General features: G+C 37.3%; 2 protein-coding genes and 1 long non-coding RNA gene across 3 annotated transcripts; 1 reads left to right on the top strand and 2 right to left on the bottom strand.

Annotated features, from left to right (window-relative positions):
- Positions 1-11,482: 11,482 nt before the first annotated feature.
- Positions 11,483-12,810, bottom strand: LOC145017569 (small ubiquitin-related modifier 2-like). The gene is made up of 3 exons (XM_078975576.1): positions 12,633-12,810; positions 12,002-12,151; positions 11,483-11,758 (listed from the first exon to the last, which is right to left on the bottom strand). The coding sequence occupies exons 1-3, from the start codon at positions 12,711-12,713 to the stop codon at positions 11,687-11,689; spliced, it is 303 nt and encodes a 100-aa protein (XP_078831702.1). The 5' UTR covers positions 12,714-12,810; the 3' UTR covers positions 11,483-11,686.
- Positions 12,811-31,513: 18,703 nt separating this feature from the next.
- Positions 31,514-41,633, bottom strand: LOC145014064 (uncharacterized). Its single transcript, XR_013665386.1, has 4 exons — positions 41,456-41,633; positions 41,019-41,087; positions 40,174-40,240; positions 31,514-31,669 (listed from the first exon to the last, which is right to left on the bottom strand). It is a non-coding gene; the product is annotated as an uncharacterized LOC145014064 (long non-coding RNA).
- Positions 41,634-55,252: 13,619 nt separating this feature from the next.
- Positions 55,253-57,101, top strand: LOC145018017 (glucan endo-1,3-beta-glucosidase 13-like). Its single transcript, XM_078975955.1, has 2 exons — positions 55,253-56,677; positions 56,835-57,101. The coding sequence occupies exons 1-2, from the start codon at positions 55,279-55,281 to the stop codon at positions 56,867-56,869; spliced, it is 1,434 nt and encodes a 477-aa protein (XP_078832081.1). The 5' UTR covers positions 55,253-55,278; the 3' UTR covers positions 56,870-57,101.
- Positions 57,102-72,089: the final 14,988 nt, after the last annotated feature.

Genomic DNA, 72,089 nt, shown 5'->3' with positions numbered 1-72,089 from the left:
GAGAGAGAGAGAGAGAGAGAGAGAGAGAGAGAGAAGTTGTTATATCATTCTATACAATGGCTACATTCCATCAGAATTCATTTTTGTAGTATTGATGAAGACTTTTTCACATATTGGAGTTTGGGGCCAATCAACCAAACCAAGAGCCAAATAGCATCAACCTTTTGAGAAAAGTTGTAAAAATCGCTTGACGTTAGCTAGTCGGTGGACTAGGGTCAAGGGATTAATCGGCTAGGCGGAGATTAATCGGGTACCATTAATTGCTAATTTGTTAGATTTTAAAAAAAATAAATATGCTAATATCATATAAAAGTTCATAAATACCACTAATATCATAACAAAATAGGTTAATATGATAAATACAACACTAATCATACATCAAATAGTTTCTATTGAGATATAACTTCTTCAAAGTATTAAAATATCATCGGGTTCTATTGCTTCAGTCATTTTGTATGCATGGATTAATCGATAGGCGCTCTTTAATCGGTCGAGTAGCGCCTAGGGATTAATCGGAGATTAGTCGGGACCTAATCGGGATTTTTACAACACTGCTTTTGAGGAATGATTCACCAAATAAAGCAAATTGAAGCAGTAGGACAAAGCTTATTGGCTAGGCGACAATTATTCCATTAATCAACAATATCAATTGAGATTTTTAGAACACTGGTTTGACTTTTGGGTGGTTTCAACTAATCGACTATTAACCCCAAATCCCCAATTACATAATCAAACAATAGGAAAATCAAAACTCAAAAGGGAAAATACAAGCACATTATTGTTTCAAATTCAATGACAGCAAAATAACTGATTTTGATTTTAGAGTTTTGAGTAATGCAGAAACCAAGAGGCGAGAACAGCAGCCAGCAGGTCAACCATCAACAGCTATTCAAATCATTCAATCGACAGTCTGTGGAACAATGGAAGAATTGATTGGAGAAGAAAGCCTAGAATTGAGTCCGAGAATGGAGAAAAGAAAGGAAGTTTAATCGTCGTTGCAACGTGATTGTAGTAGCAAGCGTGATTTTTTTTGGGGGAATGGGGAGTATCGCATGGACCGTGAATAGATGGAGAGAAACAAGACTTGAAATTAAATGGGGCCCTTTACAATTTGGGGCCCTAAGCCCTACCTTTACAAAGTCAAGCTTAAGGCCGTCCCTGGTTGGTTTTATAGCAATATCAAATCTAACATCACATGACACATATAAGATCGTAAGAGCATTTAAAATATAAGCTTTTTACAAACAAACTTTTAATTTTTTTTTAAAAAAAAACTATTGGTTTTCCAGTGAATTTATCAATCCATAAGCTCTAGATAAATTTTTTTAACATATAATATTATATTATTTACTTACCTATTATAATAATATAAAAATTAGATATTGTAGGATCCATAAAAACTATATGACTCTCATATTGTGGATATCTTTTACGATTTTATGATTGGTGATGCAATGATATGAGACCACAAAGTTTGTTAAAAAGAATTATGGTGTTAGATATTTTAGAATCGTATATGGGTCTTTTCTGGTTTTTTAGTTTGGTTTTATATGCGTAAAAATGTAACCTATTGTAACGACCCGTTTTATTTGGATATTTTTCCTAATTATTTTAGTTTTTTCTAGAGTAGTTATTTCTAGAAAGATTCTAGAAGATATCTAGAAACTCCATAGAAGGCTCATGAGGCGACATCTTCTAGAAATATTCTAGAAGATGTCCTTGTTTCATAGTAGTTCTTGCCTCTTGTATATATATAGGGCTCTCCCATTTCATTTCTCCTCACCTTGTAATTGAGTTGAGTTCTCTAGAGCAATAAAGAGCTTCCGTGTGTTGAGTTACTTCCTTCTTTCCTTATTCTTGTGTTGAAGTTTCGAGTTAGGCTCACTTAGTTTGAGAACTAAGTGTCGCACGGTGAGCTTGAAGATTCAAGTCCGTGACAAGTGGTATCAGAGCTAATCAATTGATGGAAGGTATGGCGAGTGAAATGGAGAAGAATGTTGATAAGACCTGTTTGAGAGGGTCAGTCTCCAAGAAGAATAGAGCATGAAGAACAGAGAGAGAGAGAGAGAGAGAGAGAGAGCTAGAGAAATTTTTTATATTAATTCCCTAAAACAAAATTACAACTTAAAGACTAATGGATGTCACATGACTCCTTTATTCTAGGAACTGAAACAATCATGCATGGACTTATTCAAGGAAACACTAGTGGAACTAAAAACATGGAAATTAAGAAAAGATCAACTTCACGTGTGCAGCTAGCTGGTGGTCAACAAACTTGGTCTTCAAGGTTCCTTTAGTCTTCATAACGGTTGGGTCTCCTGATGGTCTTTTTGGGTCAGGTATGGGTTACACCCGTATCAACACCCCCTCCGTTCGCAATAGCCTTGTCCTCAAGGTTAGGTAAGAGCTTGGATAAATCAAAATCATCTTTGTTTTCCTAGGTTGCTTCTAAAATGTCACGCCCTTTCCAATAGAGAAGAACTTGGTCTAGTGGTCCATGGGGGGTTTGGAGAATACGCTGATCCAAAATAAGCTTCCACCTCGGCGGTTTTGAAGATCAAATCAGGAATGTAATCAGGAAAAGGAGAATTAACATCATCGATCAATGAATATCTTATCCCTAAATAACAGAGGTTTTGGGTGCGAAGTGAAAAGAGACTAGATCAAAAACCTTATGATTCAAAACCATAATTTTCTAGTAGGCCTACAGGAAACTAAATCCATGGATGTCAAAGTCGGTCTTGATAAAGCTATTTAGGGCCCAAATCCTTTTTCAATGTGAAGTCAGTAATCCTCAAGGACTTTCTGGGGGAATTGCAACTTTATGGAATCCTGAAAAATTCCTTCTAACACAATCTTCAAGCGACGCAGGGTATCCATTCCGTTTGGCCCATCTCCATTCTGTTTCTTCAACTTGTGGCTGCCAGATGATTCATTAGAGGATATCGTGAGAGCAGGGTGGACGGCAGACTGGTGTAGTGGTTTCTTCTATTCACTTTCTTCATTATCTATGGTTGTTGGGAAATTAAAAAACACAAAAGAAAAAATAAAGCAATGGAGGAAACTAAAAATCGAAGAAAACAGGAAAAAGATTGAGGAAATCTCCAACAAAGTGAATGAGATCGATCTAAAGACAGAGGAAACACAACCATCTGAATCAGACATGGAAATTAGAAAGGAGTTGCTAAAAGAACTAAGAGAGTTCGAATCTAAACATTTGTTGCACCTAAAACAAAAGTCAAGATGTAAATGGGCTTTAGAAGGCGACGAAAACTCCGGATTCTTTCATGCTCTAATTAACAAGAATATTCGTTCGCAGCGACTAACTAGCATAAACGTTAATGGTATTTGGACTTTGGACCCAGAAAAAGTCAAATCAGAGGCTTATAACCACTTTTACAACAAGTTCAAGGAAACTAACAAAAACAGGCCTCCTTTCTTTAGTTCCAGGTTCAACAAATTATCGTTCAATGATCACTCCATTCTTGAAGCAACTATTTACCTCGAAGAAGTAAAGGCAGCAGTGTGGAAATGTGGGGCCAACAAGGCTCCAGGCTCCAATGGATTTACATTTGCATTTATTAAGAAACAATGGGATACAATTGGAGGTGACATCTTTTTAGCTATCAAAGAATTCAAGAAAACCGGAAAGATAGACAAAAGATGCAACTCCTTGTTTATCATTTTAGTGCCGAAGATTACAGACCCAAACACTTTGGATGACTTTAGACCGATCAATTTAATTGGTTTCCTTTATAAGATCATCTCAAAGGTGCTAGCCGAAAGGTTAAAAGCTGTGATAGATAAAGTCATTAGCCAAACCCAAACAACTTTCATAAATAACCACAAACATACTTGACGGCCCGTTGATCGTAAATGAAATCATCTCATGGGTTAAGAAATCCAAAACCAAGGCTTTCCTCTTTAAAGTAAATTTTGAAAAGGATTTTGATTGTGTAAATTGGAAGTACCTGGATTCTATAATGGCACATATGCACTTTGGATTAAAATGGCGCAGTTGGATTTGGAGTTGTCTTGCCTCCGCCAGGGCCTCAATAATAGTAAACGGATCAACAACCAAATAATTCTCTCTAGATAGGGGAATTCAACAGGGGGACCCTCTCTCTCTTTTCTTATTTATCTTGGTTGCCGAGGGACTTAATATCGCACTGGAAGAAGCTACAAATCATTGCATCTTCAAAGGCATTTTCCTTCCAAATAATGGCCCAACCGTGTCTCGTATTCAATATGCGGACGATGCAATTTTCCTAGGAGAGTGGTCAATACAAAATGCCAATAACTTAATTAGAATACTTCGCTACTATGAGCTTGCCTCGGGTCTAAAAGTAAGTAAAACAAAAAGCAAGCTCTTCGATTTGGGCATCAATAATCTTGAAATTGAACTGTTGGCCAGAAGCACATTGGTAACTTACCATTTGTCTACTTGGGTATGTATGTGGGTGCTACAATCTCAAGAATATCCCAATGGAGTGGGTTGATTGCCAAATTCCAAGCTAAAATATCAAAGTGGATAGCCTCTACGCTCTCCTTTGGTGGTAGATTAACTTTATGCAAAGCGGTGTTGGGTAGCCTTGGTACATTCCTCTTTTCATTATATAAGGCACCAATTAAAGTTCTTAATAATCTTGAAAAAATAAGAAGATACTTCTTCTGGGGTGGCTCATCAGAAAAATCAAAATTAACATGGATTGGCTGGGAAAAGGTTCTCTGGAAACAAGAGAATGGAGGATTAAGTATCAGTAGTCTCAAAGCCCATAACCTTGCACTGCTAGTCAAGTGGTTGTGGCGTTTCAAAGAACACAAGCAGAAACTATGAGATATAATTTGGGGTCTCTTGGTGTTGCTTTTAAATTCCTATGTATTTTCTCTTTGTTCTTATGTATTTGTATTTTATTTTTTGTAGCTGTCACAGCTCTTAACTGGTTTTTTTTAATATTTATATTTATTCATCCGTTCAAAAAAAAGCTTACACCTTATTTATAAAACTTTTAAATTAAATAAAAGCTTTTAAGTTTATGGAACCTGGAACCTTATCAAGATTGTTCAATAAGTATGGTACTACCAACCAAACATGTTGACAACTAATTTTTTTTGTTCGGTTGATAACATGTTTGTTGGTTTTCTATGAATACAATTTCTACAGCCTTAATAAATAGTTTTAATTATTAATCAAAAAAATTAAAATCAAAACCATCAATGCTTTTGCAGTTTTGCTTGCCTGCATGCTTGATTTTTTGAAATCAATTACATAAAATCGTTGATGTTCTTGTTCATTCACAACAACATTAGAAACTAATTTAAATGATATAATATTTAGTTATTTTTTAATTATAAATGGATTAATCTAAGTTTAACCAATTTATTAAATAGATTTAATTGACAACTACATAAACAGGTCAACCGGATGACAACCTATTAATCTGAAATGTTGGATTCAGTTGAAAATATCAACTCATTTAAATAAACATGTTAGGTTGGGTTGTATTAACATATATGGTGAACCCAAACTTTACCCATCCAACTTTATTCTTACCTTCTTTAGTCACACGACAACCCTAGTTTTCACATTGGAAATTCCAAAATTTGTTTTGTTTGTAAAATACAGTTTATTATTAAAAAGCTTAGCATCAGGGTTGGCCTACCTGGGCGGCTTGGGCCATGGCCCAAGACATTAAGTTATTGGGGGCAGCGGTGCACAAATCGTTTTTTTTAACTAAGGGGTTCAGAAAATCGGATCGGTTTTGGTCAACAAAGTCAAAACCGGTTCACCACCAAAATAATTCGAACCTATACAAACCGGTTCACCTCACATTGGTTCACCATAAACCGATTCCTAAACTGGTTCAAAACCAGTTCCTCGAACCAGTTAAAAAAACAACGAAATTGGTTCTTACAATGTTTGCTTTGTTTCTTAGGATATTATGGTTAATATATACATGGTTAATTTGTAAGACCGGTTCAATAGTGGTTCTCTAGACCGGTTTAGCATAAACCGGTTCAAAACCGATTCGAATGGCTAGAAATCCGAATTACTACAAAACCTGCAATTCAGTTTGGCGTCGATCATTAGTTCAACATTGGACCGGTTCAAGGATGAACCGGTTTTCGGTTCGGCCACTTGTTCGGATCGTGAACGGGTTTTTTTGTGCACCACTAGTTGGGGACATAAGTATAAGCATGTATGGGTATATCAGTATACGGAAAAAATCTGGCCCATTTTCTTTGATCATATCTGTATCACCCTATTCAGGTGGAGATGAGTTATGGTGGTAAAAAAAAATTAGGCATGTTCAGTAGAACAGAAGATGAAGAGGCAAGTTGCAAATTTCAACACGGGTAATCATTATACCACCTTCTTCACGCCATTAGACTAATGGGAGTGGGGGTCGCTAAGACCCTCGCTATCCTTGCTAGCACAAGGCAAACACCACCCCCAAGCATGTGCTAAGGGAAGTGTCAAGCAAAAGTCGTCAAATGTTTAGCGTGAGGAGAGAGAAGGAGCATCAGAAAAATGAAAATTGGTTCATTCTTTTTTATTTGTTATTTTTTTTCTAAGAACAAATGGTTCTCATTGGTTCTTCTTCATTTGTTTTTTTTTTTTTTCTTTTTTTTATAATCTAAATGTTTGTGTTTTTGAAGAAAAGCTTAGGTGGCAAATAAAATATATGATGTGGCATGCTTTAGCATGGTGCTAGAAGTATCACCACTCCTCTTAACCTTATTTACGTCGTTAGTCGGTCGACGGTTGGAGATTTCAAGATGCAACGAACGTGATATCTGATTTTTCTTTGGCAGTATAAATCGAAATTGACATCTCTTAGGCTTCACAGAGTGGTTCGACAAGAAACTTGGTAAAAGTGGCGTGGATTCAATGCACACCACACCACGACCTCAGTAGAGGTTATTCGGAAACATAACTCGTCATATATATCTACCGATAAGAAAAAAAGAAAAAAGTTTTCAATTGGAATGTCGTCATATATATCTACCGATAAGAAAGAAAAAAGTTTTCAATTGGAATTTTACATGAAAGGTTCCTATCCATTCTCTTTTGCTTCACTTTCTACCCTAAACTCAAATTGGAAATACTATATTTACCCTTTAACTTTATAAAAATTATCATTTTGACTTATTCCCTTTCATATTTAATACTCTTTATTAATTCAATATATAAGTTAATTGTTATTAATATTCTTTTTTGTGTCCTCATTTTAAATTATATGATGTTTTTTCTTGTTGTAGTTTTATTTTTCTAAGTGTTTTTTTTTTTTTTTTTTTTTGTATTTTTTGTTGAATTTTAATGAAATTGTAGTTTTACATTAAGTTGGTTAAATTTATTATTATTAATATAAATTAATTTAAAAAAAAAAGGCAAGTATGGCAACCCACGCGATGTGACGTGATGTTGATGTGGACCATGACGAGTGTGACATTACACCAACCAACCTTATCGCCATTTCCGTAATAATTTATAATTTGTTATGCTGTAATCTTCATTTAAGCTTTAGTCTGTCACTCAGAGAGTTACACTATCAATTCTATTCTCCCTTCTCATGGTTTTTGTCTCCGAGTTGTTATAATGAGATTTTAGAGTTAAGTTAGAGGTTATCTTCCTATCCTGCGTTATTGTGGGATTGAGCAAAACTAAGTTCAAATTTATTTTCCAGCTTTGTCTCTGAGTTATTGTGGGATTGAGCAAAACTAAGTTCAAATTTGTTTTCCAGCTTTTAGAGACAATGATTACTTTTTGTAGCAAAAAAACATTTGAATACATTAGCTTGGCTGTAGCACATAAAGCTAACTTTATATTTGTTTAGTTGCAGTTATAGTTTGAGTTTTCAATTGTTTAACTTTACTATGCTCTTCTTTTGACTTTGTCGTAGAACACTAGTATGTTTAGTTATTTTCAAGGTTTTAACTTTGATTGCTTAACATTAATTTATAATTGTTTAGTGCTTAATCTGTTTTAAAGATTTATATTATAATTGTTTAGTTATTTTGAGAATTGTTCTTCTAGACTTCAAGGAAGTACATAGATGATTTGAAGCTCTATACAAACCAATAATACTTGCTCAGTGTGTGGGATTATACTTAGGGATGAGCATACGATCCGTTGAATCGGACCGGACCGGACTGGAAAAAAACCGGGACCGGACCGGATATTCTTATTAGTGGGCCGGTTTTCGAGTTTTGTTTTTACCACTAACTAGGTTTCGGGTTTGAACCGAACCGTACCTTGAATACAAAATTCAACCCAGATCAGATTGGAAAACATTTTCACCTTAATTTCGTTTATAGATATCAGCATAACTTGAAAATATATAGATAATTATATTGAATTATTAATTAATATTAAGAAACTTTTATTGAATTGTTAATTTATTTTAGGGAAAACCTTATTAAAACCCACCATATTTTCATCAAAGTCATAAAAAAACCACTATATAAATTTTTTGTACGTTAAAACCCTTACATTTTTTAAAATTTATGTTAAAACCCTTATATTTTTTAAAGTATATCATTTAAAGCATTAAGCTTAGTAAATCCTAGATAATTAAAAATATTATGTAATCGTCACAACGTTTTGATTGTTACAACTCATTAAATTAAAAATTTTCAAAAAAATATAAGGGTTTAAATGCACTACAAAAAATTATATAATTGTTTTTTTAACCATTTCATGAAAATAGATTAAGTTTTTCCAAGTGTACAAAACCTTAAATAAGAATTTCAGAAAATATAAGGGTTTTTGTGCACTAAAAAATAATATTGTGGTTTTTTTAAGCATTTGATGAAAATACATTGGGTTAGTCGGGTTAACCCGATCGGGTTTCGGGTTAAACGAGTCGGGTTAGTTGGGTTTTTCTAGAAAAAATATTCACCCGAAACCCGACCCTAATAAGGTACGGGTTAGTCGGGTTCGGGTTAAACGGGTTTCGGGTTTGTAAGGTTGGGTTAACTGGGTTAGTCGGGTTGAAGTTGAAATGTAAGATGAATTTATATTGTGCCATTTTAATACATAATCCACATGTATAGGGACTTAAAATGTAAAGTTGGCATACGATATGAATTTTTGGAGTTTCTTTTACCATATTAGTAATGTAAACAGTGAATAAAATTCGTAAAACTGTTACAACACAACCTTACTGCACTAAGAAGAGAGGAAAGTTATGTCATTTTATACATCTCTATGCATAGTAATTTTACAATCTGGTTTGTTTAAATAAGAAATATGTATTAGTTGTAAATCTCATGGGATCTTGAATTCATATCATTCAAGACAGTAAAAAAAGTTTTGGTAATAAATTCTTAATCGGGTTATTCGGGTTGACCCGAAACCCGAATTGTTTTGAAAATCAACCCTAAACCCGACCCTAATAATAATTCAGGTTAGTCGGATTAACCCGAATAACCTGATTAAGAGTTCTGACCCTATTAAACCCGATCCTAATTACCTTATTCGGGGTCGGGTTAATCGGGTTCGGGTTTTTTGACACCCCTAATGATAGGTCTCACGAAAATGGATCAATAAGATAATAAAGAAAGTCCGCTAAACACTCATAATTTAATTACCGCAACATTGTTTATGAATTACTCCGTAGTTATTTATTTATTTATTTAATTATTTTTGTGGAATTGGATCATTCCTAAAAGGCTAGAACGACAATTAAAAAAACAAACAAAAAAAAAATCATCGTGCGATCAACAGCTTCCCAAGTTCACATCAGTGTCGATTTTTTTTTCGGGTTTCGCCTCTAGTCTCCAAATCTCCATCGTATTCCATTATTACACAAAAAAATCTATTTTGGTACAATGACACTTTGGTTATTATTATTTTTGTATAATAATATTTTGGTAAATTTGGTTTGCTACTTATTACCTTTGCATTAATCTTCTTTTCTGTATTTTTTAATCGAATTGTACAAAAAAAAAAAAATATGAATGATGGATTTTACATACTAAGATTATAAATTTAAATAATATGCTAGATACTAGAGAGTAATGTGACAAACAAAACCCGAAACCATAAACAACAAAGATACGAAACACACTTTGGTACCTGGAACAAGACCAGACCGAAATTGTAAACAACACTATCAAAATCAAATTCGGTCCAAAACCCAAAACCTGGCTTAGCACCCGGACCCGATACACCCAAAAATGGTCCGGTTTCGGGTAAGGTAATTCATAATTTTCGGTTTTCGGTTTTTGGGTCGGGCCGGTCCGGGTTTGGCCCGTTGCTCATCCCTAAATTTATATTTATCATGAATTCTCCATATGGGTTTATATATTATATTTGAGGTAGGAATCAAAGTTTAAAAGTTGAAAAGTAAAAACTCAGAAGTTTAATGCTAATGTTAGTCACAGTTACAAAGTACATTGCTTTTGTGTGCATTGGTGAAGATGTTTCTCTTGTCCATCGATTCAATCTGTTTTAGGGTCTGAATTGAAGGTTGTGTGTTTGAGTGTTTCCATGAGTTCGATGATTTTCTGACACAAATTTATGGTATAATGAATTTCTGTTTTGAACGATAGCTTGTGATGTAAACAAGAAAGCTTGAATGTGAAATTGTATTTTGATAAAAAAAAAAAAAAAAAAAAAAAAAAAAAAAGTTGGCACTCACGTTGCAAATAGTAAAAATTAATAACATATATGGTTGTCTTTGTTTAATCTACTTCTTTCCAAGTTTCTTTAAATGATAATTCTTATTGATGAAGGTAATTATTTAAAACTTAATTATTTACAAGGTTGTCAAGATCGACCTAGGATCGTTTTTGGGTTTGCAAGATCGGGATCGAGATCCTAAGATCCCACAAAAGATAATATAATTTTAATTTATAATATTTAATCATGAAAAATATTTCAAACATTTAATTTTTCATTAAAAAATTATAAAAACTTCAAAATATTAGTCATAAATCACAATAAAAAATGAAATGATAAATGATACATTTGTAAAGGATAAAAGACATAAAGTGGTGAAAAAATTTATTTGCAAAAAAAAAAAAAAAAAAAAATTCAAAGGAAGGTAGGATCGGATCTCGATCCTACGATCTTACGATCCTACCTGCGATCATACCCCAAATACGATCCTTTTACGATCCGGATCGTTTTTCATACCTAGGATCGTACGATCCTACGATCAGGATCGCGATTTTGACAACCATGGTTATTTAACTATATAAAAAAAAAAATGCTTCTTCCAATCACACGGTTGAATCTCTCCTGAATTTTATCATAAAAAAAAAATAATAAAATAAAATAAATAAATAAATAAATAAATAATCTTTATCTTTGCTGTCTCATTTTAGTGAAGTGAAGTAACTATTTAATAATAAGCACATCAACACAAAACCACAACATTTAGTACACGATAAAACACCGAAAAAATCATAACAAATCAACATGTAACATAAAATATGTTATAGCTACTTTATGAAGTAGATGAAAAGAAACCGGTGGCAATGAAGCGTGCATAATAGTTACGATAGAATATAGCAATATAGCATATTCTTTCCCTTAAAGGGAAAAATAGTTGTTATTAAATAAGTACACCAACATAACAGTTAAACTTAAAATCCAACCTCCTAAATAACAGAACTACGAAGCTTAAGACAAAAGCTCAACCAGCATTATCATATCATCACTTTATATACTCTTCTTCTAAACCCATAAGAAGCTGCCACCTGTCTGATGCAGCATCGCATCAATCTCATCACCATCTTCCATCTCCAACTGCCATCAAACCCAATTTATTTAACAGTCTTTAAAAGCTTAAATTCACACTATACTTCAATAACATAGCTTTTATGGACATTAAAGCTAGTCTTTCATACTTAAATGATCTTTTTGTTTGTAGAGAAAGGGTGAAAACATGATTGAATTGCCACAAACTACATATGACCATTGTTTCTATGTCTAACTAGTGGTGTGTGTGTGTGTGTGTGTGTGAGAGAGAGAGAGAGAGAGAGAGAGAACCTCATCTGGAGTTTGTTCAGCTCGAAGGCGACGACCATCAAACAAGAAGGCAATAGAGCTGATATCAACAGATTGCCTTTCACAATAAGCGTTCATCAGCTTCTTAAGTTGTGTGCTTCGTTTGATCCTAAAGAACACTTCATTTCCATCCTGTCAAATAATCAAAAGTTGAAAAAACAATCTAAATATGTATCTTTTACAATTAAGGTACAAATATCAAAATATGTATCCATCAAGGCCTAGATCTGAAATAAAGTGTATGACATTGATGATAACTGAAAAAAAATGCTTTAATTGTATATCTGCATAATGTTATGTTCATATTCACACAGTGATTTTCAAAGATATAATATGTACATCTTCGCAAGTAAAAAAAATAGACACTTATGAGAACAGAAAACCGAGTCAAAGGCAAAAAATCCATAAACAAAAACAAAGGGACTGATGCAACGATTATATACAAAACCTAAACAGGAAACGAGACGAATCCCTAAAATACACATTAAGCGAAGAACAATTATCATCTAACACGTGATAGTAACTAAATGATCGATCTTTTTCTGGAATTGAAGAGACAACGAAGGGAGTAAATAATCATATAATGGCACAAAAGTAAAAGATAAACCCTAACCTGTCCTTTGACTTTCAAATTGATATGAGCACCTTGATCTCCAACCGGCTTCTTGTCTTCCTCGTTCGTCACTCCCGACATCTTTTCCGATCGACGAAAGTTCTAACTCGCGAATTCGGCTTCTGACGGTGTTCTGCGGCACTCGTACGCTGATTCTTTGTTCTTGGTTTGGTGATGAAAATGGTATAAAAAAGTTAATGGAAAAGGAATCGACGGTTAGGACGGGTACAGAAAAAACAATGACGATCCGACGATCCAAATTGATGAATGGAAAATTGGGAATCAATAAGTTTTCAAGGGGATGCTAATAACACACCCTTACACATCCTATAATCATTTTTATAAAAAGTCAACCTATAATCAACTTCTTGTAATCATCTTTTTCGGAAAACAATGCAATTTCAACCAATAAAAATATTTCAAACATTAATTATGGTTGTCTAAATGGTAAAATAGGGTGTCTTATTAGTCAACCCCGTTTTCAATCTTACTGACAACTTTTGAGTTATCCAAGGTAAACACCTCTTGATTGAAACAATGACGCAAATACCTTTTTTAAAATCGAAAATGTGAAAACAAAATTTTTTTAAAATAAAAATTATTAAAAGATATTTTTCTGAAAAACATAAAAAAAAAAAAAAAACGTTAAATAAAAAAGGTTTTAAAACATTATAAAACAAAATTTCTTAAATAACTAATTTTAAAAAAAATTACAAAACTACATTACGGATTTAAAAATAAATAAAAAAGAAGTTTGGATGTTAAAAGTTGGCCAAATTTTACAAAATAAAGAAAAGTTGGATAAAAGTTGTTTATGAAAATAGTTTTTATTTATAAAAGAAAGGTATAAAAGGAATTAAAAAAAATAGAAAAAAAGAAACTTTATTAAGCTAAGCTTATAAAAAAAACAAATTTTAAAAAATTAAAAAAACAAAGTTTGTTAACTTTTATAAATAAAGTAAAGTTGGATAAGAAAAAGTTTATGAAAATAGTTATTATTTAAAAAAAAATGTCATTTTTTTCTAAAAGTTCAAAATTAGGCAATTTTTATAAATAAAGAGAAGTGGGATAAAATGGTTTATGAAAATACTTATTATTTAAAAAATAGTAAAAGTTTAATAAGAATTTTTAAAAAATGAAAGGAATATGGGCCATGACGAAATTAGAAGTGCTTAAATGTTTTTGGAAATTAAACCAAGCTAATTATGACTACTCTCTACTACAATCATAACCTACTTTATCTTATCTTTTGGATGTCCCAAATGAGATACGTGAGGTTGGGTGTCACAATTTTTCCATGAGTAGGGTAATTGTTTGAAGTATTGTTCAAACATTATATCTATTGCAATTCTCCTATCTACATACACACAGTTGGTGGTGGCTGTAACATCCCCGAATTCATGTATATCTTTTTGATCCTTTTCTTTCCTCAAGTTGTCAAAATTAATCATTGAAAAGAATGTGTGGCTTTTGAGTACGTTGGGCGTAAAGGAGAGTACGTTGCGTGTACTCATGAGTGTGTTCTTGACGCGGAGGCTACCCAGTACATTGGGCGTACCATAGTGTACGCTGGGCGTATTAGGTTCAGATTGAAACCCTAATTGTGGGGGTGAGCCCTATATAAGGGACATTATGGCCTCACTTTAAGCCACCATTTCGAGAGAGCAAAACTCTAAGTGTGCCCTAACCCTCGTTCTAGAGCTTGTGTGTGTGGTTGAGCTTGAAAGTGTTCTTGTGTGCTTTTAAAGAGAAGAAGGTGCTATTGAAGGAGCTAGAGTTTGAGGGTAAGCCTTGGATATGAGCTTTCTAAGGTTGGAGCATCAGTTGGAGGTAAAAACTCAGAGCTTTCTCAACCCTTTTTGTTTTGTGCATTATGGACCATTTCTAGGATTTTTGTCCCAAAGGTGGAGACTTGATGAGTAAAAAAGCTCCGTAGACCTTGATCTGCCCATTTTCAGTGTATATTGTGATATAGATCCATAAAAATCCAATCTTGGATGTTAGGAGTGAGCCATGCGTGAGATATGAGCTCCTTAGGGAAGGAAGTGGTGTGATTAGGATGATGATGACCTTTACAGCCATGCAAAGGCGTAAAGTCATCGACTTTATGGATTAAGAGGCATTAGAGTGACCAGATCTTGGATATGAGCTTGTGTCTTAATTGATTAAGAACAAAATCATGAATATTGTGAAAATTGGGGCGTACGCCAGACGTAATCCCAATACGCGCGGCGTAGGGGCCGAGTGTCAAGGCAAGAACTGTTATCCACTCCCGAGGATCGACGATCTGTTCGATCAATTGCAGGGTTCATCTTGGTTTTCCAAGATCGATTTGAGGTCTGATTATCATCAGATGAGGTTTCGTGAAGAGGATATTCAGAAGACAGCATTTAGAACTCGTTATGGGCATTACGAGTTTGTGGTGATGCCTTTCGGGCTCACCAATGCATCAGTATCGTTCATGGATCTCATGAACCGGGTATGTAGGCCTATGTTGGATCGTTCGTTGATCATGTTCATCGACGATATTTTGGTATATTCGAGGTCTAGAGAGCAGCATGAGGAGCATTTGAGAGAGGTCCTTGGAGTATTGAGATCGAAGAGGCTTTATGCCAAATTATCCAAGTGTGATTTCTGGTTACTAGAGGTCCAGTTCTTGGGGCACCTCGTTAATCAGAATGGTATTTTGGTCGACCCGGCCAAGATTGAGGCGGTTATGAGTTGGGAGGTGCCGAGATCCCCCACCGAGATCAGGAGTTTTCTGGGGTTGGCCGACAACTATCGGAGATTCATTAGAGATTTCTACAAGATCGTCGTTCCTCTCACCAGGTTGACCCGAAAGGGAGTTGCTTTTACTTGGGGTCCCGAGCAGCAGACCTCGTTTGAGACTCTTTGTCAGAGATTGTGCGAAGCTCCAGTGTTAGCTCCTCCTGAGGGGACGGAGGACTTTGTGGTTCACTGCGAATCTGCGATGCATTTATATCGGGGTTAGGTGCAGTGCTTATGCAGAGATGGCACATGATAGCATACACATCGAGGCAGCTGAAGCCTCATGAGACGAGGTATCCCACCCATGATTTAGAGTTGGAGGCAGTGGTGTTCACCCTTAAGATATGGCTCCATTACTTATACGGGGTTCGGTGTACCATATACACAGACCACAAGAGCTTGAAGTATCTGATGGATCAGCCCAACCTGAATATGCGCCAGAGAAGGTGGTTGGATGTAGTGAAAGATTACGACTGTGAGATTTTGTACCACCCGGGCAAGGCTAACGTGGTAGTCGATGCCCTGAGCCGCAAGGCGGAGAGTGCCCCGATTTGGGATATATGCATGAGGATGACAGTGATGACTCCGGTATTGGATACCATTCGAGAGGCCCAGGCGGAGGCCGTGAGACCGGAGAACCGCAAGAAGGAGCGGGTGATCGGTCGGGTATCCGAGTTTGTGACAGATAGACGGGGACATATGACCTTTCGAGGTCAGATTTAGGTGCCTTATATGTGCAAAACTAGTAGCACTCTGATGGAGGAGGTGCATAGGTCGAGATTTTCAATCCATCCCCAGGCCACTAAGATGTATTCAGACCTGAAGAGAGACTATTGGTGGCCCTGTATGAAGAGGGATGTCATGTGGGTAGTAGAGAGGTACTTGACCAGTCGTCAGGTCAAGGCAGAGCACTAGCGTCCACATGGTCCATTGCATCCTGTGGAGATTCCCCAGTGGAAGTGGGAACAGATCTCGATGGACTTTATCACCGAATTACCGAGAACGGCGCATGGAGTTGACACGATCTGGGTGATTGTGGATCGGTTGATGAAGAGTGCTCACTTCCTTGCTATTAGTGAGGGCTCTTCTGCAGAGAAGCTGGTCGAGAATTATGTGAGAGAGGTGGTATCTCGGTATGGAGTGTCGGTCTCAATTGTGTCAGATCGAGACGAGCGTTTTACTTCCCGGTTTTGGAAGAAATTTCATGAGGATTTGGGCATGCGATTGCATTTCACCACCGTGTATCGTCCACATACAGACGGACATAGTGAGCGGACGATTAAGACGTTTGAGGACATGCTTCGAGCATGCGTTATGGATTTCGGTGGGAGTTGGGACACATACCTACCATTGGCTAAGTTTTCCTATAACAACAGCCATCACTTGAGCATCGGTATGCCTCCCTTTGAGCTCCTTTATGGGATGTGGTGTCATACTCCCGTCTATTGGGGAGAGGTGGGGCAGAGAGTTATGGGCGGCACTAAGATAGTGCTGAAGACGACCGAGCAGATTCAGCAGGTCAGACAGAGGTTGCAAACGGCTCAGAGTTGTTACAAAAGTTACGCGGATAGACGTCGATCCAAGCTTGAGTCCAGGTTGGGGATTTCGTTCTCTTGAAGGTATCCCCGTGGAAGGGGGTGATTCGGTCCAGGAAGAGGGGCAAGCTAGGACCCCGATACATTGGTCCTTTCAGAGTGACCGCTAGAGTGGGTAAGGTAACTTGTCGTTTATAGCTACCTGAGGAGTTGAGTCAGATTCATGACACCTTTCATGTGTCACAGTTGAGGAAGTGTGTGGCCGATGAGACGACGGTGGTTCCACTATAGGACATTCAGGTGGATGCGGGCCTGAATTATATTGAGAGACCGATCACGATTGTGGATCGCAAGGTGAAGACTTTGCGGAACAAGGAAATACCCTTGGTCCATGTGACAACCCGGAATTTCCATTATGTACGAACATTATCAAGTCAATAGAAGTTATAACAGTCACAGTAAATTTTCAGACATTTCCGTATAAGTTTGAGTATTTCAAGGTTTACACTTAAGGAGATATCAGGAGAGTGGATGCACTAGGGTTTTGTGAAACTCTGTTATTCTAAAACTCTATTACATTAGATTTCATTTTTGGCATAAATATTTCATTCCCGTAATGAACTCTAATGTAATAGAGTTTTAGAATAACAGAGTTGCACAAAACCCTAGTGCATCTACTCTCCTGATATCTCCTTAAGTGTAAACCCTGAAATACTCAAACTTATTACAGAAATGTCTAAAAATTTACTGTGACTGTTATAACTTCTATTGACTTGATAATCTTTGTATAGAACAAGTCTAAGATTTACAAAGATAGGAAATTAGACCAAAGTTTTTTTAGATAAACTAGGTTATATTCAAAAGATGAGTCGACGAGATTCTATCGGTGACGAGAACTGCCAGCATGAGTCCTTGATCCTGACAATAGACGTTCCATGTCCCTCATACGCCTGTCAGCTCTTGCTTGTTGAGCTCGAAGTTCCCTAACTTCAGCTTGAGTTTCAGCAAGTTCCCTCTGTAGAGCTACATTGCGGACCAGAGTCCTTTCGTGAGCAGACTCTAGTTGGCGAATGCAGACTGTGTTAATGCCAGAGTTGGCGTCAATATCCAGGACTCGATTGATAGTTGATTGACCCAGTATTGTGTCCCTAGAAATTCTACGAACCATGATGGGTAGGACCCTATCAGCAGAACCTCCCTCAGTGAGATTGTAGAAGCTCCTGTCTCCGTCATAGGGGATGAGTTGACCCTATTCATGACTCCATGTATTCAAGTTTGTGGCCCACAAAGATGTGGGTCCTTGAAATGCGGGACGGGGGTTTAGTTTTGGGTTTTGAGCAACTAGGGGTAGGTTGTTGACTTCAGGCTCCGAGTCAGAACTTTCGGAAAAACCCTCAGCATGGTGATCATCCAAAGGGATTGGGTGATCATCCTCTGATTCTTCCTCTAGCCATCCAGCGTTGCCTTGGTTTGGGAAGTACGAGTAGCCATGGTGAAATCCATCCATTTTAATCTACGCGAGAAAAGGGTTATAAGAAATAGCTAATTAGATGAACTATCTAACCCCTTCCATATGAGTTTACGACAGTAAACTCAAAATGAATTGGCCTTGGGGCCGTAAACTCCTCAAAGGAGTGTATTAGTGCCCTAAACCCTTCCAAGAATTAATCCACCAAGTTGGAATGCTTTTAGGGATCATTTAGAACTTCAAAACACAAAATGACACCAAGCTTAGGAGTTAACGGCCGTAAACTCAAGGGTTTACGACCGTAAACTCCTTGTGTGATGTTTATGGTAGAGTAAACTCATGTATAGGGTCCTTTGGAACCCTAAACCCAATTACCTTGTCCCACAACAACTTAGATGCAATCCTTGGGGCTTATAACACTTATATAAAGTGTTTATCATGTCCTAGGATGTCTTAACATTTTCTATTAGTAATGTAAGACTAATTGGTTGCATATATGTGTGATTATATGTTCATTAGGATCATAGTGTGTGTACAAGTCCTCACTTGACACCTAACAATCCTACACCGTTCAGTTCATCCAAACCACCATCTACCTTAATCAATGTTTTAAATGATTTTAAATGCTTTAATGGGGGGGGGGGGGGGATACAAGTAGAAAACAACATGTTATTAAATCACTCATATGTATTTTATAACTGTGTTTTCATCCAGCAGATTTTACATACTACAAAATGTGATGCATGAAATGGTTTTCTATCTTAAAAATACTTTGTTATCAAATGTATTACTTTTGAAATGTTTATTTAAAATGACATCAAGTCACTCTTTATTATTGTTCAAAACTCTTAGATGTCTTACAAAACCATTTTTACCTTATTGAACAAAACTATACTTATACACATATGTTCTTATATATGTATTGAGTTTATAGTTTTCATCCTTCATTCAGTTTCCCACACTCTTGTGTAGCAAGGGTGTATAAACCTACTTGAACAACCAATTACCTTCCAATTAATTATCATAGGGATAGTTAGAAGATACAAAACATTATTCCTATTACAAGGAATCACACAAGAGTCAGTTCATTCATGAGTCTATACCAGTACATTACATGATACACGAGTACATTTACATATGCTTACATGATACATGACAACGTTTACATATGCTTACATGATACATGAGTACGTTACATATGCTTACATGATACATGAATACCTTACATGAATACTTTACATGAATACTTGTATCTCGATTCACGAGGATGATTTATTAGTACCTTCTGTGTAAATTGTCCTGCCTATCCCAGTTCAACGGGATATCTAGACGGGACTAACCATTCCGAATCCCAGCTGATTAGCACCAGTGGTCGATAAACATCTACGGATGCCTATGGTTATTACTTATATTAGAATACAGTTACGGGACTAACCATTCCTCGGGCCTACTGTTCGCTACAGAGGTTGATGAACATCTACGGATGCCTACGGTTAATACTTATATTAGGAACATCGATTATGGGACTAACCCTTCCTACCCCCTGTTGCTGCTACAGAGGACAATTGGACAATCTTCGGATGTTCATTAGGTTATACATTTCGCTTACTGCGATGTCGTGTTAGTCCTACTACCAAAGGATAACACTTACATTAGTACATTTTCCTATTTACTTTATTTTGCGATACATTCACATAAACGAAGAGTTAGACTAAGTACTTTTAGTACTAGTCAATAGAAAGGAAAAACTATCATTTTACTTACAAAACATTCGGGTCTTGGTAGAAGACTACATTTCATACTAGTAGGAAATAAGGGATTTTCTAGGGTTTTCATACTTATATCAACTGTTTCATTCAAAGACTTACATAGCATACATAACAGATTTCCAAAACAAGACAATGACATTTAAATACTTATGAATTCACCAGCTTTAGGCTGATACTCGCTTTCAAAATAACTTGTATTCTCAGGTCACCAGTAGACTGGTACGATGACCAGGTTTTGAGAAGACGGAGCACAGAAAAGACTCATCTTTTATTTTGATTATATATTTTGGTGTCTTATTACAATGAAAGAACACACATGTATTAAAACTTTACTTATAATGCAATGGATGATGTTGTTGCTTGTTTACTAATTTACACTGTTGTGATACTGTACATTACGTCCTCCACCCGGAACGTTTCCGCCGTTCTTGGTTTTGGGGTGTGACAGTCCAGGTCCAATGGCAACATCGAAGGGGGTCCGAGATGACTTTGGAATCGGAGTCATAGATGCGGGAGCAGCATCCAGAGTTGTTTGCGGAGCATGACTTAGGGGGCGAAGTCTAGTTCAAGTGGGGGAGAATTGTAACATCCCATTATTCAGGTATATCTCTTTGATCCTTTTCTTTCCTCAAGTTGTCAAAATTAGTCCTTGAAAAGAATGTATGGATTTTGAGTACGTTGGGCATAAGGGAGAGTACCTTGCGCGTACTCATGAGCGTGTTCTAGACGCAGAGGCTACCCTCATTCTAGAGCTTATATGTGTGTGGTTGAGCTTGAAAGTGTTCTTGTGTGCTTTTGAAGAGAAGAAGGTGTTGTTGAACAAGCTAGAGTTGGAGAGCAAGCCTTGGACCCGAGATTTCTGAGATTGGAGCATCAGTTCGAGGTGAAAAGCTCAGAGCTTTCTCAACCCTTTTTTATTTGTGCATTATGGACCATTTCTAGGATTTTTGTCCCAAAGGTGGAGACTTTATGAGTAAAGGAGCTCTATAGGCCTTGATCTGCCCATTTTCAGTGTATATTGTGATATAGATCCATAAAAATCCAATCTTGGACGTTAGGAGTGAGCCATGCATGAGATATGAGCTCCTTAGGGAAGGAAGTGGTGTGATTGGGATGATGATGATGACCTTTACAGCCATGCAAAGGCGTAAAGTCATCGACTTTACAGATTAAGAGGCATTAGAGTAACCAGATCTGGGATATTAGCTTGTGTCTTAATCGATTAAGAACAAAATCATGAAGATTGTGAAGACTGGGCGTACGCCGGGCATAATCCCAGTACGCGCAATGTAGGGTTAGAGTGTCCCTGATTCTGTATAACATCCGAGCACGCCCAATGTACAGAGCTGGTACGCACCGCGTACTCCTCAGGGTTGACTTTCGTTGACTTTTAGCGTTTAGTCAACAAGTGGACTTTTGGACCATTGGAGGGGTAGAATGGTCTTTTACCCTTCTGAGAGAACATAGGAAGGGATTAGTCTAGCCTTTGAGAGCCGTTATTAATTAGAGGTAATTTCTGTATGTGATTAGGCTGAGGCTAGACCAGTGTTTCGGGTTCGAGATCATTCGAGTTTACCCGAGGTGAGTCTTCTCACTATACATTACCTAGGGTGGTATCTATGTGTGGACTAGAAGGTCATACGTGTTTGCTTGAGATTATGTGTATTGTGATTATGTATGCTATGTGCTTTTCTGACTGGACCGGAGGGTCAACGATTTACGAGGCCAGAGGGTCCTCAACCAGACCGAACCAGAGGGTCCAACGAGCTACGGGATTGGAGGGTCCCGTTGAGACACATTGACCAGAGGGTCGTACAGAGTATAGCCTCGAGTGACGAATTGTTGTATGTGGTATTTTAGGGAACTCACTAAGCATTCGTGCTTACCGTGTTATGTGTTATATGTTTCAGGTACCCCAGAGGATCGCGGGAGGTACCGACGTGATTGTACACACACTCTTGATATGGAGCTATGTATGTGGATCCTGGATTTGAATAATTGTTTTGAAAACTTGTTGTTGATTTTGAGAATTAATGTTGGGACATGTGTTTTATGAGTATTAAAATAAATTTTTTGGTGTGAAATGTTTGGTTGTTACAGTTGCTCTCCCACATAGTTTGGATGAGGAGAGGTTTGATACCTTGACAGTGCATGGGGATTGGAACCAATTAATGTAAAGAGATGGTTCCAAATGAAAGGTCGATGAATATAAGAGTGTTCTTAGGCTGAACTATTGATTCCAATACTTATCGATCACAAAGAGAAGCTAGGATCGATCGTAATTGTTCCCTCGTTGGTGTGTCCTGACTCCGACATTTGAGTTAGGAATGAATACTCAAGATATAATATGACAACGAAAGAGTTAAGGGCATGTTAGGAGAATATATGGTGAATGAGCATACGAGAGAGCTTATGTAACAACCCAAATTTTCACGCCCAAAAATTTCATTTTAAATAACTGGTTTGTAAAATATTTATAGCAAAACATCATCTGATCATATCATTTCATAAAACATATTACGTGTCTGAAAACCCAAAACAAGAAACTAATAATAATGTAAGAGTACAATCCCAGAACATCTCATGATGCGGAAATCCAAAGTGTGTGTGTGTATGATGTGCCACTACCGCGTCGGCTCCTTCCCCTTCGCTGAAGAGGTACCTGAAACCAAAATTGAAAACTGTAAGCACAAAGCTTAGTGAGTCCCCTATCGTACCACATACCATACAATCATATCACATACAAACTGTCAGGCATTTCTAGGGTGCCCGACCTACCAGGTACGGCCATTCTGGGGTGCCAACCTACCCATGTCAAGCCATTCTGGGGTGCTGACTACCCTTCGGTCCTAACAACCAAACCTCGGGGACTATTTCACCCCCGTATTACTACTATCACATATAAAATAACATAAGCATATTATCAAACATATATGGGGTGCCTGAACTACCCTTTAGTCCTAACAACCGAACTCTACTACTATCACATACAACATATCATAAGCATATTACATATCAGGTAGTAACCAACCTAGATGATATCACAAAGACAATCATCTATCATACATCTCTTACTAGTGGGCGGGCATTGTGGCCTTAGACCCACTGCTACCAGAAGGTAACTCACCTCGAAAGTAGCCACTGAAAGTCTGCTTGCTAAGCGCCTGCCTGCTGAATCGGTAATCCTCCGGCTATAAATCATAAACATAGATTAGCCACTCATTCACACCCTTGGGTCAGATGACTGACCCACCCCTGGTCTAAGGTCAACTCCTTGGTTAAAGTCAACTTCCAGTTGACTGGACTCGCCGAGTCATGGCACCAACTCGCCGAGCCCTTCTCTCACTAACCCAGTCCTACTCTAAAAGCCCCTCTTCCCACTCACTGAGTCACCTTTAACTCACTACTTGGGATGATAGGACCGGCTCACGATCCGACTAGCCGAGTCCAAGAACAACTCGCCGAGTCCATGCGAGCAGACCTCCCACTTGCTCCCAAATCCTCACCAGATCATCCCTTATGAGGATTTGGATTTCTGGGACTATTGTAACATGGTATATTGCTAATTCCGCGTGAAAATACGAAGGGTTGGACCTTTAACATCTAAACCCCTCATACTCGGTAACTGTTCACCCGACTCGCCGAGTTTGAAGAACAACTTGTCGAGTACCAGGCAATCTTCATAGGACTCGCCGAGTTGTTCATCCAACTTGCCGAGTCTAAGGCCATCTTCAAAGAACTCGCCGAGTCCCTTGACCCATTTCCCATATAGACCAAATATGAGACATGCAACACTTCAAAACCATAGATCCATGCTCCTAGGGCACGCTTATCACGTAAAGTTGCAAATTTTACGTGCATGCATGGCCCTACAAGCTTCAAAAGGCAAATCCAAGCTCTTTATGGGGTCATACACTCAATGGGGACCTTAATCACTTCAACCACAAAGATTTTACACTTCTAAGATGTCCTTAAGGTCTAGATCCGAAGTCCTTTCAGAACATAGAGCACAAATAAATGGACTTTGGTGTTTTAGGGCTTGAAACCCAACAATTGGGGACAAAAAGGGAATCTAATGAACTAGTGATCAAGGTAGGGACTTTTCTACCTGAATTGTAACGCCCGTAGATCCGAGCTAGTCAATTTAGAGATGATAAGCATCAAAAAAATGACTTTTTGATGGAATATTATTTATAAGGATTAATCTTAACCAATTTGTAGTATATGTCACAAGGTTTCCGTGCATATAAAGAATGCCAAAATCCGAGTTATAACGAAGAAGTTATGACCTGTCGAAGTTTCGCGACAGAACCGGCGCGACCCAGCGTGACGTAAATAGTGAACTTAAGTTAGATAGATATCTATCCTTAGTGATCTAAACAAGAGTTGAAGATTTATTCGATAGTAATCCAACGATAAAAAGACAGACGAAAACGGAGTTCAGATGAAGGAGTTATGAATTTCGAACGGAGTTTTCCTGTCTCGGCCTACTATAGATAATATATAAGTAATATACTTATAATATATTAAAAATAAAGTCAAAATTAGCCAATGAAGTCTAAACGAGAGTTGTAGAGCATAATCTCACCTTCACGTCGATATAAAGAACGTCGAAAACGGAGTTCGTATGCGAAAGTTATGAATTTCTGAAGTTCGGGGCGCGAAACCCCAAAACTGTCAGAGACCACGATGTGGCAAGTGTCCTGACACCTCCGGGAGCCCCCCAGATGCAACTTGGGATGACGCATGCAGTGAAGACCAAGCCCACGACGTGGAAAAAGGTTGCCACGACGTGGCAAGGGCCAAATTTGCCCTATAAATAGATTTGAAGGGCCAGCCGTTTAGGGTTGCTATTTTCTTTCTTCTCTCTCCAATTTTGCATCGATTTGCGTGCCAGAAGTACCCCGAAGCCCTGGTAATATTCCCGAGTCCCGAAGCAAGTCCCGAGATCCCGAAGATCCCGAGAAGTGCGGTTTCCGAGCCGAAGCTCTGCCCGCGAGAAGTTCGATTTTTGTAAAGATCTTCCGGATCTGCTGAGGATTACTACTTTTGCAAGTCGTAGTGCTGTCCGATCATCTTCTGATCAAGTGAGTGTATAGTCCCTTTCATGAACACGATTTTAATACAAGTATTGTTTGAATGTATTAAGTATATGTTTGGGTGAGTGTGTAGTTACTTTCTTTTAACACATAAATATGAAGTATTTGTTATAAAATACGTGCTATATGTTTATATATTGTTGTTTATTTGAGATGAGTGTGGGATGGATGTTTTATATAGTTTTTAAATGAGTTAAACTGTATATGTATTTTATATCTACGATTATGTTGGGTAGAACATGGGTTGATGAGATAGTTGGTGTGTGATAAAACGATGAGGTATGAAAGATGATTAAGAATGATATTGGCAGATGCACCAATTAGAGAATATCATAATACTAGCAGATACGGTTAAGAATAATATCGGTAGATTCACCAAGTAGTGAATCTCGTAATCCTGGCAGATGCGCTTATAGGATAATCCTGGCAGATGCGCTTATAGGATAATGTCGGCAGATGCGCCTAAAAGAGAATGTAATAAACCTGGCAGTCGCGCCTCATAGTGTATGATGTAATCCTGGCAGAGGCGCTTAAAGGATAATGTTGGCAGATGCGCCTTATGTAGCAATGGAAGTTTGTGCTAATTCCTTAGGTCAATCCTTAGGAATGAATGAATGACGGATAGTTGAATTCCTAGGGTAAAATCCTAAGAAATAAAGAAGATAATAGGGATGGGTAATTGAGTTGATTGTTTGATGGTTGAATATAATAATTATATTATTGTGGGTTGAAAACCCTATATACTCTCCAGGCTCCCAAGCCTGACCCACTCAGTTTAATTGTATTACAGGTATCGATACGAAGCTACTTTGCACTGAGAGATTAAAGGAGATGTAAATCACTAGAGTAAATGAATGTATGTTCTGTTTATGCTTATGTGTCTGTATCGGAACATGGCATCCTGAGGTTTTATTATTTAATGAAAATACATTCTCTTTGAGAAATGTTTTGATAGGTTTTTATCATATCTTGTTTTGGGAACAAATTCCGCAACCGTTTTCTTTAAACGATTACTCTGATTTATAAAACAAAGCATAAACAAATCGGTCTTTTCTGGCCGAGAAATTGGGGATGTCACAGTTGGTATCAGAGCATTAGTTTAAGCGAACTAGGAATTTGTAGGAAATTTCTAGACTTAAACTTAGAATGCTAAGTAATGATTGTGAGCAGTGTGTCTAAAATATGTTAGGTAGTACACCTAAATTGACACAAGCACTAGTTTATTTTAGTAATGATGCCTAAAATGCTTTTATGTGCTAAATGTTTTGTGTGATAGCTATATTGGTGCTATTATTTGTTCGGATCTATGGTCTGTTGCCGACCGGATCTGGAAACCTTATATGTTTAGGATTCTAAGCGTATGTCTACGATATTAGAACTAGCATGTAAACGTTTCGGAGTGATAAGGATGATTTGAATATCTATCGTGAATAAGGATCTAATTTCACCTTATTGGGTGTGTAGAGCAAAAATGGTGAGAACAAGAAGTGGAGTTGGAAATGCTGATGAAAATAGGAATCAACCACCAGTGATTGAGCAAATACCTGTCGTAGCAGCAACACCTAAGCCGATAACAATGGCTGGTGTACAATTGATGATTCAAAAGATGTTGGATCGTCAAATGGAGGAGACTAGACGGTTGCTTCAACAGAATCGTGAAGAACTGTCAATTCAAGTGGAAGAGCCCGAATTAAATGAAGGGCACTCGGAAGGTGAAAACTTCAGTGGATCGGTTGGTCAAGCCAACCCACCGATAGTTAGGCAAAACAACCATGATGGAAGGAATGATGGAATGGGATGCAAGTACAAGGACTTTCTAACTTGCAAACCATCGACCTTCACTAGAAAGGAGGATCCGATCGGAGTGATGGATTGGATCTCCGAAATGAAGTTAGCCTTCCTGACTTGTGGCTACAGAGGCAAGTTGCAGACTACATATGCAGTGCGTCAGTTCCGAGGTGGAGCTGTTCGATGGTGGAACACTCTAGGGAAGATCCTAAGCCCTAACGAGCCACTGCAACTGTCTTGGGCAGAGTTCTTGGTGCAATTCAAGCGCAAGTTCTGCTCGGCCCAAAACCTGCTAGAGTTGGAGAACAAATTTCTGATATTGAAGAAAGGCAACATGTCAGTGGATGAATACATTAATGCCTTCACAGACAAGATGGAGTTTGCTTTGCGCATCGTCCCAGACGAACTGACAAAAGTCGACCGGTACGCAGAGGGACTCCCTTGGGAGTATGCGGTGCCAGTGCGCCAGGCACCTACTCTAGAAGCAGCTATTTGGGCTGCCAAGTCTGTTGAGAATATGATCAAGGGGAGGACTGACAGTAAGGTTGAAGTTGGCGAGAAGAGAAAGTTAGAAGGAACTTCAGGTTCTAATGAGAAAAGAAAATTCTCGAAGTCTGGAGGAGGAGGAAGGGATGAGGCAAGGTGGTGTGATAAGTGCAAAAAGAAGCACTCAGGAAAATGTGGTGCAGAGGTGACATGTTTCAAGTGTGGAAAGCATGGGCACTACGCCGATGAATGTATTTTCAACAAAAAGGTGTGTTACGAAACGAAGAGGGGCACTTCAAGCAAGACTGCCCAAGGAAAAATCAAGCAGCAAGGCTAGAGGCGCCGTCAAAGCTAAAGGCAAGAGCATTTCAAATGATCCTTGATGAAGCAGATGGCAATGCAAGGAATCAGGAATAAGGATCTTATATCTAAAGATCAAGTTATAAAGTAGCGATATGAAAAGTATCATGTATGTAGCCTATTAGAGGCATAGTATAGGGTGAACTTGAACTTTTGTGTAATCGTTTCAAGGAATTAATATAAACCCTAGTTTTGCTAACTGATGTGTTGAATGATTGTCTGATTTTCTTGTATGGTGAATTGGTCGACTGCGGGACAATACTTGGGACGAGTATGAGTAGGTGTGAAAGATAGTAGACGCATATACTACCGAAAGCACAGGACTCGCACTTGGATCAGGGAAAGTCACAAGGTTACCAAGAACCTAGTAATTGATTCCGTTTTGTTCAAGTGTGTCATTACCCTTGTTTCGGTAGTGACTAGTAAGATGGTTGTTATTCCGACCCTAGTGGTCATATCAAATTGAGTCCGACTATGATGAGAGGTCGTTAGAACACGACCCATTGGTCTGTTACAATAGATAAATAAAAGAATTTATCCTGAGAAGAAGAAGGAGTTCACGATGAGGACTTATTTGGTAACTTGAACGTTACGATTGAAAGTACAACATAGTACGATAAGCAGATGCAAGATTGGGCATCGTCTGCGGTCAAGAAAACCATAGAGTTAAATACTCTATCGAGGAAACATAGAAGTTACGGTTATTACCAAGGATGAAGAGATAACGTGTGGAATCAGTATGCAAGTCCTATTTCGTTGATGATTCCGGGTCGTAATCATCCTAAGGGGGAGATAATTGTAACGCCCGTAGATCTGGGCTAGTCAATTTAGAGATGATAAGCATCAAAAAAATGACTTTTTGATGGAAGATTATTTATAAGGATTAATCTTAACCAAGTAGTAGTATATGTCACAAGGTTTCCGTGCATATAAAGAACAACAAAATCCGAGTTATAACGAAGAAGTTATGACCTGTCGAAGTTTCATGACAGAACCGGCACGACCCAGCGCGACGTAAATAGTGAACTTAAGTTAGATAGGTATCTATCCTTAGTGATCTAAACAAGAGTTGAAGATTTATTCGATAGTAGTCCAACGATAAAAAGACAGACGAAAACGGAGTTCAGATGAAGGAGTTATGAATTTCGAACGGAGTTTTCCTGTCCCGGCCTACTATAGATAATATATAAGTAATATACTTATAATATATTAAAAATAAAGTCAAAATTAGCCAATGGAGTCTAAACGAGAGTTGTAGAGCATAATCTCACCTTCACGTCGATATAAAGAACTGTCAGAGACCACGACGTGGCAAGCAGTGCCACGATGTGGCAAGTGTCCTGACACCTCCGGGAGGCCCCCAGATGCAACTTGGGATGACGCATGCAGTGACGACCAAGCCCACAACGTGGAAAAAGGTTGCCATGACGTGGCAAGGGCCAAATTTGCCCTATAAATAGATTTGAAGGGCCAGCCGTTTAGGGTTGCTATTTTCTCTCTTCTCTCTCCTGTTTTGCATCGATTTACGTGCCAGAAGTACCCCGAAGCCCCGGTAATATTCCCGAGTCCCGAAGCAAGTCCCGAGATCCCGAAGATCCCAAGAAGTGCGGTTTCCGAGTCGAAGCTCTGCCCGCGAGAAGTTCGATTTTTGTAGAGATCTTCCGGATCTACTGAGGATTACTACTTTTGCACGTCGTAGTGCTGTCCGATCATCTTATGATCAAGTGAGTGTATAGTCCCTTTCATGAACACGATTTTAATACAAGTATTGTTTGAATGTATTAAGTATATGTTTGGGTGAGTGTGTAGTTACTTTCTTTTAACACATAAATATGAAGTATTTGTTATAAAATACGTGCTATATGTTTATATATTGTTGTTTATTTGAGATGAGTGTGGGATGGATGTTTTATATAGTTTTTAAATGAGTTAAACTGTATATGTATTTTATATCTACGATTATGTTGGGTAGAACATGGGTTGATGAGATAGTTGGTGTGTGATAAAACGATGAGGTATGAAAGATGATTAAGAATGATATTGGCAGATGCACCAATTAGAGAATATCATAATACTAGCAGATACGGTTAAGAATAATATCGGTAGATTCACCAAGTAGTGAATCTCGTAATCCTGGCAGATGCGCTTATAGGATAATCCTGGCAGATGCGCTTATAGGATAATGTCGGCAGATGCGCCTAAAAGAGAATGTAATAAACCTGGCAGTCGCGCCTCATAGTGTATGATGTAATCCTGGCAGAGGCGCTTAAAGGATAATGTTGGCAGATGCGCCTTATGTAGCAATGGAAGTTTGTGCTAATTCCTTAGGTCAATCCTTAGGAATGAATGAATGACGGATAGTTGAATTCCTAGGGTAAAATCCTAAGAAATAAAGAAGATAATAGGGATGGGTAATTGAGTTGATTGTTTGATGGTTGAATATAATAATTATATTATTGTGGGTTGAAAACCCTATATGCTCACCAGGCTCCCAAGCCCGACCCACTCAGTTTAACTGTATTACAGGTATCGATACGAAGCTACTTTGCACTGAGAGATTAAAGGAGATGTAAATTAGTAGAGTAAATGAATGTATGTTCTGTTTATGCTTATGTGTCTGTATCGGAACATGACATCCCGAGGTTTTATTATTTAATGAAAATACATTCTCTTTGAGAAATGTTTTGATAAGTTTTTATCATATCTTGTTTTGGGAACAAATTCTGCAACTGTTTTCTTTAAATGATTACTCTGATTTATAAAACAAAGCATAAACAGATCGGTCTTTTCTGGCCGAGAAATTGGGGATGTCACATGAATGGAAGCCTCTTGCAGGGTAGATGTCGGATCTACAGCTCCTCCTTGCACTCTTCCACCTCCTTCTTCTTCTCTTGAGCTTCAAACTTCCTTCACAAGGCCAAAATCACTCACAAGGACAAAAAGGGGCTAGGGTTTCGCTCTACAGCTCTTCTGGAAGTGTCAGGGACAAGGGAGGCTGAGTTAGTGTGCTTAAATAGGGTGCCAACACTCGGGTTAGGGTTTTTTCCCCAACAGAGCCTACTCACCGAGTCGGGGAATCGACTCGCCGAGTCCAAAGCTCAGACTTCGCGTCCCATCCCGCTCCTACTCGGCGAGTCGGTCCTTCAACTCGCCGAGTCCAAGGATAAATGCACGAATTAAGAATTATTAATTACAAGAAATGCGTACCGGGAACCAAGTGCTACAGCTTATTTCAGCTGAGATTACGCGCAGTATTTGGACCATACTCCTGTGATCTTTGGTACGGTTAAGGAGGGCATCTAGGAGATTTTGGACGAGAATATTCATTCCTACCTTAGATGTCAGAGTCAGGACACACCAATGAGGTATATTTAAAGTCGTTGCTTGCTGTCGAGTTTGGAAGATAATATATGGTGGTGTTGAGAAAATTATCATGGGAAACATATATTAGTTTATTGCAGTTCTTGTGTGATATTAGGAGATATTTTATCTCAGGAGGATTTGACTAAGATATATGGAGATGGGAAAGTTATTACTATAACATCTTAAAAATACATTCCAAAATTTTCTTTTTAAATTACAAATAAACCCATAGTAATCTAAATCATCTCATGGAAACATAAGTGAAAATATTTCAAAACATCATATCGATCACTGCATCAAAATCATATATCAAAAATATCAGAGTAAATCATCCCAGGCTAAAAGTTGTGGTGTGTGTCATGCAATCATCCCGAGCTCTTCCCCTTGATAATGGAAGTACCTGAAACCAAAACTGAAATCTGTAAGCACGAAGCTCAGTGAATCTCCCATAACTACCACATACCATACACATAAACAAATACTACAAACATTGGGACTAGCCCGCTACCTCGGGCCCCGCCCGACATCAGACGAATCAGGCATCAGGCCTTGCCTGGCATCGAGCCCTGCTCGTTATACAAATATGTTTCTACTAGGCCCCGCCCGCTGTGCTCATACAAACAATAACATATAGTCATGCTAGTTCATAACAATCAACACAACATTATAACTGCTAGTCTCAAGGCCCCGCCTATCTTGGGCCCCGCCCCTATTTTGCTAATAATTAGATATGAAACCCCATCCACACTCAGCTAGTGATGAGACACGGGACCCCGCCCACACTCACCTCCCTACCAGGAACATACAAGTATCATAAAGACAACAAGTATAACTAAACAAGCATTATTTCCTCGGGCCCCGCCCGACATCGGACCGAAGTCCAGAACATACAACACATAACATATAAGCTAAACATTCCTTGGGCTTGCCCCAGCATCAGACCGAAGTCTGGAAACATACAATCTACATCGAGCTAACCCCGACATCAGACCTAAGTCCGACATACACTAACATACATAAACGGGCCAACATTGGTGCCTTCGACCCACTCCTACTGGAGAAAACTCACCTCACAAGCTGGCTGCTAAATCCTACGAGTAAACCTCTCGCTGCTAGTTGGCAGATCCCCAAACTGCTAATCTCTCGACTTCCTAAGCTATCATTACCAAGATAATACTTAGCCAAGAACTGATAATCATTCTTAGGGTAAAATGACCATTTTACCTCTGGTCAAAGTCAACATTCTTGTCAAAGTCAAAGTCAACACCCTAAGTTGACTCAACTCGCCGAGTTTCTCCATTAACTCGCCGAGTTATAGAAGTCTGATCCCTGAAATCGCAATCCAACTCGTCGAGTCACCCCATTGACTCGCCGAGTTGCCTAGCTACTTACAGTCGTGATTTGGTGAATCAACTCGTCGAGTCATCCTCAGGCTCGTCGAGTTCTACCATAAACAGAAATGGGACATCATGACTCAACTCGTTGAGTCCTTGGACTTGCTGAGTCCCTCTGTCTGATTGGGTTATCTTAAAGGGTTAAGCCTATACTCTTCAAATCCAAGCTTCATGCTTCAACTACATACTGGAAATGCTCTTTTAAGGGTAAAGTTTCCAACTTTACCCACTAATAGTCCATCTTAATGGGTTTAGCTAAAACCATAGTTCTTTATGACATAGCTCTTTGTCCAAAAACCATAATACTCCACACCAAAGCATGCAAACTAAGATCTAGGCCCTGGTCACCCACTGAATACGTAAAGTCTCAAGATTTCCTTCCATGCATGGCCTTTTGGGGCTTACAAGGCCATAACAATACTTTAAAGCGTGCATGGGGCTTCCATGGCCATAAAGTTTGCACCTTTATGCCATGAAACCCCTTATAGACCTCAGATCTGAAAGGTAAGTCACTTGGGACATCCATTCCCCAAGTACTAAGATTCTTGGACCAAAACCCTCATAAAGTGAACATCAGGAGATCTATGAGACTATTATGCAAGTTAGAGGCTTTATTACCAGAAAATGAAGAGAATGAGATGTTGCTTCTAGATCTACAATTTTCTTCTGAATCTCCAAGCCTCTCCTCTTCTTCACAAGCTCCAAATCACACAAGGTTCACTCAAAAATGGATCACAAGCATTAAGGTTTCGAGATCTAGGGTTTGGACAGTAGAGGCTGGAAATAAGGCCCTAAAGTGAAGATTATGATTTTTAAATAGGATGCAAAACCCCGAATCTAGGGTTTCCCAAACCCGTGTCGAGTTGGTCCTCCCCAACTCGTTGAGTAGGTCTCTCTACCCGCGTCCAAAACAATTTCCTACTCATCGAGTTATTCCCCACGGACTTGACGAGTAGACCTTTAATTTGCTTATTATCTTTCCTTAATTAGCCTTATGGTTTTTGGGTGTTACAATTACCAAGCTTTAGCTATTAGCCTTGTTGGAAATTAGAGTCAAACTTGCTAATTACATGTAAGTTACCGAGTTACTACTTCTTATCTTTTTAAATGGTGTTTTAAGACGTTAAAATGGACTTAAGCCCTTCGAGTAAGGATGAGAGTGGGTCAAAACCCAGACTGGTAGACTCGGACCCGGAAAACCCGAAAACCGATTAACAAGATTTTGTAGGATCGGAAACCGGACCGATATATAGGAACCGGTTCTGGTTTGGTTCCGAGTAAGGTGCCGGGTAAAGTGGGTCTAGAACTGGAAAACCCGGGAAAACCGGAATTTTTTGGTAATTACTAGTAGTTGAACTTTGAAAATTTTCAACTTTGATATCCCAACTTTGAGGGATTGTAAGTCGTTGAATATTAAACCAAAAATGACAAATTTATACTCTAAAATCATGTAAAAACTCTTAACTACACATTGCAAAAAAAAAAAACTCATGATAATTCGACTTCAAACGAATTAGTTGTGCATGTTTTAAAATTTCACATAATACAAAAATAAAGCTGAAAAAAAAGAATTGCAACTTTGATATCCCGACTTTGAGAGACTATAAATCAATGAATATGAAACAAAAAATGACAAAATTATAGTCTAAAATCATGTACAAACTCTATACTACACTTTGGAAAAAACCACGTGTTATTTCAATTTCAAACGAATTAGATATGCACGTTTTAAAACTATCACACAAATACAAAGAAAGCTGAAAAACATAAAATTTTCAACTTTGATTATCTCGACTTTGAGTGATTATAAGTCAATGAATATAAACCCATAAATGACAAAATTATAGTTTAAAATCATATACAAATTATAAACTACACTATGAAAAAAATATCATGCCAATCCGACTTCAAACGAATGAGATATGCATGTTTTAAAACTATCATATAAAACAAAAGTTGAAAAACATAAAATTTTCAGCTTTGATATCTCGACTTTGAGAGACTGTAAGTCAATGAATATAAACTCAAAAATAACAAAATTATAATTTAAAATCATTTACAAACTATAAAATACACTTTGGAAAAACCTCATGTTAATTCGACTTCAAACGAATGAGATATGCATGTTTTAAACTTTTCACAGAAATCGGTTTCGGCTCCTAAAACCGGTTCCAGTACCGGGACCTGAACCGGTTTTACATATTCCGGTTCTAACGGTTATGATTCTGGTTTTGGTTCGGTTTTTCGGTTCTAAATTTCATCACTACCTTTGAATACAAAAAAAAATAAAGACATTTTAGAGTAAACTGAAAAAAGTTTATAGGGTTAGAATGACATTTTTCCTTTAACTAAAACATAACAATTTTTAGCCGTACACAATAACTTATGTTTTAGATGATTGTACTCTAAACTGTATAAAACACATGGTTCTAAAAAGCGCGTCATGGTGTAGCCGTTACGAAAACGTCCAAGGTGAGTTTGTTAAGCTTGACACCCAAATAACGTGTCAAGGCGTGCCTTTTCGCGTTATGGCGCGAGTTTTTTTCAAGGCGTGGATTTTTTCAATTTTTTTTGTTGGACCTAAAATAATTGAGTTTGTGTTAACTTTTTTATATTAAATATTAATATAACACTTCTAAAAAGCTTCATATATTTGATATAATTCAATAATTATATGATTTATCTCTTTTAATGTATATAAAATAGTCACGCCTTGAAAAACGTCATGGCTCGCCAAGGCTTGACATAACTTAACTTTGACCTCGCCGCCAAGTCATGCCTTGCGTTTTTTAGAACCTTGATAAAACATAATTTGTTATGCATGGCTAAAAAATGTTATGTACCGATCATCAACTTTTTTAAGTTTCTTTGTAAAAAAAAATTATAAACTTCTAAGAAATTGCATATCGACATCTTAATCTCATAGTTTATGACCATTATGTACTCTTACAAAGTCAACACAAAAGGTTAGACAAAATCTACTCCCAACAGCTTCCTCTTTTCTCGTCTGCCCTTACCGACTTCTCCTAATCCTTATTGTCAATTTATCTAATTATTTTACTTTATAAAACAACACGTCACTTGCATTCAAACTGGAGAATAAAACTTAGAGAATATTGTTATTTTGTTACTTCATATTATACATTAATAATACCAAAACACAAATCGATTTGGAAAATAATAGTAATTCTCTGACTTGGAAGAAAATCATACGGAGTCACAAAATTATTAGGTAATTATCTACTAATCTCCGATAACATGGATGATTTTTGAAAATAATGCTTCTTTTTATTTAATTCCGTTCAGTTATCTATGCAAACATTTGTGATAAAATATTTCATATCGTTTTGTAAGTTTTGAATCAAACTCGTCTAAGAGGCTTAAAGGTGAGTCAAAACCGAACCGATAAAAGAAAAACCATAAAATGCGCAATAAACCGTAACCGAAAAACCGAAACCGACGCAAAAACCGATGGTGCAGATTTTATTTTTTTCGAAAAAATCGAATTTATTGGTGCGGTGCGGTTTTTATCTAGAAACTGGACCATCAAAACCGAACTGCACCGCAAGTTTATTAACAATAAAATAAATCACTAATTTATATTATAAAATTATATATATTATATAAAAAACCAATAAATTCTAATTTATACATATATTATATATTGAATTTAATGGTAATTAGTAATTAGATATTAGGTTTAATATGTGAGTTTGTCACTTTGTGTTTGTGATTTAATAATTATGTGTAAAATATAAACATTATGTGAGCTACAACTTGCAAGCTTGTAACTTGTAAGCACAATTTGAATAAAAAATGAGCCTGAGAATATAGGTTGCAAATGAAGTGATCAAGTAAATAACATAAAAAACACAAAATTACAGCTTCTAAATGTGAGGAATGAAATGATAACATGTCATACAATCATAAATCTTCACATGAGCACCACGGTTAAAAAAATCGTATCGGTGAACATAAAAAACCGCACCATATGTTTGAATCGGATTAAAGCCGACACGGAACCGTTACAAACCGAAATCACACACAATAACCGCAAAACCGAACCATTGAAAAACCGCACACAACAGTTTCTAGAATTCAAAAACCTCACCTTGCGGTTTGCGGTTCGGTTTGACCCTAAAACCGCACCATGTTCATTGATAATATTTGAATGTGGCAATTAAGATATTTGAATCGGTTTGCATTCTTTTTTGGAAACGACGAATAAAATTTATAAGACCACGAGACTAACAAGTAACTAGCCGGACCAATAAACAAGTTTACAATTACATATTACAACAAAGAAACGGAGAACAACACCAATAAGTCTATTTATAATTTTCAAAATTTTTCATATATTTGCCAAGAATAGACCAATGAAATTACTTCGTCAGCTACCATGGTGGGGTTGTATCATATTGTTGTATATTTTATTGTTTCTCAACTTCCATATTCGTCAGATAAGACAATAAAATATGGTGAGTAGCGTTTTACGTTTCCTTGAACAATTATCCCATCTTGCACCAAAGTCAAGAATCGGCTTGCAGTATATTTGGTTCAATATCTAAACACAGTGGCGGATTTAGGCACCGACAACCCCTAAATTTTCCAGCCGCAGTGGAAAAATTTTCGAAAATTTTAAATTTTTTTATTTTTTCTACTATCGTACAACCCCTAATCTTCCCGTGCAACCCTACTATGAAATCCTACGTCCGCCCCTGTCTAAACAACCTTGGAACAAACCAAAAACAATGGAATTGTCTGCGAATAATTAAGCAACATCAATTTCTTCTGATGTTAGAACTATTCAGTTCAACATCATTTACCAAACAACTTATAAATAAATTATTTTTAAAGTATTATACCATAGAAAGAAAGTGCTAACATATATGATTATACGGGAATGTTTATATGCATAGAAAAATGTCACAAAAGTCAACTTTTTTATACGTATTCTATTGTAAATTATAAAATGGAAACCGAACAACCAAACAAGATGGTTGAATTTGCAACATATGTAATTGAAATTAAATAGAGTTCAACCATATGGTTGGATGGTAACCTATCTTCATCGCTGGTTTGATTATATCAATTTGATTAAAAGAATTATTTGATTGTTTAGTATACAACTAGTATGTGAAACCGTGGTAAACTACAGTGTAACGTCCGAGACGTCATGTATTTTTCTTATGAAAATATATTATGGGTGAGGGCCGTACACTACTACAAAATCAAAAATAAAATGCGGTTGAAAAAGCAATTAAAATACAGACATTGAAGTGTATTATAATAGAACGTGTTTTATTTGAAGAAGTAATAAAATACGGTTGTAGAACCGTATTTTATTTAGAAGATATAATACGGTAAACTATGCATTGAATATTGTTGTAGAACCGTAACTTATAAGAATATATAGTACGGTAATCTAAGTAATAGAATACGATTGTAGAATCGTAATATATAAGAAGATTTAGTACGCTAATCTAGGAACTAGAATACGGTTGTAATGTATATATCTATTAATAAAAAAATCAATTATAAAATAGTTTCGAAACCAATTATATCGATCTTCCGTTTAATACATGGATATGCGTGTTTATAAAGTTCGGAAATTTAGTCATGAGAAATTATAAAATTGACAACTACAATAAAAAATAAACATAAATATATTAGCTTTAACAAACGATAATAATTGGTCATTCAAAATTAAAAAAAGTAACTATAATAAAATAGTAGTTAAAAATAAAGTACTAAGACACAATCATACCAGACGATCGAGATTGAAGATCCAACGTTTGGATGTAGAATACAAACAACATCCAAGAGTCAACATCTATGATCGACAATGGAAGATATTCAATCCAAATTGAGGGAGGGTTTACAGTTGGATTTGAGGGGAAATTGAAACCACACGTGAAGCTTAGTAATTGGGGTGTGGGGAATGGATGGGGGCGAGAATCAATTGGGGGTGATTATGTTTGTATTGCAACTAGCGAAGGCAAGAACAAGGAACAAGGAAGCTAAAATGAAAAAAAAAAAAAAAAAAAAAAGATGATGGAATTGTGATTGGGGTTTGTTTTTTTCAATTTTAATGTCGTTCAAGAAAAAATATATTTTGTTTTGATCAAATAGAATCAATCAAACTATTTAATGCATAAATTGCAAAATCATATGGTTGGAAATTGATTTAATAGGTGTCAGAAAGCAATAAGAAGAAATAAAGTATAGCTGCTAAAAACATACCTACTAAAAACATACCTGATACCAAGGTCGGAAGAAAACTTAACAACTTGTCTTCAGATGAAGATCATCATTATGTATGCTTCAATCAGAATGAATACCACCGTCTCCAAAACACCTCAAAGCAGAGATATTAAAAACAAAGGTCGATTTTTCTTATGTTTTTTTTTTAAGAAAGATAAATATTGGCATTGAGGTGATACGTATTTATGTACAAGGGGTTGTATAGAATATGGACGTGGCACTACTATAACGGTGTCTAATTTTTAGGTATTATATTTTAAATATAAGACTCTTTATCTGGTTATATATAAAATACGACTATAAATGACTAAGCGTATTCTAGCGTATTCCATTTCCCTTTTCATGCACTACACCAAAGAGTACAATTGTTTTTTCATAAAACCGTATACTAAATATTTTCTAAGCCATCTAACATTATATAATACGAATTACTCTATAAACCATATTATATATGCCGTAATGTATTTTCGATTTTGTAGTAGTGGTACGCTGGGCGTACATAGTGTACACACGGCGTACATAAGATGAGGTGCGGATCGGGGAAGTCCCTGCGCACGCTGGGCGTACCCATGTGTATGCTGGGTGTAGTCTGGCCAAAAGTAAACCCTAAATTTTAGGGCTTACACCCTATGTAAAGAGCATAAGTCCCTCATAACCCTCATCCTCTCAGCCTCCATTGCCCTTAGAGTGATAAAACCGAACCCTAAACCTTTTGCATGCATTTTGAGTTTACCTTGTGCATTTTTGGTGTTATTTGTTGGTTTTGAAGAAGAAGGTATTTGGAGAAGAAGCAAGGACGTGAAGAGAGATTGTAGATCGAGAAGTTTGGCATCATTTATGACCTATTTGAGGTATAAAGCTTAAACTTTGGTCATTGCATGCTTAGATCTAGTTTTGGGGTGATTAATGTTATGTTTTGGTCCCATAGTTTAGATTCTTTTAGTTAAAGGAGTTTCAGTCCATATGAGCTGTACTTTTAGACTCTTGGAAGTGTTAAGGGCCATAAAAATTGGACCTTGATGGTTTATGTGACATCCCCATTTTCACGGCCAGAAAAGACCGATTTTGTTTATGCTTTATAAAAATCAGAGTACTTCTTTTAATAAAAATGTTGCGGAATTTGTTCCCAGAAAAACATGATAATCGCGTTGTCAAAGCATTTCTAAAGAAATATATTTTTATTCACTTTTAAAAACATTTGGGATGTCATCGTCAATACAGAAACATAAGAATAAACAGAACTTACATTTATTTACACTAGTGATCTACATCTCTTTTAAATCTCTCAGTGAAATGTGACTTCATATCGACACCTGTGATACAAATAAACTGAGTGAGTCAGGTTGGGAAATCTGGTGAGTACATAGGGTTTTCAACCCACAATAATATAATTATTATTTTCAAATAATCAAACAATCAACCCAATTACCCATCCCTATTATCTGCTTTATTCTTAAGGATCTACCCTAAGAATCAACTATTCCTCGTTCATACATTCCTAAGGATCATCCTAAGGAATCGGCACGAAGTCCATCGTCACCGGGGTTTAGGCACTAAGTCTGCATAGTCGCCAGAATTTATACAATAGGCACTAAGTCTGCATAGTCGCCAAGGTTTTGGCACCAAGTCTGCATGATCGCCAGGGTCTAGGTATCAAGTCTGCATGATCACCAAGGTTTAGAGTACACCGGGTGAACACATCGTTCACAACACCTACAGGTTGCGAGCCTGATAGTGTTCCACTGGACTATCTAGGATAGTCCGTGGTTGTCATCCATACTCTACTGAATGACGGGGACATCGTTTGGGAAAAAGGCTTCTCACATCGTACACCTCTCACCCACACCTTATAGTCTATATCACCTCTCAACTCATCATCCAACTCATATTTCATCTATTATATCTACCCATGTTTTACCCCAACATTTTCGTAGATATAAAATACATATATAGTTTAAATCATTTAAAACATGTATAAAAACTTTCACTCAGCATAGACAGCAAGTATTCAGACAATATGCACACATAGCACGTAATTTATTTTAAAATACTTCATATCTATGTGTAAGATGAAAGGGACTATGCACTCACCTGAGAAGGTGGTGACTCGGTACTCGGACATCGCTTCGTTTACTTTAAAATAATTTCCTTTGACGAAACCTAGTATTATCACCACTAGATTTTAGTCTAATATTACCGTGACTAATTATTAGTCTTATTATTATTATTATTATTATTATTATTATTATTATATAAGCGTTTAAACAATACTTTCCAACTACTATGTACAGACAGGGGCCAGACATAAAACACCGGAGGGCAGGACCATTTTGGCGTATAGCACTTCTGAAATCCAACAACCCTATGCGGCCCTTTAAACCAGACTCCCCGTACCGCGAGTAGTTAAAAGATATTATAACGACACTTATATAAGTCATAATAATAGCTCAAATATTTATTATAAATTTATAATAACAATACTAATTTTAAATATAAACTATATTTAAAATAGGGTAAGCATAACTTACTTTCAAGGGGATTTTAGCTAGGAGTCGGGCTCTGCAGGGGCAGAACTTCGTCGCTGAATCTTTCTAAGAAAGATTCGTGCAGCGCTTCAGCGCTCACCTTACTATACTAAAACTACAGAAAGCGAAGTCGAATCACGAGGGACCGAAATGCTCGGGGGATAAGGAGAGAAAGACTCTTGAATCAAGAGAATGGTGCAAGAAATATGAGAGCCCAAGGCTCTTATTTATACTAATTGAATTTTCAAAAACTACCCTCCATAATTACTTAATGACCTTTTAGTTATATAAACAACTAAACACCCCTCTATAATACTATTTTAAATGGATTTAATGATATTTGTACTAAAATAATGTCGAAAGAACTCAACATTAGTCTTATAATGACCGCATCGTCGATACCTTTCTAATGATATATACATATGTATATATATGTGTACGTATACATGATTTATACTTTATTTTAATACGTAAATATGCTATTATAATTTGCAACTCGTTCATACGAACTCCGTTTTTGACGTTCTTTATATCCACGCGTAGGTGGAGACGTACTCTACAACTTTTGTTTAGACTCCGTCAGCTAATTTTGACTTTATTTTTAAAGTTATATTTTTAACAGGCCGGGACAGGATTGGTTCGTTAAAATCTCATAACTTCTTTATCCGATGTCCATTTTCGTCTGTATTTTTATCGTTACGCTACTAATAACGAGATCTTCGATTCTTGTTTAGGTTGTGTCGGCTAAAAATCAATCGATCTAAAATTCGAATTTCGGGTTGTACACCGCTAATCCGAAACTTCGAAAAATCATAACTTCTTCATACGAAGTTAGATTTGGGCGTTCTTTTTATCGATGTTCTTAGTTTAACATATTCTACGACTTTCGTTTAGAGCGCTAAAGCTAAATCTCTCTCTATCATAAATTTACTATTTACGCTTCCCGACGCTGTGTCGGTTCCGACGCGAAACTTCGACGGGTCATAACTTCTTCGTTATAACTCGGATTTCGGCGTTATTTATATGTACGGAAACCTTGTGACATATTCTACAACTTGGTTAAGATTATTTATTCTAAATAATCTTTTTGTAGAAAAGTCGTTTTCGACCCCTATTGCCTCTAAATTGACTAGCCCGGATCTGCGGGCGTTACAGTTTAGCCTCAACCATGCAAGTGTTAGATATTAACTAAGTGTTTTTATGGACTTAATTTATGTCCTAATCCCCATCAATGCATGCAAAAGCATAAACTTTATAATTTTATGGCTTAGGGCGTTTTTAGGGATATGGATCTATGTTTTGGATGTTAGGGCTTAATGGAATAAGTCATTAGAAGGATTTGGGTTGGCTGGACAGTACACTGGGCCACTGGGGGTAATCCATGGTACGTTGCATGTACTGGGTCAACCACCCGTAGTTGGTCAAGGCCAACGTATGCTGGGCGTACATGTAGAGTACACCGCAAATTAAAGACTATCATGAGTATTGGTTGATTAACCAAATTGTATTGGGCATTGTAATTGGTATTGCACCGATACTGTATTACTACTTGAAAATAGAGATAATAAGTATTGGAACAAACCGCACTTAAGAGATTACTTCATGGATCTTGTCACAAGTAATTCTAAAGAGATAATATATTTTATTCTTCAAATTGAGATACATATAGGATTTTGTTTACAAAATCTATTATGTATTGGTGTGCTACAATGCTATACATAATTGGTAGTCGTAAAGGGTATTTCCATGTATGAATAGATGAGTAGGAAAAAACTATGTAGTCAAATTTTAATTGTTCCTTCTCGTAACTAGGAAGCGATATCTATGGGTCCGTCAATGATTTAGTGATGGCATCTGAAGTGTTTGGTTAAACCCTGACTAAACTAATGTGTTCAATTTAGTAGTCAGATGTAACGTCATAAATTATTAATTGGAAAACAAAATGTTGAACATTGAGATTGGCCTATATCCATGGCTCGTGTTGATAGAGATAACTAGAACAAATGAATAAGTTGATCACTTGTCTAATGGTCAAATTTTGATTCTAGTTAGAATTTGGTAGTTAGATTGGACGAATACTCTTTGTTGATTGTTAGTGAAATAGTTTGATCATAAAAGTTGACAACCTGTCCAAGTAGGAAATTATTGAAAATAGTGTCTAAGGTCATTAATTGTTTTGGTAATATTTGTAATAATAATAAGGTCTCTTGAATTGGCCTCATGACCTAAATAACATAAGGAAATGGAGATTAATAAGATGTTGATTTGTTAAGGAAATAATAAATTAATTAGAAATTATTCTGATAATTAATTAAAATATTTTAATTAACTAAAAAGTTGAATATTAATTAATTAAATGGATTAATTTGAATATTTCGAAAGCTTTTGGAGAGCCTATAGTGGATAGTTTTGATATCCATTAGATATGGATATGACATGTTTAATTCAGATAAGGATAAACCCTAGAGTTTGTATCCTTTTATAATTCTCTTAATTGCCTATGAATAGACTGCTAGGGTTAAACCCTAAAGTTAGTTATTCCTTTCTCAAAATCATTTAGACTCCACATATTTCTCTCTCTCTCTCTCTCTCTCTCTCTATATATATATATATATATATATATATATATATATATATATATATATATATCTACATATATGACATCACAACATCTCTCTTAGGTTTGGTGATTTACATGTAAAACTGACTTGGTTTTTAATCCTTCTGCTTTTGGTGTTGTGGGTTTAATTCCGTTAGAAGGGTGCCATGTTGGATCTTTCATCCTTGCTATAACCTCCCAAAAATTACAAAGAGATTTTTGATTTATAAAATAGATTAACCATTTATAACCTTTATCTCAAAAACCATTGACAGACATTTGTTTGATTGAAACCATGAATTATTAGAGTTGAGTTACAAAACCGTGGAAACGGATATCTTCGATGCGTTTGTATAGTTTTGCCGAGCTATTCTCACGAACAAACTGCAAAACATTTAATCCACAACTATAAGCATAAAGCTTCATGAGTTCCCCATAATACCACATATTCAACTATAGATACAACGCATCCACACAAGGACCTTATCTATAAAATCGATATATCAACTTACATGCCAGTACAAAACATATGAATGCTACGGTCCTCCCATAGTCTTACAATCACTCATTGTTGCAGTCCACCTGTAGTTTTAATTGTTATTGTCATCCCACAACCTTACATAAGGTTACCATGGTCCTCCCATGGTATTTCTACCATGGTCCTCCCATGGTCTTTCATACAAGTGCCATGGTCCTCCTATGGTATTTCATACAAATGTCATGGTCATACCCATGGTCTTTCATGCAATTGTCATAAGCCAAATCTCGGTCTTTCATACAATCCATAAAGTCGTATGCGGTCAAAGATTAGATAGACAATCGAACAAATGATCCGCCTAAGAATGAACAATCAAACAAGAATATCACAATAAGGCATTACACCAAGAGTTCTCAAGATATCCAACTTAAACTACATATAACGAATGCTATCATTTTTTGTCCAGGTTTCGGGCGGAGTTTGTGCTAGTTGTGGAGGTTAAATAGCTGGCCAGAGAGTTTTTGGATATGAGATAGACTACTAAGACGGTGGCGGAGATTACCGCCAAGTTCAGGGAGAGGGCCTTGTTGGTGCCCCAGTACGCGGGTGATGAGGAAATAAAGAAAACATGGTACCATGATATGTTGAGAGCTGGCATTCAGAAATATGTCAGCTATTCGGCGTGCCCAACTTTGGATGATATGATAGCCAGGGCACAATAAAGGGAGATTGATATAGAGCACATTAGGAAGATGAAGGCGGAAAGTGGGCAGACGACTGGGGTTTCAGTGAAAAAACCCAAGGGATTCAACTCGTGGTCGAAGGGTTAACAGGGCCAGAGCCGCTATGGGAAATGCGGCAAGACGCATGAAGGGGCTTGCAGAGTAGGGGGTTGGGCTGCTATAAGTGCGACAAGTTGGGGCACTTTAGCAGGGATTGTACTACCCATACCCCCACCAATCAAACATCAGACCTGCTTTGTTTTCACTGCAATCAACGAGGCCATAAAAAGGCCAATTTCATGAGATTGGTATCAGGGGCGCTAGTGGCGGCGCCAGCTCCAGCGACCTTGCGAATCACAGATAGCCGCTAGGGCAAGTCAGATGCTCCTGTGGTAAGGAGTCGAGCCTTCCAGCTGACCGGTGAGGAGGCGCGTGTCGCACCAGATGTGGTGACGGTTATGTTTCTTCTCCCTAGTTTTATTATATGTCAGTTTTGATATTTATATTCCATATATCTTGTTTTAGGATCGTTCCATGTGAACGATATCCCAGTGCTGGTATTATTCGACTCGGGGGCTACCCGATCCTTTGTATTGCTCGCGCTTAGCAAGCGATTCGTTGGAGCTCCAGGGGAGCTGGACTGTCCCCTTGATGTAGAGATTGCAAATGATAGGACCGTTCGGGTCGTGAGGGTTCATCGGGGATGTACACTGCAGTTGTTCGATGAGCAGTATTTCGTGGATTTAGTCCCTATTACCCTGCGAGGGAATAAGGTCATCGTAGGTATGGATTGGTTGAGCCCCAATGAGACAGTTATCGACTGCAAGCATCAACTAGTGCGAGTTAGGATCCCAAGTGGGGGAGGGTCAGTGATTCAAGGCGAGAGGTCGCAGTGTGACCGACTTTGTGTTCAGCAGTAAGGGCGATACACTACCTTCAATAGGGTTGCGCAGGTTATGTCGCTTATGTGATGGATACTCAGGAAAAGGGTAAGGCGATCGTGCGCGACGTACCGATCGTACGGGAGTACCCGTACGTGTTCCTGTAGGATTTGTCGGGGTGCCTCCGGAGAGGCAGGTAGAGTTCAGGATTGATCTAGTTCCTAGTGTGGCTCTAATAGCCAAGACACCATATCGGTTGGCTCCCCCTGAGATGCAGGAGTTATCTACACAGCTGCAGGAGCTATTAGACAAAAGATTTATCAGGCCGAGCAGTTTGCCATGGGGAACCCCGATCCTTTTTGTGAAGAAGAAGGATGGGTCACATCAGATGTCTATAGATTACCGAGAGTTGAATAAGGTGATGATGAAGAACCGTTATCCCATACCGAGGATTGATGACCTATCTGACAAACTTCAGGGAGCATATTGGTTCTCTAAGATGGATCTGCGATCAGGTTATCACCAGATGCGAGTTAGGGACAATGATGTGAAGAAGACAGCCTTCCGAACTCGCTATGGTCATTACGAGTTTGTGGTGATGCCGTTTGGGTTTACCAATGTTCCTGCCGCATTAATGGATCTCATGAACCGCGTATGCAGACCGATTTTGGATCGGTTTGTGATAATCTTTATTGATGACATCTTTGGCTACCCTAAGACGCAGGAACAGCACGGGGAGCACCTGAGGGAGGTGATGGAGACATTGAGGAGGGAGAGACTTTTCACAAACTTCTCAAAGTACGAGTTTTGGTTGCGCGAGGTGCACTTTCTGGGGCACCTCGTCAACCAGAACAGAATACTGGTCGATCCAGCCAAGGTAGATGTCGTGTTGAGATGGGAGGTTCCGAGGCCTCCATCTGAGATTCGGAGTTTTCTTGGTCTGGCGGGTTATTATCGGAGATTCATCTAGGATTTCTCCAAGATTGATGTTCCACTGACCCGACTGACCAAGAAGTCGGTGACATTCCGCTGGGGTCCTGAGCAGTAGGCGACTTTCAAGACTTTGAGGCAGAAGTTGTGCAAGGCACCAATATTGACTCTTCTAGAGGGCGTGGATTGGGCTCCAGACTAGTCAGAGTTGGCAAAAGAGCTATGCCGACAAGAGCCAGTCAGACTGGAGTTTCAGGTGGGGGATATGATTATCTTGAAGGTGCCACCTTGGAAAGGTGTCATTCGATTCAGGAAGCAGGACAAGTTGGGCCCCAAGTACATTGGTCCGTTCAGGGTTTTGGCTTAGGTGGGCCGGGTGGTGTATCGATTGGATCTGCCAGCCGAGTTCACTCAAATCCACAACACTTTTCATGTGTCCCAGCTGATGGGTTTTGAGCACTACATCAATCCTATGGGTACATGCAAACCCTAAATCTTTTGGATCTAGTTTTTCTAATGAACATGAAATAATCATCCAAAGCTTATAAACCCTAGATATAACATACAATAATCGAATTAACATATGAATTAGGGTTTAGATCTTACCTTTCAATGATTACAAGAGTTCTTTGATCTTCAAGAAGCTTAGTGTCACAAGTGTCACACCTCTAACGGCTCACAAACACCAAGAGCAAGAGCATGACTTATGAGAGGGAGGAGGAGGCACCAAAAATGTCTAAGAACCTTTAGGGATAACTTCACCACGTTTTTGGGAGCCTTAGGGGCCTTTATATAGTAGTGTGGGCTACTAGGTTTTCAGGTGAAACCCTAATTCTCTGCTTAGGCCTTAAGCAACTCATGGACTCCCTCCTTAGAGGCCTTGGACGAATTCTCATGGGTTTCCCCATAGATTTCGTCCACTCCAACTTCTATGGAGTCCATTAGCCCATTTATGCAACTATCTTATAATTACAATATCAGTCCCCTTTATTTAATTAATATCTTCTAGCCACATAATTAATTCTTAATTAATTATTGTCTAATATTAATTAAACAATATGAATACTCCTTTAATATATCACTCTTATAATATATTAATAAATCATAATTAACATCTCTCTTCATAAATCATCCTATCAAGTTGCTTTGGTGAAGGCAACCCAAAAGGACCATGCACAACCGGGTCAAGTACATACCAAATATAGTTACGGGCTTAGACACTAATCCAACATCAGCTGCGGAAGTGCTTTGTGGATGAATCCACAGTTGTGCCCTTAGAGGATATCCAGGTGGATGACTTCCTGAACTATGTTGAGAAGCCAGTGGTGATTCTGGATCGGAAGACAAAAACCTTGAGGAACAAAGTTCTACAGTTAGTGAAGGTGCAGTGTCTGCACCGCAAGGGGTCAGGGTGGACGTGGGAGCCAGAGGAGGAGATCAGGGAGCACTATCTAGGATTATTTGACACAGCTGACTTCGAGGACGAAGTCTGAGACAAGTGGGGGAGAATTGTAACGCCTGGTTCCTGGTATGTATTTAACTTATAAATTATTCATTTTTATAGAGCAACTCGACGAGTTGGAGGCCCTAGACTCTTCGAGTAAAGATGTTTTAGACTATGCGTTTTGGTGACCAACTCGACGAGTTGGGTGGTATCAACTCAACGAGTTGGCTGGGTGAAATGAAGCCCTAAATTCAGTGTTTTCACCCTATTTAAACACCTTAAACCTTTCATGTTAGCCTCATTTCTCATCCTCCACTTTCCTAACCCTAAATCTCGAAATCCTAAAGCTACTTTGAGTGATTATGAGCCATTTTGGGTGTTTTTGGTGTGTGTTGATGCCATTGGAAGAAGGAAAATCTTGAAGACTCAAGAAGGAGCTTATAGATCCTGAATCCTTGCCTCATCCACGACACTTTTCTGGTATCAAGCTTGAACCTTGCCTTGTAGTTGAGTAGATCTCCTTTTTTGGGTTATTTTGCATGTTTTTGTCCAAATATCATGGTCCTTGGGAATGGGACGTCCCAAATGGTGTAACACTTTAGATATAGGGTCTTGAGGGGTTTTCATGGCATAAAGGTGCTAACTTTATGGCCATGGAAGTCCCATGCAACCTTTAGACCATCATTTTGGTGTAGCACCTGATTCCTGGTATGTATTTTATCTAAGTGTTTTACATTCTTGGCCTGGGACTCGGTGAGTTTAAGGCCCAACTCGTCGAGTCGAAGCGGGATTGGTTGCGGGACTTAAGTATCGGACTTGTCGAGTCGGCGTCTGGACTCGACGAGTAGGATCTGACTGGACAAAAACCTAATATGAGGGCTTGCACCCTATTTAATCGTCTCATTCAGCCCCCACTCGTCCCTAGTGCTTCCAGAAACCCTCCATAGCAAACCCTAAGTGTTTTGGTGCAAAATCTAAGGCTTTTGAGTGATTTTCGTGGGTTTTGACCACAAGGAAGAAGGAAGAGCATAGAAGGATCAATAGGAGACTGAAGGATTTGAGTTTGGTACATCATTTGCAGTCCTTGAAAGGTATAAAGTTTGTACCTTGCTTCTTGTTTGTTAGATCCCTTTTTGGGGAAGATTTAGGGCTTTTGAGCCATAATGAGGTAACCAACCATGATTGCAAGCATGGTTGGGGGTCAAGACTTCGGATCTTGGACCTAGGAGGCTCACAAGGCAGATTGGGGTTGCTTTTTGCATTCATGGAAGGTCCCTTGCAACATAAGAGCCATTTTGGGGTCTTTGCTCATAGTCCCATGCATGCACGTAAAGTTCGTAACTTTACGTGCTAGATGGATCTTAGGAGTCTAGATCTATCATTTGGATGAGAGTTGTACATCAGAAATCGAGAAATGAGACTGGGATGTTATCGACTCAGCGAGTCCGTTCTTGGGACTCGGCGAGTCCAAGGCATAAAGTCCCAAAATTTGTTGAGGGTCAAAGGAACCCATCTGGGTGGTAGAGATGTGGTAGAAGGACCAAAGGAGTGACCCAAAATTTTGGACTTAGCCTTAAATTTGAAGTTCTTGGGACTCGGCGAGTTCATGAACAGACTCGGTGAGCCAAAGACAATCTCTTTATGGTTGAAGATGAACTCGACGAGTTGTTCATACAACTCGATGAGTCAAGGTCAGAACTTGTTCATCTGATGAAGGTGAACTCGCCGGGTTGTTCATACAACTCGGCGAGTCGGATGAAGGTTCATTCAATGTTCATAAAGGAGGAGAACTCGTCGAGTCGTTGCTAAACTCGACGAGTAGAGTCGTGGATAAGGACGTTTAAAAGGATAGGGACTCGATGAGTTGACGACCCAACTTGGCAAGTAAGGTCAACTAGAAGTTGACTTTGAATTTGATTTGGTTGGGGGTAAAATATTCATTTTACCCCAAGAGTAGATACCAGTTTCTGACTCGGTGTTCGTGGAAATTATAGCCTGAGGATTTCCGGAGTAGCAGCAGCAGACAAAGTTTTCCCGCACCGTTCACCAACATCTTCTAGTTTAAGGTGAGTTACCTTCCAGTAGAGGTGGGTCTAAGGCACCAATGTTGGCCCACCAGTAGGAGTTATATATTAGATGATTGTCTTTGTGATATTCATCTAGGTTTGCTACTGCCTGATATGTTATGAGCTAGTATGATATGATATTAGATGCTAGTAGTAGTAGGGGAGATAGTCCCCAAGGTTACCGGTCGATAGGGCCAAAAGGGGGTGGTCATACCCAGTCATACTAGATAGCATATGGTTATGTGTTACATGCTACGTGGTAGTAGTAGAGGGGTGAAAAAGTCCACAACATCCGATCGACAGGACCGAAGGGGTGGCCAACACCTGGGTATGCCACACAGTATCTGGTCGAGAAGACCGCTAGGGAGGCCAACACCCATAAATGTTGGGCAGTATCCGGTCGAGAGGACCGAATGGGAGGCCAGCACCCATGTATGCTAGGCAGCATCCGGTCGAGAGGACCGAAGGGGTAGGTCGGGCACCCTGATATGCCTGACAGTATGTGTATGTTATGTGATTGTATGGTATACGGTACGATGGGGGGAACTCACTAAGCTTCGTGCTTACAGTTTACAGTTTTGGTTTCAGGCACCTCTTCAGCGAAGGGGAAGGAGCTAGCATGGTAGCGGCACATCATACGCACACACATTGTTTTCCGCACTATGGATATTCTAGGATTGTACTCTGACATGTTACTATTTTTATGACTTGGGTTTTCAGATATGATACATTGTTTTATGAGATGATGTGATTTCACAGTATTTTCTTAAGAATATTTTTAAGATTCAGTTAATTAAATGAAATTTTTGGACTTGAAAATTGAGTCGTTACATTTGGCCTTTTGGAGCTTCTAATGGTCATGCATGTAGAGAAAGCTGGAACTTTACGTGATCTTTCAATCCTTAGAGTCCAGATTTATGACCTCATGGTCTATCTTGTAGTTTTGGTGGTGTTTGAATTATGACTTTGGCCTTTTTGAGTTAGGGTTTGAGCTTAATCCATTTAGGAAAGGTATTAATGGGTAAAGTTGGAAACTTTACCCTTCTAGAGGCATTTACAACCTAGATCCGGAGTATAGGGTGTAGATATGAAGAATAAGGGCTTTATGTATTAAGAAGGGTTGAAAAACTCGACGAGTTCATGGAAGGACTCGACGAGTTGTATTGAGAAGTCACGATTCTATTGACAAGGAAGAACTCAACAACTTGGAGGAAAACTTGACGAGTTGGATCGCGATTTCACGATTCTGTGATTCATGGGAACTCGGCGAGCTGAAGGGCAAGCTCAACGAGTTGATTCAACTCGGAGCGTTGACTTTGACTTGGACCAAAGTTGACCCTTATGGGGTTATGAGTATGAAAGGGGTACTTAAGGAAATCTTTTATGTGTAGGGGATTGAGTTGGGTTGATATTCGGATTCGGGGACTGTTCAGCTACTTCCAGTTTTTGAGGTGAGTTACCTTCCCGGTATAAGTGGGTCAAAGGCACCAATGCTGGCCCACTAGTAGTTGTTTACAGTAGAGATGATTGTCTTTGTGATAATTGTCTGGTATGCCACTATTTGTTGAGATTTATGTGCTTGTATGCTATGTTATTACGTGGTAGTGGTAGGGGTGAGGTAGACCCCATCACCGGTCGAAAGAGACCGAAGGGGTAGGCCGACACCCATATATGCTAGACAATATGTGATTTATGTGCTTATATGCGAGGATATTATGTGGTCGTGGTAGGGGTGAAATAGACCCCGTAACCAGTTGAAAGAGACCGAAGGGGTAGGCTAGTACCCAAATATGATAGGCAGTATCCAATTGAAAGAGATCAAAGGGGTATGCCGACACCCAGATATGCTCGGTGGTAACTGGTTGAAAGAGACCGAAGGGGTTGGCTAACACCCAGATATGCTCGGTGGTAACTGTTTGAAAGAGATCGAAGGGGTAGGCCAACACCCAGATATGCTCGGTGGTAACCGGTTGAAAGAGATCGAAGGGGTAGGTCAACACCCAGATATGCTAGGCAGTTTGTTTATTGTATGGTATGTGCTATGATGTGGGAACTCCCTTAGCTTCGTGCTTACAGATTCAGTTTTGGTTTCAGGTATTTCTACTTCGAAAGAAAAGGAGCCGACATGATCGCAATGCGTCACACTATGATTTTCCGCACATGAGATCTTTGTGAGTTGTACTCTGATGTTGTTTTCTTATGACATATTTTGATTACTGAGAAATTGGTTTTGATTATGATATGGGATGACACTATTGATGTTTTCAGACTACTTGTTTTTATAATTGTGTAATTAAAAATGAAATTTTTTGTCATGAATTTTGGGATTTTACATTTGGTTCTTCTCATCCGAGGCCGGCGGTTTTATTTGATAATTTTGTTACACAAACTTTTTTTTGGTGCAAGGATAGATCTAATAAAATCTTAAACTGGATCGGTTGGCTTCAAAACCCCCCAACTTGTTATTTCTGGTTAACGTTTTGTTTGCTTGGCTAGTTTGTTGCTACTCTGTTTTGGTTAATAAAATTGAGCCCTTCTAACAAAAAAGATATGATTGGTCCTGATTCAAATAGATATTCCATACCCATGCAACATTAACAAATTGGTCAACTTATTCCGATAATTATATTCAAGTTTTATATCGAGAAACCTATATTGAAATAATATGAGAGTGATAAATGAGAAACCTATATTGAAATAATATGAGAATGATTGATAAATGTTTCAAGTTCGCCTGATATTAAAACAAACGTCATAAGATGACAATCCATTTTACATTACAAGTTCTTGTAAGAACAACATCATATTATTATATAGAGAGCTAGCAAATAACTAGCAAAAAGAAACAAATTACAAAGAGATTCATGTTGGGAGTTTTGCAACCATAAATTTTGACACGTCCGCAACACCCTGAGTCATGGCAATGGCCTCCAAAGCTATCCTATTCGCTACTACCAAAGACACATTATCCACCTTGAAGCGAATGACTTGAACCGAATGAATGATTGATCTATTTTAACTTTGAACATCAAGGGGTGTTTGTTTTTTATTTTTCAAGTTTTTTATTATTTTTTTAAACTTATTTTTTGGGCTTATAAAAAATTAATGTCTAGGTAAGCTTATTTTTACCAAAAAATAAGTCAATTTCCATAAAAAAAGTAAAAATATTTTTTCTTTTCAAATAATTAACTTATTTATCTATATTTATCTATTTACCCTCGACCTTAAATAAATTTTCTTTTCCCAACACTATATTATTCTTCTTTTTAGTCATTTTAGAAAAATAAACTAATCCAAACACTATTTAAAAAAAATGAATAACTAATAATAAGTATAAGTTCAAACATTTTTTTATCTTATAAGTTTATAAGTTCTTTAAGTTTTTAAGCTAATAAACTAATAAATGCTTAAAAAAAAGCTTACAAAAACACCCCTAAAAATCAAACTTAATTAGCGATGTGACATGTAATAGTAAGGGGTTGTTTATTTTTTGTGTGAAGATTTGCGCTATCACTTTTGTATGCGCCGCGCAGACAACGCGTAGACATATGCTCTCGCAGATTGTTTGTTTTTTGGAAGTGCACAGATCAGAAAACGTCTGCACGAGATCTTCCTGGCGCAGACATGAGTCACTGTTTTCAAAGGTTTTAAGACCTCATTTTAATCTAAACAAAAAAAAAACATGGGCTACTGTGCAGTTTTTTTTTTTAAAAAAAAAAAAAAAAAAAAAAATACATTTTTAATGTTTATGATATGAAATTAAGTTTAAAAATTCAATTTATTTTAACAGTCCGTAGAGGTTAAAAACAAACAGTCTTCTTATTGCAGACTGCAGACATTTGATCAACCTCTTCTACCGCAGAGGCTTGCAGATGTAGTTCGCAGACTGCATATATTTTGACTTCAAAAAAACAAATAGCACCTATATGATTGACATCTTTCACTTCTTTATCAAAACTGGACTCGTATCAACCATTCCAGTCCCAAATTTAGTCTTTTAGAAATCCTATTAAGCATCACCCTCCATACTAAGAGTTTATTTTTATAGGGACAAACATATTCAAACATTACAAGTTAATATTTATGAGTGAAACGTTTTATGATGCACATATTAAAATTTGCTATATGATTATTGTGATTTGAATTACGATATCCAATATCAATGTTTAGATTAACAATTTATACTTTTGATTTTCTCAAACTAGCTTTAAGGTGAAATAAATAAGCATCATATCAAGTCTTTTAATAACAATAATCAAATAGTAAAATAGATTTTCCTAATTTACCATTTTTTTTATAAATTTACAAGGTCCCTGTTTTTTTCTACTACACTTGATTATTCGATCTCTTATCAAAATAAATTATGGTTATTTTTCTTGTAATTGTTAATTATCTAATACCATATAAACCTTGATAATGTGATATATATATATATATATATATATATATATATATATATATATATATATATATATATATATATATATATATATATATATATAATGTTATTCGGTTTTTTATTTTTGGAAGAATGTGAAAATAAAAATCTAAACATTTTTTAATACTTAAAGAGAAAATTAGAATGACCCATGAACTTACCCACTCCACCCTTTTACCCACCACATTACCCACCATTTTACCCCACCACTCTGACACTTATAAATACTAGACCCAATCGACCTTCAACTTCCATCCTCCATCCAACAATGGCTTCCTCCACGATTAACACCCTCCTCCTACTCCTCCACCTCTTCTCCGGCGTCGCATTCTCGGCCTCCACCGGCATGATCGGTGTCAACTACGGCCGCATTGCAGATAACCTCCCTGACCCAACCAAAGTCGTTCAACTACTCAAATCCAACGCCATCGACCATATCAAGCTCTACGACACCGACTCCGCCGTCCTCAAAGCACTTTCCGGTTCCAACATCGCCGTCACCGTCGCCCTTCCCAATCAACTCCTCTCCTCCGCCGCCGCTAACCAAGCCTTCACTGACGATTGGGTCCAATCCAATATCCTTCCGTACCACCCTGCCACCATCATCGAAGCAATCGCCGTCGGTAATGAAGTATTCGTTGATCCAAACAACACCACCGATTTCCTTGTTCCCGCCATGAAAAACGTTTACGCTTCGCTTCAGAAAAACAAAATTTCCATCAACGTGTCTTCTCCGATTGCTCTCAGCGCTTTAGCCACCTCTTACCCTTCCTCTTCAGGCTCATTCAAACCGGATCTAATAGAACCGGTGATCAAGCCAATGCTTAGCTTCCTCAAAAACACCGGATCGTATCTCATGGTGAACGCCTACCCGTTTTTCGCATATGGAGCGAACACCGACACGATTTCTTTAGATTACGCTTTGTTACGTGACAACAATGGCGTGAAGGATCAGAAAACCGGAATCACTTACAAAACGCTTCTTGAAGCACAACTCGATGCAGTGTACGCCGCCATGGATGCATTACAATTCAACGATGTGAAAATGGTTGTTTCAGAAACTGGTTGGCCTTCAAAAGGAGATTCTAACGAACCTGGCGCCGGAGAAGACAATGCTGCTCAATACAACGGTAACCTGGTCCGAAGAGTACTCACCGGCGGTGGAACTCCGTTGAGACCAAACGATCCTCTCGTTGTTTACCTGTTTGCTCTTTTCAACGAAGATCAAAAATCCGGCCCTACATCCGAACGGAATTACGGTTTATTTTATCCGAATGAGGAAAAAGTGTATAATGTGCCGTTGAGCAGGCAAGCTTTGGCGGATTTGCCGTCGGAGGCGGCGAGTAACGGTAGCAAGTCACAGGTTCCGGTGGCGGAGGCTCCGTCGCCTAGCTCCGGCGATGTGTCGGCGGCGAATACAGTAGGGCAGACGTGGTGTGTGGCGAACGGGAATGTCGGGGATGAGAAGTTGCAAGCTGCGTTAGATTATGCTTGTGGGGAAGGTCGTGCTGATTGCCGTCCGATTCAGTCTGGTGCCACGTGTTATAATCCTAGCACACTTGAAGCTCATGCTTCGTATGCGTTCAACAGCTATTACCAAAAGCAAACACGTGTGAGTGGATCGTGCGATTTTGGGGGTGCGGCGTACGTGGTCTCTCAACCTCCTCGTATGTATCCTAGATTCTCTCTTTATCTTGTATTACTTGATTTAATTTTAGAATTTTATAAATATTTAAGGTTACAAAATCTTATTATTAACATAACAATTAGTAAAATAATTTAGGTTTTACATATTTTAGTCTAACAAGAACATATTTTTTACAGGATTCGGCAGCTGCAAATTTCCTACGGGATATTAGGAGGAAAATTATGAGCGTTGATGCCTTGATGGTGTCGTTTAGTTGATTATCATTTATGTTTTGGAGGCATTTCGTTTTATTATTTTAATATTTATTTATTATTGTTTATTTAGAGAAAATGGTAGTTAGGTTTGGTTGCTTGTATTGGTTATGACTTTTAATATTTTTTCCTTGTTATCTTGTGTTATATCATATTAAAAAAAATTCCTTTCTAATACATGATTACTTATAATTATGCGAGTTAAGTAAATTAAAGATTGATTATCGACTTAAATTCATTGCTTAGAGTTGGCAATAGTTGGTGAGTGCACAACACAAATTAAGGTTTGCCTTGACAATCTAGCCAGATGTCTATGCACGAAATAATAATAATAATAATAATAATAATAATAATAATAATAATAATAATAATAATAATAATAATAATAATAATAATTTGATGATATATTAACATCCGAGTTTTAAACAGGAAAAATAAAATGCACCACCTAATTAAAGGGGCGAATACACCAATCTACCGAAATACACATATATGTCTCATATGCTTGATCCTTACATATACCACCTTGCAAGTATGATAGCTTTTGTTGAGATTTTTAGAAGGATTGTTTTATGTACGTTGTTTTATATGTTCCTTCTCAAATATGAGTACTCAATAACTTTAAAAGCGGGTTACGTAATATTATGTTATCATGATGGGTTTTAATGGATTGAAGAGTCGTGAATCTTAAAGTCATTGCTTAGATGTCAACAACACTTGGTGGGTGCATAGAGAAGGTTTGCCCTAACAATTGGATTGTTGTTCTAATTTTATAGTTTTTTGTTGACGTTTTTAAATGATTCATTCTCGGACGTTATTGTGTATTTGTATGCATTTAGTATTTAAAGATGGTTACTTGAAAACAACGTGCAACCATTGGTGCCCCACCACTTGTGGATTAAGCAAAATGGTTTTATGGATTTAGTGATTTATTGTTTTTGCTCTACACTCTAAATAAGGGGTATGGTGATTTATTGTTATCAAAAGGGTAAAATTCTTGATCGTGTGTGCCCAACAATCGGTCATAACCACTACTACCAACATATATGAGGTAAACTATGATGTTATTAACTTATTATCAAAAAATAAAAATAAAAAAATGCTAGATGAGTTTGAACCTAAGATCGTATTAGGTTCTACTGGATCTAAATGACTATCTTAGTAATCCAAAGAGATATCAAACACTTTGTCTTGTAAATAAGTATAAAATCAAACAACAAAATCCCATAACAAACTAAGATGCAGAAATATAATAACTATGTCTAATATTGAGAAAAACAAATATCAACATATAGCTAATGTAAATGACAAAGAAAGTAACGATACACGAGAAATTAACGTGGTTCCACCATTAGGGAAATGGTGTACACCCACAGGAAGAAAAAAATGACATGTAGTATTAAGCAATAATAAAACGGGCGTTACAAATCACTTACAAGTGACCAAAATAAAAATTGTTTTCAAAAAATCGCTAGAAAGAAATTAGGAAAAATAAGTCATACAATGAGTATTTAAAGAAAACTCATTGGGAGAAAATGACTACTTTGCCACTACTTCGGTTGATCATACAAAGTGGCCATTTCAGTAAAAAAAAATCGACATTTCAATCAAAAATCACAAATTCAAGTAGTGACGATGTGGCTATGGCCATAAAGTGGTGAATATGGTTTGATTCACAAAACTCAAATAATTGATACTTGAAGTAGCAAAGAGGTGGCCATCATTTGGCAGTTTTGAATTGTTCAACATTCTTCAGATGATTTCCTAAAATCTCGAAGAATTTTGTATATGAATTATTGCATTATGAACAACACTCCACCTTGATACCTGTAACATACACATTTAGTTATCGTGTTTTGTAACGAATAATATTATGAAATATTATATGAAATTTGAGTATTGAGTTCTAACAAATAGTTTTTACTTGAATTGAAGTAAGGGTTATTGTCACTGTAGCCCAACAATGTTTAGTATATTGGTTTAAATGGTCCCTCGTGATTTTTTTTTGTCTTTGAAGGGTACGAACTTGTATTAATCACGACACAAATCCTTACATTTAACCCCCAAATATGTTCATCTATCGTCTCTAGTTTCGTCGGCGATCTTTGATTCAGGCGTTGGAGTTAATTTGTAAGATTTCCTCCATCTTCACGTCGACAATATACCATTGGTTCACAAGATCGTTCCTAATCCCATTTGCTTGCTTCCCATTCCTACTCGTAACCTTATTTTCTTTGCCTCAATCTTCCATCTAATACTTTGGTTTGCATCGAGTGTGTCACCTTTTGTTGTGGTATGTTATATCTTGTGGGGGTGATTAAACACAGTCGTGCAAGCTTATGTTACAGGTGCTGATTCAGTATTGCCGGTTTGGATTTTTGAAGAACATCCATCGTCGTCCTCATTGAAATAATACCCAGACTTAGGTCAGATAATCTGATAGTTAGGAATCGATCCAACCATGTCCATACCCAAGGAGCCAGAGCAGGTAATGAAGCAAAGAGATGGACCTGTGCTTGGGAAAAAGACCGTTCTTAAGAGCGACCATTTTCCTGGATGTTAGAATACGCGATTTTTTCCCCAAATCATCGGCCCCCCAAATTTTTGCTAAGTGATCCTGTTCTTTCAATTTTATTGTTTCACCATCTTTCTTATACTTCGAAGATACACCCCTCTTTTTGTGTAGTGCTTAATTTCTCCAGAAAGCATGCTAAAACCTATGTATTCCTCATTTTTTACATCATTTGTTCCTCTTGACCATTGAAAGTCTGGTTTTTTTGCCTCATGAAATTATCAGGTCGAAGCATTGCGCGTCCATGGTGTTGAAATCCCAACTATTGATGGGATTAGGAACGTTTTTATTACATATATCGGGGCTCAAATTGATGGGAAGCAAGAAAATGTTCTTTAGATCAAATTGATGATCTTTGATTCAATCGACTTTTAGATACTGAAGTCAAACAACTAGGTGCATCAGGACGAATGCTCTCCATCTCTATCTATCCTTCTGGAGAACACCATCATCTCACGTGATACAGAGGATATGCGTTGGTTCATCTTCACAAATTATGTTACCCACCTGCAAACCAAACGAGAGAAACAGAGAAGAAAGAAATGGAAATAGATCGAAGCATACAAGAGACTAAAGTTGATAAATAAAGGAGATAGGTGTATCTGTGTCAGATCTTGAGGTTGAGCTGCCATGGGAAATGGGTTTCTTGAGAAAGATGGTGGATTTTAGAGAGAGAAACATGAGACAAGATAGAGAAAGAAACATCTGACATATGCAAACTGATGACTAGGATGGGGTTACCGGGTGGCCCCTTCAAATTTTCCATAATGACTTTTTAAAATCTAAAAACACAAGTTGGTACCCTTCAAAGACAAAAAAAAGTCACAAGGGACAATTTAAACAAATATACGAAACATTGTTGGGTTATAGTGACAATAACCCTGGAAGTAAACTATGCTTAGAATCATTCAGAATATTTTAGAAGTCTTATGAGATTTCGATCAAAAACTAAATATGGAAATTTAACGAAAATATAAAATTTGAAATAAGTATAATTTTATTATTGAAAGTTGTAAAGAATCTCGTTAGAAACATTTAGGCGAAAACCTCATCGAAATCCGAGTTATAACGAAGAAGTTATGACTAATCGAAGATCCGCAACAAAACCGGCAAACACTATTTAGCGTAAAAAGTGAGTTTTCGATAAACTACTTTTTAGCCTTAGTGATCTAAATGATTTTTTTAAAGTTTCGGAGTAGCAGTAGACAGCTAAAAACCCGAAATAAAGATCCAATGATTTTTAGCCGACACAACCTAAACGAGAATCGAAGGTCTCGTCAATAGTAGTACAATGGTAAAAAGATAGATGGAAACGGACATCAGATGAAGACCCTCGATTCTCTCCTTCGACCGAAGACCCTCAATTCGCACCTATAAATGGGAGAGTGCGAATCCACCCGGCTAATGTTAGAAATTCTCACATTTTCACCCTTACACCCTCTTTTAAGCTACTTAGAATCCCCTGAAGCCCCGGGATCATACCTAACACCCGAAATACGTTCCGAAGTGCCCGATTAGCCTGAGAAATTTATCTTTTCGTTTTGAAGCTCAACCCTCGCAAGGCCCGATTTTCAATAAAGCTCCCGATTTTCATCGAAGAAAGTTAATCATAGTAACGAAGTGCTGCCCAAATTACCATTTTAACCTCCAATTAATTCACAGTGAGTTCAATATATAGGAACAATTGTATGTTATGTGTTATATGTGCTATGTGCTTTTCCGTGTTATATATCTCGTGTTATTATTTCATGTTATTATGGTAGCAAAGTTGTACCTCTGACCATGTGATCGGTGAAAGGACTTAGATTCACGATGGTATTGGTATGTAGCCTCTGGCCGTGTAGAACATGCCTCATAAGAGAATGACTTCTACCCCTATGACATTGGCAGAAGGTTAGGTAGGGCTGAAAGCCTGAAATCTACCAAAATGTTTAATCAGAAAGTGTATGTCTTATGTGCCATTTGGGCTGAAGCTTTATTGATGTATATCAAGTATTGAAATTGTTATGTCTCATTGATTGTATATCTTTGAATCAAATCATTGATTGATATGGAAAGTTTGTGACATGATTCACATATGCCTTTGTTGTTCCTTGTTCCTCTTTGCTTCTGCCATATTGAAGTATATATATATATATATATATATATATATATATATATATATATATATGGCATAACGTTATGTTGTATCTATTATTGAACTCATTAAACGTCACCACTTATCCCTCTCAGTGTTTAACTATTGCAGGTAATAAGGATCCAATATAGTCATATATTGTTGAAAGATTTAGAATAGTTTATATTATTACTATTGTATTTAGTGATCGTGTGTGTATAAAATTATAATATCATGGGTAGTTTTGTAATATATAAAAACTTAGTCGGTTTGTATCCAGTCTTTTGTAATCAAATTATCAATGTAAAATATTATTTATGAATATGCATGTAGCATGTTTTGAATTAATATGATGTAGTTTTAAGTTTTAATGGAAGCGGTTCTCTCAATCATATGAAAGTGTGGGTCTTTCAATCATTGTATCAGAGTAGTAGTTTAAGTGAACTAAATACCACAGATTGGTATTTAGACTTAAAGCGTTGGAAGTTCAATATATGAACGGATTCATTGTAATTATATGGATGCAAACCATATGAATGATTTAAGTGGGGGTATTGGGTAGTGATAAACCCTAGTATTCTAAAATATAAAGTTAAAATTTTCAGAGAATTAGTTTAAATGAACTAGGAATTTTAAGAATTTCTAGACTTAAACATGGATTGCTAAGGGATGATGATACAACGTGTATCTTGTATATTTTAGGTTAAATACCTAAATGGACACAAGCGCTAGATTATTAGAAGAGATATGCCTTATATTCTAATATGTTCTAAATGATAAATGAATATAGCATGCCTTAGGTTGATTATTTATATTGATATTACTTGAGAAAGTTTAAGGTCTGTTACCGACCTTGGTCTGGAAGAAGAAATTTTAATTATTCCAGATTTTAAAATTTCTGTTTTATAACTGATAAGAAACTTTTCGAAGTGATAAAGAGACTTATGATAGTTGACATCGATAATTTTATAGATAAACGATCGAGGGATATCGTAAAATAATATTTACGATGTATTATCGTAAATAGTGTATTAATACCTATAGAGTGGTATTGTACATTTAAAGTATGTTTGATGAAATAATAACATCTTTGGAAGAACGATGTGCATTTGAAACACATTTGGGGGAGATAAATGTGTTGGTGCAATCTATGAAGTTGTTCCACCGCTCTCCAAATTAAAGCATTGATTGGTTATAGAGTCAGAAGAACCGAAGATGGTGATCAATACTTTGGTAGTATCACAATTAATGTTGTGCAAAATTTAGAAGAATTAAATGAAGATCAAAGGAAAGGCTAATGAAGTTTTCAGGCTCAATAGGCCAAGACTTTGCTTAAACATTTTGATGTAGTATGTAGTTCAACTAGTAACCCTATACAAGATGTTCAGACTCAATATTTAATAATACTGAGTAACGGTTGACTTCTATCACATCCTTATGGAAGTTCCATTGTGTGTTAAGCCGACTTTAACATACATGATTAGGATGGTGAATTAAGTCGTTTAGTGGTAAAAGGCTAAGTAACTTACTTGTCTAAGTAAGGTAGAATGCTTAATTGAAGAAGATATACACTCAGAGTATTGTATGAGAAGAGATGTTGTAGTTAGGAATGACAGAGAACCAAGTTGCAGCTACTAGAACATGTTGAGATGCAACTATAATGCGGACTTCCTAGGATAGATTCCTATGAGGTAGACTTGAAAGATACACCCATGAGAAGAAGTCTTACTCATATACAGGAATGATGATGTCATGGAAGGATAATGAAATAAACAAATGTGCATGGTGACTTACATGAGTTAAGAGATGATGTAGGTAGTTGGAAACCATTTGTCTTCACACTGCTAGAGTAAATTTTGGTGTAGTATGTCTTGTAGAGTAGACACTACCCAAGAAAGAATTTATATGAAGAATTGGAAGTAAAATTTCTATCGACCTATGAAAAAGTATTAGAATATGCTAGATCAAGCATATGCATGAGAAGAATCCTAGAAGGAGAGTATAGGTAATCCAAGATATGTTTGATAGAAACGCGAAATCCCTAGTTGAGTCTAGGAGAAATTGTCGTATGTACTTGTTTGAACACATTCGTGTGTGATAAGTCACTTTGTGAAAACTTTTGAATGGTGACTTGGAAAACTGCGAGATAATACTTAGGACGAGTATGAGTATGTGTGAATAGTAGTAGAGGCCTATACTACTGGAAGCATATGACTCACACTTGGATCAGGGAAAGTCACAATGTTACCAGGAAGCTAGAAATTGATTTCGTTTTTGTTTGAGTATGTAATTACCTTGGTTTCGGTGATGACTAAGAAGATGGTTATCATTCAGACCTTAGTGGTCATAAAGAATCGAGTCCGATTAATATAAATCTACGAAGTGAGTCGATTGGTTCAGAGAACCACGTTTTGGTAGCGACGAAACTTCAATCGGAAGATTGAAGAAGGAGATAGTCGAGGTAGTCGATAAAAGTATAACAGCCTTCATTAAGGGATTAAGCAACTATTAGCTAGAAATGCTGCTAGTTATGAAGATATTGTATCACATTAGAACATGAAGGAAGGTTTCTTCTATGATAGTGTTTGAGTTATAGAATTAAGAGTATGATTCATTGTGTGTATTCTACGTTATGAAATCAAAGGTCATTGGAATATGACCATTCGAGTTGTTATCGTAACAAAAGTGAAGACCTTGTCTTGGGTTGCATCTCTAAATCAAATTTAAGGAGCAAGAGTCTGCAATGAGAATTAAGTTTTTAACTCAAAGAATAGGACTAAAAGCCCAATAGAGAATGAAGAACGATTTCAGATTTGAGCACTACCATCAATTAAGATGTTTGAAGAATTTGACAATCGTTTAGTTAAAGGTCGTACATTTCAGATTACCGTAGAGGAGGCATGCGAGTACATGAATATTGTGATTGGTTTATTTCTTGTAAATTCTAGACCTTCTCACATCTTATTTGATTTTGATGCTTCAGATTCTTTTATGTCTCAAGAATTCGTGTATTCTTTTCAAATTACTTGTTACACATTCGTCCAATTATTTTATGTAGATACCATAGTAAGTATATCATTAATTGTTGATAAAGTCTAAAGAAATTGTGTCATAGGAATTAAAGATTATAATTTTCTTGATAAAGCTAATTCCTATCTCCTTGCCCAACTTTGATATTATTCTCGGCACGGATTCATTGTCAAAGAACCGCGCAAAATTCTTGTGCTACGAAAAGATAGTACACATCCTTATCGAAAGGGAAGATTTTATTTATGTTTACGGTGAAAATAATAATTTCTTTCTTAAAAACTCGTAAATTTATATCGAAGGGATATTCTACTTATCCAGTTTATACAGTTGACATCTCAAAAGAGGGGAAGAAAACTGTAAATGATATTCCCGTTCTTAATGAATATCCTGATGTTTTCCCCGACGAATTGTCTGGACTACCCCTAGATAGGCAAGTAGAATTCCGAATTAACCTTATGTCTGGTGCTACTCTAATTGCCAAATCCTACTATATAGAATTATAGCATTTGAGTAATTATCAACCGGCTAACTAAGAGTGCGCACTTTCTTGCCATGCGTGAAACAAGTCCAATAGAGAAAGACGCACAAGAATACTTGGACGAAATTGTGGCAAGTCATGGTGTGCTGCTAAAGATTATTTCCGATCGTGATAATAGCTTCACTTCTCATTCTTGGGCAAGTATGCAATGTGAATTGGGATCTCGTGTTACTCTTAGCACAACTTATCATCCCCAGACAGATGGTCAGAAGAAAAGAACAATCCAAACAGTAGAAAATATAGTAAAGGTATATGAAGCACTATATGAGCATAGATGTCATACTCGATTATGTTGGCATGATATAGGACAGAAAGTCCTTAGTGGCCTTGAATTGATTCAAGACACCACTGACAAGATTCAAACTGTACGAGAAAGAATGAAAGCGGCCCAGGATCGATAGAAGTCCTATGCAATAAGGAAGAGACGACCCATAGAATTCTAGGTGGGTGATTTCGTAATGCTGAAGGTATCCCCGTGGAAAGGCATTATACAATTTGGAAAGAAAGGAAAACTAAGTCCTATATTTGATTGGTCCTTTCAAAATCATCCAGAGAATTGGTAAACAAGCATACCGCTTGGAATTGCCTGAAGATTTGGCAGGTATTCATGATGTGTTTCATGTGAGTTATTTGCATAAATGTTTAAGCATATATGATGAAACAGTTCCGTTATCCGAGGTAAAACTAAATAATTGTAACGCCTGTGTTTCCAGGCTTGCCAATTTTAGCAATGTAATGGTCTAGGTTAACCTTTGTAACCCGTTTTGAAATAATAAGATTGTATTATTTGAGTATTATGTGTTTTGTGCTTAATTGCTTAATTATGTGGTTTGATTAATTAAGAATAAAAACAAGCGTCAAAATTGAAGTGTAAATTAAACTTGATATCTTTAGATAATGTTGTAGTAGTTGAAACAAGGTTTCCGAAGATATAAAGAATGCCGAAATCCGAGTTATAACGAGGAAGTTATGACCTGTCGAAGTTTCGCGACAGAACCGGCACCGCTGATTAACGTAAAAAGTGAGATTTACGTTAGAGCGATATTTAGCCTTAGTGATCTAAACGAGAATCGAAGATCTCGTTGTTAGTATCAAAGCGATAAAAAGTTAGGCGAGAACGGACGTCAAAAGAAGAAGTTATGAATTTATAACGAAATTTTCTGTCCCGGCCTATTAAAAATAAATAATAAAATTAAATTCAAAATTAGCCGACGGAGTCTAAATGAAAGTTGTAGATCGTAGTCTCACATTTCCGTGGATATAAAGAACGTCGAAAACGGAGTTCGTATGAAGAAGATATGAATTTCCGAAGTTTATTAATTAATTTATAATTATTTTTAATTCAAATTCGGAAGCATTATCCGAAGGCGAGTCACAGATCTTATCCGACTTACGCGCCGCGTAAGTGAGTACGCCCCGCGTAAGTGAGTACGCCCCGCGTACTCCGAAAGTGTCGACATCGCAGCAAGTGGCTTCGGATGACGCAAGCGCTTACGTTTCTGAGGCAGTACGCCCCGCGTACTGGCGTACGCCCCGCGTACGAGAGGCTTCCAGCCTCCTATAAAAGGCATGCGAGGGCAGCCGGCCAATTTGCTAATTCTCTCTCGTTTTTGCGCCGAAGCTCTGCGTTTTTACCCCCGAAGCCATCCCGAAGCCCCGGTAATATTCCCGAGTCCCGAAGCGAGTCCCGAGATCCCGAAGATCCCGAGAAGTGCGGTTTCCGAGCCGAAGCTCTGCCCGCGAGAAGTTCGATTTTCGTAGAGATCTTCCAGATCTGCGGAGGATTACTACTTCTGCAAGCCGTAGTGCGGCCCGATCATCTTCTGATCAAGTGAGTGTGTAGTTACTTTCATTCCAACACAATATTATGAAGTATTTCCTATAAAATACGTGTTATGTGTATATATTTGGTTGTTATACGTGTGAGTGTATATTCACTCTCTTCTATCTTATAGATCTGAAGTATTCTCTATGAAATACGTGTTATGTGTGTATGCCTCATCTGTTATGTGAAAAATGTTTTGATTAAGCATGCTATACAGGTTTTGAAACTACGTATAAAAATGTATATTTTATCTACTAATATGTTGGGTAGAATATGGGTAGATAGTTGGTGTGTAATAAACAGATGAGAGGCCTCGATGTTGTTTTGATCCAGTCATCTAGCGGAATTTAGATGACGACCACGGACTTTTCTAGATAGTCCAGTGGAACGCTAGCAGGCTCATAACCTGTAGGTGTTAATGAACTTGGGTGTTCATTCGTTGTATTCCATCCCCCCATGGTTGCCTTATTTGACTTATATTGCTGAGGAACCCCCGAAGCATGTGTAGTCGCCCCGATGAAATATTCTTAGACTAGGTCCCTTGTGTTAGTTATTTTAGGGACATAAAGTGAGAATAACGGGAATGGGTAACTGGGTTATTGTTGGTTGATAATAATTAATTTAATTATTTATTGTGGGTTGAAAACCCTATATGCTCACCAGGCTCCCAAGCCTGACCCACTCAGTTGATTTATTTTACAGGAAGTGGCGCAAGAGCTTAAGATGGGCGAACATCAAGTTGTTTTGTTTACAAGTCTGTATATGTATATATTTGTTGAATGACTTGTAATGCTATCGTTTATGCTTTATGATCTGTATCGGAACATGACATCCCAACTTTTGAATATGAAATGAAATCATATGTCTTATGAAATGTTTTGATAAATATCTATTTTATCATGTTTTGTTTTTGGGAACAAATTCCGCATCTCTTTTAAAATTAAAAGGATTTACTCTGAAAATTATTTTAAAAAGCATAAATGAAATCGGTCTTTTCGGGCCGAGATTTTGGGGATGTCACAATAATAAGTAAACATATGTAGAAGAGCCTGAAGAGATCGTAAACAAAAGAACGACTAATCTAGGTAATAAAGAAATGGAGTTGGTGCTTGTCAAGTGGACACACCATCGAGGTCCAAGTTATACTTGGGAAAATAAGAATGAGATAAGAGCAGTTTCGGGGACGAAATCCTCAAAAGGAGGAGGTATTTATAACATACACTTTTAGTTATCGTGTTTTGTAATGAATAATATTATGAAATATTATATGAAATTTGAGTATTAAGTTCTAACAGATAGTTTTTACTTGAATTAAGTAAAACTATGTTTATAATCATTCAGAATGTTTTAGAAGTCTTATGAGACTCCGATCAAAAGTTAAATATGGAAATTTAACGAAAATATAAAATTGAAATAAGTATAATTTTATTATTGAAAGTTGTAAAGACTCTCGTTAGAAACATTTAGGCAAAAACCTCATCGAAATCCGAATTATAACGAAGAAGTTATGACCAATCGAAGATCCGCGACAAAACCGGCAAACACCATTTAGTGTAAAAATTGAGTTTTCGATAAACTACTTTTTAGCCTTAGTGATCTAAATGAAATTTGTAATGTTCGTTAAACCGAGAATTTTCATAAAAAGAACGTCCAAATCTGACTTTGTATGAGGAAATTATGATTTTTCTAAGTTTAGGAATAACAGTAGACAGCTAAATACTCGAAATAAAGATCCAATGATTTTTAGCTGATGCAACCTAAACAAGAATCGAAGGTCTCATTAATAATAGTACAACGGTAAAAAGACAGACGAAAACGGACATCGGATGAAGAAGTTATGAATTTTTAACTGACTTTTTCTGTCCCGACTTGTTAAAAATATAATAATAAAAATAAATTCAAAATTAGCCAATAGAGTCTAAACGAAAGTTGTAGAGCATAAATTCACCTACGCGTGCATATCAATAATGTCAAAAACGGAGCTTGCATGCGATAACTATGGATTTTTGAAGTTGGGGGAACAAAAATCGAGAGAAATCCCAAAATCCGAGGAATGTCGCATGGCCAAACTTCGGCCACGTCACCCTCGCCCGCAAAGTGCCCCATGTCCAATACCGATGAGTCACCCAAAGTGAGGTCAATCCGGCTCAACAACGTGTCGCACCCTCAGTTCGCACCTATAAATAGGAGGGTGCAAATCCTCCCGGCTAATGTTAGAAATTCTCACATTTTTCACCCTTACACCCTCTTTTAAGCTACTTAATATCCCCCGAAGCCCCGGGATCATACCCAAAACCTGAAATACGTTCCGAAGTGCCCGAAGAGCCCGAAAAATTTATCTTTTCGGTTTAAAGCTCAACACGCGCAAAACCCGATTTTCAATAAAGCTCCTGGTTTTCATCGAAGAAAGTTAATTATAGTAACGAAGTGTTGCTCAAATTACTATTTTAACCTCCAATTAATTCATGGTGAGTTCAATATATAGGAATAATTGTACGTTATGTGTTATATGTGTTGTGTGATTTTCCATGTTATTATCTCGTGTTATTATTTGATGTTATTATGGTAGCAAACTTGTACCTCTGACCATGTGATCGGTGAAAAGGACTTAGATTCACGATCCTAATGGTATGTTGTCACACCCCCAAACCAAGGATGGTGGAAACATCTGGGGTGGAAGATTTCATGTATAGTATCACAACAACGAGTATAATAGTGCTCAAAGTAAATACAACCATCATAAATATAATTGAAAAAGTTACACCAAAGTATATGTTTACATGATTCAAATCAATTACATTATGATGACAAAATGAACTGTTTAACGATTTATCGTCCCATCCTCAAAACGCTGTTGATTTCCTATTTCACTGAATTCCTGAAAGTACAAGTTGTTTGAAAAAGTGTCAACACAAAGGTTGGTGAGTTCATAAGCTTTTTAGATGAAGAGTTTGGAAACCGTTCTCTGTAATGTGTGGTGTGTTACCAAGAAAAATCCAATATTTTCCTTATAAAAGTTATGTGGTCCTAAATGTCAGGATCGAGAAGGAACAAGTATTTGTCATACTTAAAGATATGAAAGTGGTTTTAAATTGGCATAAAACCCTTTCGGATTTGAGAAAAATCCCGTGATGAATGGTGTGTAGTCTTAAACACCAAAGCTGAAAGTATACAATAATATCTGTAATTATTGATATAAAAAGTGATTTTAAATCGACATAAAACCCCTTTTGATACATGAAAATCCCGGTAAACTTTATGTGTTGTTAACTCCCTATGTGAGCCGCTATAACCATACTATGACAACATGAACCTACCACGATGTTTCTCAGGCGTCACGAAACTGAAATGATACTTGTCACCACAGACCTGTCGGTCTAACTGTTGCATGCAGCTCAGGTGTGGGGTGTCTAACCCAATATAGATCTATACACAACTATCACGTTCTCCCTACAAAAGACTCTGATTATAACTACCAGGAATTTGGATCCCGCACTCATACGTACGGAAAGAGAATGTCTCACAATTTAATTTAACAAGTTTACATGTGGTGTGCGTGAGTGGAAAACCTTTTTCTGTGGGAATAAAACCTTTAAAAATATGTTTGATGTGTTAATGGAAACATAAACCATAGCTATTATAGTTTATTAAAACGTTTAAATGTAATAGTTATAACTTTGTTTATTACGGTTAACTATCATATTTGTGAAGGTAAAAACCCTTTATTTTACCGATATGTATATGTACTTTTTACTAAAGTGAAACAACATGCATTATAATGACAAATTAATTACCACGCTTTTGTAGGTAAAAATCCATTTGTTTTCTGATGTATGACTACATACTAAGTCAAAATGTCATCTATTTGTAAGAACATATTTTCACATAAAGATATACACCTTGCTCAACATGTTACAAGGTGAAATGAAATTGATAGCATTTTTCTGTTGTTAATATTTTCATTTACTGTTCTTAGAAAATTTATAGAAAAATCATCAAAGGTCCAAATCAGAATCCGTAAACTCTGAGAGTTTGGGATATGAGTCTAGTTTGTTCATAATTTTTATTGGATATTTTAATGACCTCCAACTGGTGTGAAAAAGTCCATAATCACAGACTGGTCCGTATTAATGTTTGAAACGATAGGCAGTTTTGTAAAAATCACCATAAATTGTAGAAAAATTCGTATGGAGATGTGCAAGTAGTAATTTTAAAGCTAAGAACTGGAACTACTTGCACCTAAAACAGTTTTGAAAAATAAAATTTTAAGTTTCCCAAAACAGTCAGTGAATGGAGTCCAACTTTTCTGATGAAAGCTGTTGGAAAAGTTTAGTTATGTTCTTGGTGTTTTAACTTGTATTCCCCCCCCTAAAAACTTAAGAAAACATGAAAATGTAGGGGTATGAAATCACCTTATGTGATTTCAGTAGATGATTGTTGAGGAATGGAAGTGTTCAACTCAAGAACACTTGAAGATGCCTTGAAGATTTTCGAGAATCTAACATTAAAGTGATGGAGTTTGTGTAAGCAATCGATGATTGGAGTAGAATGAAGTGTAATAATCTCATGGAGGATGTTAATACTTACCAAAGGTAGAAGAAAAGCTTGGAGAATGGCCTTGAATCTCGAATTTTAGAGAGAGAAAATGAGAGAAAATGAAGTTTGATCTTGATGGAAGAATGAGAGAAAATGAGAGAAGTTAGGAGAGAGGATGAATGTTCCAGCCCTAAGGACGTGGGGAGGGCTGGTAAATGAGTGGAAAGGACATTGAAGTGACCTAGGTAAGATGAGGAGGTGTGGCTGGTCATAGAGCGGGTGTGGCGGTGGTTGCTTGTGTCTTAAGGTAAAGCAAAGTCAACACTAAACCTTTGTACTTCACCCACTCATTTCTTGGATAATATTTATATTAAAAACGTGGGAATTAATGATTTATGGGTTTTAATTGTTAAAATAAAGTTTTGGGTGAAAATCCCGTGTTAAATTGATGAAAAACGAAGCCAAAACGAAGTCGGAATCGAAATTTGGGAAGAAATGGGCTTCCCTGCGAGACCTCTCGGTCCTAGGCCGAGGTTCGGTCCCTTCTGCTGCTGGGCCGAAGG

This window comes from Lactuca saligna, chromosome 9 (genome assembly GCF_052625555.1).
Source record: "Lactuca saligna cultivar CGN05327 chromosome 9, ASM5262555v1, whole genome shotgun sequence".
NCBI classification, from domain to species: Eukaryota; Viridiplantae; Streptophyta; class Magnoliopsida; order Asterales; family Asteraceae; genus Lactuca; species Lactuca saligna.
Note: the sequence above shows the minus strand (reverse complement) of the source record. Positions and strands in the feature narration are given on the sequence as shown.

What these genes read in the sequence shown, in the direction of transcription:
- LOC145017569 (XM_078975576.1), bottom strand. Translation starts at nt 12,713, where the DNA reads ATGTCGGGAGTGACGAACGAGGAAGACAAGAAGCCGGTTGGAGATCAA. An exon ending in ATTTGAAAGTCAAAGGACAG is followed by an intron (nt 12,152 to 12,632) that starts GTTAGGGTTTAT and finishes ATTATTTGACAG; the next exon opens with GATGGAAATGAAGTGTTCTT. An exon ending in CTGAACAAACTCCAGATGAG is followed by an intron (nt 11,759 to 12,001) that starts GTTCTCTCTCTC and finishes GTTTGATGGCAG; the next exon opens with TTGGAGATGGAAGATGGTGA.
- LOC145018017 (XM_078975955.1), top strand. Translation starts at nt 55,279, where the DNA reads ATGGCTTCCTCCACGATTAACACCCTCCTCCTACTCCTCCACCTCTTC. An exon ending in CGTGGTCTCTCAACCTCCTC is followed by an intron (nt 56,678 to 56,834) that starts GTATGTATCCTA and finishes TATTTTTTACAG; the next exon opens with GATTCGGCAGCTGCAAATTT.